This window comes from Cryptomeria japonica, chromosome 6 (genome assembly GCF_030272615.1).
Source record: "Cryptomeria japonica chromosome 6, Sugi_1.0, whole genome shotgun sequence".
Classification (NCBI taxonomy): domain Eukaryota; kingdom Viridiplantae; phylum Streptophyta; class Pinopsida; order Cupressales; family Cupressaceae; genus Cryptomeria; species Cryptomeria japonica.
In genome coordinates this window covers 520,152,234-520,224,322 of record NC_081410.1, presented here as the reverse complement: position 1 = coordinate 520,224,322, position 72,089 = coordinate 520,152,234, and the positions used below count along the sequence as shown (strand labels likewise).

General features: G+C 36.6%; 1 protein-coding gene across 3 annotated transcripts; it reads right to left on the bottom strand.

Annotated features, from left to right (window-relative positions):
- Positions 1–24,090: 24,090 nt before the first annotated feature.
- On the bottom strand, positions 24,091–65,415 carry LOC131067949 (serine/threonine-protein kinase ppk1). 3 transcript variants are annotated; one of them, XM_058003105.2, is made up of 14 exons: positions 64,796–65,411; positions 63,959–64,704; positions 62,648–63,032; positions 61,819–62,494; positions 59,694–59,734; positions 59,472–59,540; positions 59,180–59,280; positions 58,631–58,709; positions 58,383–58,481; positions 58,157–58,225; positions 57,622–57,671; positions 57,161–57,242; positions 24,471–24,565; positions 24,091–24,358 (listed from the first exon to the last, which is right to left on the bottom strand). In XM_058003105.2, exons 2-14 carry the CDS (start codon positions 64,552–64,554, stop codon positions 24,223–24,225), a joined length of 2,478 nt encoding a protein of 825 aa, XP_057859088.2. In that variant the 5' UTR covers positions 64,555–64,704; positions 64,796–65,411; the 3' UTR covers positions 24,091–24,222. The 3 variants fall into 3 exon arrangements, with proteins under 3 accessions (XP_057859088.2, XP_057859087.2, XP_057859089.2); XM_058003104.2 differs by having other exon boundaries at positions 63,959–65,411; XM_058003106.2 differs by lacking the exon at positions 24,091–24,358 and adding an exon at positions 31,457–31,521 and having other exon boundaries at positions 24,472–24,565; positions 63,959–65,415.
- Between the last annotated feature and the right edge of the window lie 6,674 nt (positions 65,416–72,089).

Genomic DNA, 72,089 nt, shown 5'->3' with positions numbered 1-72,089 from the left:
CTCTGACAATACCTGCAGAGATGGAAAGAGACGTGTTAGAGATCAGGATCCTTATCTCTATTATATTCTTTTTTACAAGTATACATCTACTACACATGAGCAGCAGATCAAATGATAAAGCATATCAAGTATGTGGGAAAAAAGGGCTCCCACAAGGGTTGAGCTCAACATTGAAGTCATCACTCACAGGGTGACACTAATCAGTTGTTAACCACATAATGCAATTGTATCCATGGTCTCATATACTGTCATTCAATGATTGTATAAATTGCCATCCAATGACAGCACATACAACAATGAATAAGGTTGCACTCAATAGAAAAATGACTAACCAGAGTCATCGTATGAATAAGAGAGAAACAGGAAAAACAGTGGCATTTCATTGTATTCGCAATCCCAGCTCTAGTATGATGCTACAGTCACTGTTAACAACAATTGAAGATTCAAAGGTTAGTTATAATGAGAAAACATACAATTTTGTAAACTCTAAAGCTTAAAGTCATTAATCATAGAATGGCATCTCACGGTCATGAAATCAACCATTGCAAAGGAACATTTCATTAAGATAATGATATGACTACAGGTACAATGATATAAATATCTTTTAGTGCAATAATGTTATTCATTGTCAAAGGTAGCAAAAGGATAGACTACAAAAGTATTAGACTAATTAAAAATAGTCACATTATTCATAAGTATTCATGAAAGAAGTATAGCACCACGGTGCCATGGAATCAACAAAGATGCAATGGAAATAACAACATATCTAAACTTGAAGACATTAGTGGTCAGCAGAAAATGATATTTTCTCAGTTATTAATGATAGTACAACAATGGAAAAGATGAACAATTTAGAGTAAAGATCATGGGCACTCATGAAGACAGGGATGATAATAGAGACTCAAAAGACAATCATGAATATAATGAGCACACAAGGCTTAGATGCATTGGAAAGAAAAGCACAATGATCATTGAATATAAAATAAGGGTTTTTCATAGAAAGGATAAAACATACACATTAGCACCCAAAGAACAAATAAGCTATAGTTAACAATGGATGCTATGATATCAACACTTACAGTCATCATATATTGAATGATTAAGATGCAAGAAACCCACTAATGGACAATAAGATGAAAGGATAGCATGATGGTGTTTGGATGCAAACAGTGGAAGACCAAAACTTTGAGAATAGGGGATCAAAACCCAAGAAAGAATAAGGATCTCTGACAATGAACTCATGTATCATAGTGAGCAGATCCATAGTTGTAGAAACCCATAAATCAAAATAAATATTGCAGTTAAGAAGAAAAAAATAGTTAACACGATACCAACTCAGTAATTGGTCAGCACATCAACTTTTGACAGTCAAAAGACTCTATAATGCAGTCATACAGCTTTCGAGCTATAGTCATTGGGATTGTGAAATAAAGGAATGATAGGTATAGCTAGCCAATGTGCCAAGGTTTTCACAGTCCACACCAAGGACATCACAATCGTAGACCCAAAGCACAAATTTAGAGAAATAATGATGAAGGGCAGCATTAAGAGTTTTAAAGAAACCCTAGATTCACACATTTGAATAAATTTCTACAATAAACATTTTCGCAAAAAGATATATGCAACAACAAACAAGGGTGCAAACCAAATTTAGGGCTTCTTGTTCCTCTTCATGCAAATACAGTGAATACCAAAATATTGAAGAATACAGCCTGATTCCAATATATTTCTTTCTCATACAAAGATATTGATGAAAATATAAGAAATAAGACACATACCATGCTCTTAGAAGCCTTTGAAGCCTCGGATCAAGTCACAGTTCGAGCATCCAAGCAAGCAAGCATGTCCCAGTGAAAACCTACACCAGCTCCAAGGAGAAAGACAAGATCAAAATGAAAGGGTGAGATGAGTCGTGAAGACTCTTTCTTCCCTTTACATGCCGTGTGCCCTAACCCGTGTGGATTAATATGGACTTTTATTTCTTTTATCTGCCAATGCTATTGTAAATGTGGTTGAGCCCTAGGGCTCCCACTTTATCATTTTTTTAAGTGCTTATATTAATATATTATTATTATATTTAATATATTTAATATATTTATTATTATATTTAATATAATCATTATTTTATTTATTTAAATAGAAGGATGAGTATAAAAGGGAAATATAAATATTATTTTAATACTTCTATTTTTTATAAATAAAATAAGTGATATGGTAATTACGCATAGGAGATTGTTTTTCTATCTTTAGCATGCATTCATAACCAACAAAATTGTAAAATAAATATTAAGGTAGATAAGTTATAAATCTCCCTAATATTTTTTACATGAGTGCATTTAAGGGGGAATATCATGCAACTACATAAAAAATATTAAAGGGAACTCTTTTTGGCTAACCTTAATATTTATTCTAAAATCTTCCTACCTTGCATGTATGCTAAAGATAGAGATCATCAGTAGATAGCAGTTTCAGAGTCAGTTTGAGACAGGTTTTCAGCAGTAAGATGGAAAATTGAAGAGTGTTCAGATTGTGTATGCATGGATGGGCAGTTTGAGGCCAATTCGACACCTTTGCATACAATTTGGATTTTTTTTATTAAGAGGTTTTTTCCTTGTGCTCGGATTTTGGACTTCAATTCTTGGGTTTGGAGTGCAGTTCATTCTCCTAGGGTTTGCATGCCCTATTGATTGTATTTAGAGGAAACCTTGTTAGTTTCTCCTTAGTTCTTGCCTTTGTTATTCTCTTGCCTTAAGAGAATTTGTAGAGATTTGTATCATTCATTGATATATAGAGAGATTTACAGCAATGTTTCAATTCTATTTTAGAGAGATTTACAACAGTGTTTCAGTTCTATTTTTGCAAAAAAGACTCCTTTTATTTATAAAATTTCATGAGTTTTCCTATGTGATTGTGTTCGTGAAAGATTTGATAGAAAAAATATATATATTTCATCTAAAACCTTGAATCTTTCGTCTCCTTAGTGTGCATGTGTCATTGCTTTTCAGAATCACAGATCTTAGTTTGTGTTGAGGGTTTTAGTCAATTTGTGTTGTGAAATAAATTTTCCTTAAAAGTTTACTAAATACCTAACCTTTCTAAGAAATGCTCATGTGATTGAAAAGTTAGTTACCTTGTGTGAGCAGAGTTTCTGATAGATTTTTGTGAGTTATGGCAAGTTTCATCATCATAGTTTGGTGCATCACCTCCTAGAATAGTTTCAATTTTTAGCTTGTTCCAATCATTTCTTACTCTTTTCCATACCCATCATTACTTTTTAGGAGGTATTCAAAGGGAGCTGGCCCACAACCTGAAGATTCATTTCTCATTCTGAGTTCACCCACAACTCAAGATTCGTTTCCATGTTGCACAGGATTGCATAAGTACTGGTATTGATTTGCTTTGCAGAAGCGGGTACATCCTCTATGACAAGTTAATGATGAGTACAAAACAAATGACGATAATTTGCTACCTTATCACTGCATGGTAGAGGACTTTAAAAAATATTTCTCTTCCATCCAATTTGGGTAGATTCCTGAAACAAACAATAGAGTCATTAACACCATGGTTACTATCAATTCCCTCTTGCAAATGCCAAAAAATAGTAAAAAATGTGAGTTCCTAGTCGAGCACCTTTTGGTCCAAGCATACGATGTCCTTGAGTCAGACATGGTTTGTCTCCTTGTTGGTCTTGACTCATCTGGTATCAAGAGACCTATGCCTACCTTTGCAAAAATACCATCCCCCCTCTTCTTACCAAAACCCAATAATAGATTTTCATTCGCCAATCCACCTGTTACGCTATCCTTAGAGATACCCTGTTTCGAAGGCACTTTGATGGAACCCTCCTAAGGTGTTTAGACAAAGAGGAGACTGAATGAGCCTTATGCAAGGTACACAAAGGTATCTATGGGTCACACTCAAGTGGCCTCACTCTGGATAAGAATCTATTGCACACAAGATACTACTAACCTACAATGGAACAAGATGCATATCACTATGTCAAGAAATGTGTGCCTTGTTAGAAACATGGTGATAAGATTCATGCGTCATCGTAAGATCTACAACCATTCATTACACCCTAGCCCTTCTCATAATGGGGGATTGATCTCATTGGTAAAATCCATCCCACTTCATCTAATGGCCACAAATTTATCATCAACGCCTCATAATAATTCACCAAGTGGGTGGATGCCATACCACTCACCTTTACCACTGGAAAACAGATTGCTAAATTTATCCTGAACTATTTAATCTGCCACTACAAAATTTTCAAGGTTATCATTACAGACAATGGTAGACCATTTAAGAATCAGGATGTCATAGAACTATGCTATAAATTATGCATCCAACACTGCTTTTCCACTCCATACTACCCGCTAGGAAATGGTCAAGTTGAGGCTTCAAACAAAATACTTATCAAGATTCTCAAAAAGATAGTTAATGAAGTTGGCCATGATTGGCACTTGCAACTCTATCTCTCCCTTTGGGCTTATTACACAAGTATCTGTACACCCACAGGAGCTGCACTATATTCCCTATTCTTTGGTTTTGAATCCATCCTCCCTCTTGAGATCAAGCTCCCCTCACTTTGATCATCCTTGCAGAACATTCTTCTTGATGAAAAATATAGAGTGGCCAGATTACAGGAGCTTGAATCATCTCTAGGTTTATCATAATCACCTTTGACTTAGTTATAACAAGAAGGTTAGGACCCAGGAATTTGACATTGTTGACCTTGTCCTTATGGAAAATTAGAAGAATCTTTAGGAATGAGAAAAGAAAGGAAAGTTAGAGCCTAATTGGTTGGGGCCCTACGTCATCACAATGAAATATGTTTCCAAACCATATTAGTTGGCTTCACCTAAAGGAGAACCATTGGATGAGCCCATGAACATCCTACACCTGAAGAAACTTTATGCCTAGCCTTAAGGGAGTCCCAATTTTTCAAAATTAAAAAAAAAATAAAAAATAAAATGAAAAAAGTAAATAAAAATATTTTTGTCCATCAGTGAAAACCACTTTATGGCACTATGGGCAAGTACCTTGGTGAAAACCTATTCTCAGGCACCAAGGTAAATAAGTCAGGTCCACCATCTCTTGGAACGCTCATTGCGCCTACTTACATTCACTTATTTGCATCCCTTTCATCCCTGCATCCATATCCTTTTCGTCATTCATCCCCGCTATGCCTATCATCCCTTCCTTATCTGTGTAAGCATTCTCTCTCCCATTGAGATGATGAGCTATGTACAAAGTTGTGAATAAGGATCACCCCATCACACTGAGCTTTCCCCCATCACACTGAGCTTTCCCCCAATACACTGAGCTTTTCTTGTCAATCTGAGCTTCTCATGACTTGCGCGTCAACCAAATACCATTCCAAAATGTGCTTAGCAAATCTAAGCAATGATGTTCCTATTCACAGACCTTGCACAACCACTTGGTCTTTTGCCACCTTTTCAGTCACATCCACTATCTTTTCCCATCGAAATGCATCCTTCCCATGTCTGATAATTTATCCAAATCCCCGTCCTACTCTGAGCAAGAGATATCAGTTGGCAATGTGTGTGTTGTTTGCATGATTGGTCTCTTTGCTTTGATTTTCATTTTGGGTCCTATGCCTATACCTATTCAGGGCTACCTTGATCATTCTATATTTTGGTATGCTTCGAATTGATGTATATTGGGACTTTTTTTTGTGGTATGGCATGTTTGATGGTTTCTCTTGTATGATCCAATAATCTCGTATTTTACACCATCATGTGTGTTTGCAAACTTGTGTGCATTGAGATAACTTACTGTTTGAGAGTATAGTCCATGCATCAGATATTCACAACATCATGACTTTTATAGTCAGTCATGTAGATGATCCGTTGCAATATCAAAACTAGGATTGCTCTCCACATTTTACACAACGAATCCCATCCATCCACTTATCTCATTCACCATTTTTTGTTCGTTTGCCCTGAGACTCTAATTTATTCATTCGTCCCTCTTCTTCTTTTTATATCCCATGTATTTTTGTTGTACTATGGTTGGCACATCATAAAAATTATTCATTTCCATTCGCATAGTCATTCTATTTGCATTCATTTCTTAGGTTACATTTTTTTTAAATTGCATTCACTTTATTGCATTTCATCTATTCATTATATTTTGCATGTCATTTTAAGTTTCATTTCATTTTAGGTTACTTTATGATTTCATTAGTTCATTTCATTATCATTAAAGAATTTGTTTTTACCTTAGGATTCATTTCATGTCATATCATTATTTTAGGCTTCATTGCATGTCATCTCATTTTAGGATTCATTTCATTGCATTATCATTCTTTGGGATTTATTTCATCACATAATCATTGTAGGATTCATTCATTTCATTTCATTTTATATCACTTTCACATCCTTTTAATCATTTCATATCATTTTAGTGCATTCATTTTGTGTTTCATTATACATTTCCATATCATACTAACAAACATACGTATACATCATAATCATCATACATTATTACATATCATCATCATTACACTTTTAACATACATAATCCATCCCACTCACACAATATGTTAGGAACATCATCTACCTCATATATCCATATCCTCATATCACATATATGCATTTCATAGCAATAGCACACACATCACATAGGCATCATATACACATAATATATCTCATCCATCTTGCATACACAATATGTTAGGAACATCTCACACATACATATCATAGTTCATCATATACATACATATCATGATAGGTCCCTACATACATCCATCCTACATCACAAACATGTTAGAGACATCATAATAATCAACACTATCATATCATAACCATAATCAATGTGCATCATCATAAATCCATCATCAAATGCATCACAGTCCAAAATAAATGTTTATCATAATACAACAATAAATGGAGAGCCGTGAAAATAATGAGCCATCTCATATATATATATATCTATATATATATATATCTTAAGAGTCATCGAAATTATAAGATTTCATGAACTAGCCAGTGCTCTCTCTGTCGGCACCTAGATTTGCCCATCCTCTAAAGGGTCCTGCTAGCATAGGTCAAGGAGCATGCATTCCTACTGATCCCCCTGATGTTTGTGATTGTGTATGTCAGGATCTGGTGCTCTCAGTAAAATATGTTGCTCTCTTCTTTGTGGGCACAACCTGATGATACAAATCTCTGTAATACTATGTCTCCCGAGCCATCCACTCTATTTGTGTTCTTGCCCCCATAACCTCAATGAGGACTTGTGTCATGTTGGTTAATATCAGTAGTTGTCTAGCCATATCCCTCTCCCCCCAAAGTGGAGTGACATTGGCCTGGCTCCATCTCAGTTGTGCCCTAACACCCTCTATCTGTGCCTCGAGCGCCTCGATCCTCTTCACCATCTCCCCTCCCCATGCCTCCTACAGTACCTTTGTTGTGGCATCTTCTTGTGTCCCTCTCTTCTTGAAGGCCATTTGCCTAAGCCCACTCTCTATCTACTTGAGATCTCTCCCTTGCCACCTCATCAGCCAAGCTCGTTGCTTGAGCTCTATCTATGTCTCTCTTTGTAGCCACTTGGTCGAGCATGGCTTGTGTGATCTGAGGCTATGGTTGCGTCTATAGGAGTACCTATGGTTGTTTTTGTGCAGGTACTGCTAGTGGTGTTATCATTGGGAGTACCTTTCCCTATATTTATATTGGTGCTTCATGCACCTATGCCCATGGACCTTGTCCTCCTCTCTCGCGCCCTCTCCTTTGAGCTATCCCCACTCTTTGTCCCCTCAATCCCCCTTCAACCTCTTTGCCTCCACTTCCATCTCCTCCAACATCCACATCCCCTCTAGCAACCTAATCCACTACGGGAGAAACCTCGTTTGGTCCTAATACACCTAGAATAGTGAGTTGTGCTAGTCAGTGGAACTCCCATAATGTTGCATATGCACCTGTAGTACCTGCATCTATCACATTTGGCCTTAGATACCAGTCCACTAGATTCATCCTTATGAAGTTGGTATGTGACTCGAATGGGCCTATAGAATCCCCCCATGTACTAGTCTCTCATGTAACTTGGGGATGTGTGCGCTCCTCACCTACTATATCCTACTATAGTCTGAACTATCTCATCACCTAGTGAGGTAGGTACTGATCTATCACATGAACTATCTAGCCCATAAACTAACATTATATTTGAAAAAAGGATAGATAATATGTATCTGCATCCCACTTCTTTCACAATCTGTATGACTGCCATGTAAAGTCCATAATCTTGCCAATGCACTTCTGCGAGTAGCCCATGGAGCCCACTCGGATGCAGTGCAGTAGCCCTTCATATTTATCCACATAAGGAAATTATGGTTGTCGCTCCCTAACAGGTGAAAATATGGTGTTGTGTCGCACTTTAGGCTAAGTGAGAGGGAAAAAAAATCCTACTCGAACGAGTCTGCGTGGTGCCACATGGCGCCTACGTGGAGGATAGGTGGTGGGGTATACTCGGCCGAGTAGGGCTCGACCGACGATTGCACTTAGCCCCCCATAGTGTTGTGTTGCATTAAAATATGAGGGAAAGGATGCTCGCAGACGGTCCCATTTCTTGGGGGACTCGGTCAAGGTTGCTTATGTGGCATCCTACATTGCAGCCTACTCAGCAAAACCCCCCCAATTTGCAGAACTTTCAAGTTCTGCTAAGAATTAGACCATCAATTTTTTAATTTTTTTTTAAACTAAAAATACCCTTTTCAAGAGCTCGGAGTGAGAAACGTCGACATATAATTTTTATAGAATTTCAATTAGAATTAGTATATTAAAATTACAAAATACTACAGGTAGGTATATTAACATTCGAGAAGACTCTGATTCGGAAAAAAAAAATAAAGATAGTAAATCATATCAAAAAAATTTAAAAATTATATATAACACTAGAGGAGAGAGTCCTCTTCAAGAATATATAATTTGTTTTGGGATTGCTATAGTTTTGATAGGGGAAATTTGGTGGGAGATGAAAACTGTCGATTTCGGGAAACTTCAACTTTGAATTGTTATAACGGTGAAAACATACATCGAAATCAGTTTTTTTTTTTTTCTGCACTAGCTATGGATGTCATCTAAAACATATTTCAAAACCAGAGGAAAACAAGATTATTTACATATAGTTTTGTGGTGGGAGGTGAAACCCCTGATTTGCAGTATTTTTCAATAATTGAAAAATTGACTTTAATAATTTAAAAAACATGTCAATTCTTGTTCCAATTTTTTTTTTCAAATAATAGGCATAAACTTCATCCAATTTTACACATTTCATCAGTTTACATCATCTTCAAATACCAAATAGAAATATCACTTTTGTGCCATTGAAGTTGAACTGTTTTGTTGTTGTTAGCCTTTTCCTTTATAAAAGTGAGACACAAGTTTGTACTTTTCCCCTAACCCCTAGTGGCCAACACACGGCTATGTTCTCAAACGCCCATATGTGCAGTTGAGTAACTCGGGTACCCAAGTTGTTGTCCCCTCGATAGACACGCATGTGAAAATTGTGATACAATTGATCGAGTATGGCATGCCCCCAATCAAATTGACATTTGTCCTCCATAATGTGGTATACACACCTGGACCAACCTATAGAGAATCCATGCCCACTGAGATCAGGCATCATTCATCCACTAATCAGCCCACAAATATATAGCACCAATCTTGGCATTTGTCGACACCACTCCATGGCCCGCTCTAGTACTATCCTCTTCCTGTACATCGGGAGGTTATCTTTCTAACACAGATGGCGTAGGTAATGATCACCATGCTCTAGACAATACTCTGGAATCACTCCTCGAATGTGCACTCGCAATATACACCACACATCCTCGAGGGTAATATAAACCTTTCCTATAAGCATATGAAACAAGCATGTATCATTGTGTCATCACTCCATGAGTGCCATCATCATCGTTGTATGGGCTCGGATCCACGACCACTAGTGCACCCACTTTAATTTGACCTTTTGCATAACCATCCGCTCCACATTGCTCAATTTGCATCAGTGATACATGGTTAGTGACCAACACTCTCACGACTACAGTGGACCTAATGACTCCTACATCCGTGAAACAACTCATGTCAACCATTTCCTTTCTATCCCTCCCTCCCTCTTTCACCCTTCCTATGACTTGGGGCATCCCCTAGATGCCCCTCAAATCCTTCTCACCCATTCTTTTCTTCTTTCTAGCCCTTTCGTACGAAGACAACGTTTCTCCCCATCGAGACATTGAAACCCCGCACTGTGCGTCATTCTGCAGGGCAAAGACGATGATGCACAGTCTGGCTTCCCCCCTTTTCTACACATCATTGACATCGATTCTTTAATCGATGCTTGCACATGCGCCCCTATGCCTACGCCTACACAGATGGTGATCTGTTGCACAAACGTCGATCCCTAGGCGCAAACGTCGAACAAGCGATCAATGTCTACACCCCAATGAGTTTTCCCCTCATTTATTACCCCTAATTAATGCTAATCTACTGAAATGACAAATTGGCTTAGGGGTACATACCCGTGGTCCATACTTGAGTGACATCTATAATAGTTTGACCTGCTTATTGTGTTGTTCATGGCGTGGAATCCTCGCTATCTTTGTTGACTCTACTCTGGGCTCTCTATTGCTCGCGTAATTGGGAGTGTGAAAATGACCCTTCTATGGGCCTTGTGTGGCCTATATAAGCCTTTCTTTCGCCCTTTCTCCACTCTTCTTCGTCGCCTTCTTCCATTTCTTTTTCCTCTCATCTTTTTCTCCTTTTTCCACTACTTCCTTTTTTTTCGAGAATTTTCTCATACAATTCAAAAAAAATCCTATTAAATTCTTGTGGGAGCATCCCTTACTTGCATTTCCATGTTGGGGCATCTATTTTATTTTACCCATCACCAATCTTTGTCACTGCATAAAAGAGGGGCAAAAATGTAGACACCTAAAAGTTAATTAATTTAGCCTTTTTGCATAATTAATTATATTAAGTATGTCAATCCTCCTTCTTCTCAATATTAATTTAATTACTGTAAAGCGGAAAAATCGAACCCTAGTCGTTCTCCCCTCCCCAACTCCAAGGAGAGAGAAGGGAGAGTCACTAGGGTTGATGGTTTTCACTTGGGAGAGACTTTACATTCAAAAGAGGGGTTGAAACCCACAAGATCCAATCCCACACAATGCAAGATTGGATTCTATATGAGTTTCAAGGGTTAAGACATCAAGGATACCCTCTTTTGTAAAGAATGTAGATAGAAAGATCGAACTAGGAATGCATGTAAAGTAGGAAAGATTCACTTATAAACAGAGATAGGGATATGGGATGAAACTGCGGACTTGGAATTAGCAGTAAAATGTCAAGACGGTGTTGTTCTGCAAATTTGAGCGAAAGTTGACGGGACGATGGCGCCCGGCGTGCACACGGTCCTCCGAAAAATCCGCGAAACGAAGGTGGATCTGTTCGTCTCTGCACAAGGATTCCAGATCTTCAATTACAGCCGCGTACCTGCAACCTACACACAAAAAAGAGAGGACGATTGGGGGGTTAGGGATGAGGGGTTTGCCTTTAGGTCAAACCCCGGTTTTGGAATTAACCAAGAAATGAGAATGTTGTAAATGTAAATGTTCGTAATGTAAACAAGTACTGATACCTTGTTGTAAGAATGTTTGTATTCTTACATGCGAAGGTGTAATGTATGTAGTATGTTGTATGTAGTATGTTGTATGTTGTATGTGATCTCCTCTTCAATGGTTGAATCCTTGTCTTGAATGCAACACTTAGCCTTGAATGGAGACTTAGAATGATCAGTTGCTTGAAGAAATGCTTGAATGCTTGAATGCTTGAATGTTTGAATATCGTTTCTGCCTTTTTTCCATCTACCAAAATGGGAGAGGAAATGTAGTTTATATACTTGTCAATTAGGGCTGATAGACTGATTTTCCCGACCTTAGGCCAACCAGGAAACATTATTTTCCAATTTGCAAACTTAAAGACCCGATGCCCAAAAAGAGGTCGGGCCCAAAATAGGGCCAGGGACCAGGGCGCTGGGCACCATGGTCCCACCTCCCGGGACAGCAGGGTGCAAGGAGGATCAGGCCAGGGTGCTGAAAAATGCAGTTTTTGGTGTTATAGACAGGTTTCGGGGTCTCCATTCAAGTTCAGTGTTGCGCCGCCATCGTGAAGACCCAAATACAGTCGAAATTGCAAGTGTTGCAATTTTAGGACACTACAATTACATTTTAATTAATTGTCACTTTAGCCATAAAATTAATTTCTCAAAATTAATTATATCCAATTCTTCTAAAATTATTTAAATTCCCAATCTTAGTCAATATTTCCTTTTAATCTTGATTAGTTAATTAATCCCAATTAATTAACTAATGTCTTGATTCCTACAAATCACCCTGTTAATCCCTATCACTTAGCCTAATTAATCCTAGCCTAAGCATAATCATCATTTCTTCCAATTTAAAATTCCTCCACTCATTCTCTCTCTCTTCATGTCCCATCCTCCTAATTCACCCACTTGCATTCTAATCATCCATTATCCCACCTAATCACCATGATTAGGGATGGGTCAACTATTTACCATAAATGGATTTCCCATCTCACCTCCCAACCTTAAATGCTACCCACTTTTGTCTATCCAAGGATTTTTTTAATTCCTTGAATCTCCCCATGCCTTCTCTTCCCAAGGAATTTTTAATTCCTTTATTATTTATTCTTCCAATGCCCCCTCTTTCTTGGTAATTTTTAATTCCCCTTGTTCTCCCTAAGGAATTTTTAATTCATTTCTTCTCTTCCCAAGGTACTTGGGGATCTATTCCCCATGTACTTGAGAAGTGTGGAGATAAGAAATGCCTTTATGGCAAATCTCTTGGATCTCCCACTTTTCCTCTCAAATCCTTTTCTCACATTCAATCCTAGCCCTCCATTTCCTTTCAATCCTGACCATCCATTCTCAGCCCCTCCAATGTATAAATTGGAGTCTCCTCCCTTCACATTCATCCATCATTTTCATATTGTCATGTTGTCCATTTGAGTCAAGAAATCATCCATAACACCCTCATTATGCCAAAATGTTGTCACATATAATCCATCATCCATCATTCAATCCCTATCATTTGTTGTGTTTTGGAGAACAATCCACACCCCTCTACACCAAAGGAGAAAATCAAGTGGAGACAAGGGCGCATTCCACTTCTAGTTCAATAAAAGGAGGTTTAAAAGGAAGGTATAAAAAGGTTATTTTTCTTTGTTTTGAATTATTTTATGTGTTTATGATTTAGTTTATGCATCTAACCTTTCAACCATTTTTTCTCATCCTCAAAATGTACTCAAAAAAATGGAGTGCGGGATTGGCACATAGGCAGATCAGACAAACAAGGATTTTTCCTTGCCCCCTTGCAACTTGGAATACTAATATCTTGGCCATAAGGATTGGCGTTAATGGAATGGTGAGGAGAAAAGGAGTGCGTATCTCTTGAGGTTTGGAGAATGTAGGGATAGTGGGAGATTGTATCATGGAGGGACCTAGATAAGGGCAGAGAAGAGACTTGGCAAATCCCTAGATGGAACATAGGCAAAGAAGGTTGGCATAGGGGATGAAAGAGGACCCCAAATTAAAGAATATATTTTGACCCCATACTTAGAAAAGATATTTATAAGGGATCAAGTGACAATATACTAAGTGGTATGGATGGTATGGGAAAAATGGGGATTTTTCAAGTAAGCATAAAGCGCCTCTGTGGATTAATGCCTAAAGAGAGAATGGGAGAAAGTAGGATATCTAGCTAGCCAAGTCACAAGAGAGTAAATGAGATTGGTGGCATTGGAATAAACTCCAGGGAAATCTAGGGGCACCAAGGCAAGATTAAACATCCAAAACCATAGGAGAGTTGACCAAGATAAAGGTGAGAACAAAAACCTTAACATCCCTAGTAGACATATATTTTTCAATTTGGATAATGGAAGTCTGGATAAGTCAATTGAAATAATGAAGGAAGTGGATTTATTCATAAAATTGGGTGGAGAGGAGGAATGGTTGGCAATGGAGCGAGTTTGAAAGTGGTGCAACAAGAACTAGAGGTGTAGGGCAGCTACCAAATCTCTTCAAAATGGCTTCTTTTTGGTTGAATGCCTTGATAGTTGGATGAAAGAAAATATCTTCAATATCGAGCCATTTACTATGGGAGGAACGAGATTTTTCATCAAAGATTGGGAGCCAAATTTTGATCCCCTCAAACAGTTGATTGAAGAATTACCTACATGGGTAAGACTTTACAACTTGCCATTAGAATACTTGGATAGTGAAACTTTGCAAGATATGAGGAATTAGTTAAGGACCTTTGTGAAGACAGCCAATGCCCTCGAGGACAGGACATATGAGATGTATGCTAGATTGTGCATAAAAATCAAACCAATTCCTCATGTCTAGAAGAAGTTAGAGATTGTTATCGAGTGGGGTATTTGGAGATAGAAGGTGGGAAGAGAGGATCAAATCCATATTTGTCAAAGGTGTAAGTCAAAAGGCCATGTCTTAACGGATTGTTGGTGGAAGGGAATAGAGATAGGAAGCACAAATAAGGAGGAGGAAGGATCAAGGAAAGACACCAATAGGGTGCATCACAATAGGAAAGAGGAGGATCTCATCTATGAAAAGAATAAATTATATAATTGGGATTACTGGAGGAGATTTAGGAGGATTTGGTTGGAGAGAGTTATGACAAAGAAGAGAAGGATGGAGAAGCTGAGAAGGTGGATATGCAATTGGAGCATGTGGAGATGGAAGAGAAAGAGCAAAATGACCAAGAACTTGCAAACATGATTGAAAAAGGCTTTTGTCTAAGATAAGAGGTTGTTGTGAATGCTATCTTGGAAAGTGGCAAAGGAAGGGAAGGAAGATGGGAAATTTAAGACTTGAAACGAGAAGAAAGTAGTGAATTTGAAGATGATGAGGAAGGAATCTTAGAAGAAAGAATGTTAGAGCAATCATAGTCAAAGTTGAAAATGCCAAGACTGGGTGAAAAGAGAAAGAAGGGCAAAATTTCTATTAAGGAGAAATTGAAAATGATAGGAAGTGCTAAGAGTCAAATGAAATTGAGGTTAGGGAAGACATTATCTCTTCTTGGGTCACAATGAATTTAGTAACATGGAAAGTTTATGAGCATTATTATCCCTAACAAAAGGCGTGTGATGAAGAACCAAATTGATCAAACCAAAGCAAACATAGTAATGTTGTAGGAAACAAAATTGTCGAAGGAGGGACTCAAACTAATGGAGAAGTGGAGATGTTGAAATGTGTGCTTGTGGAGGATTCAAGGGTGTCTGTGTGGCGAGGGGGGGATTGGTGTGATTTGGAATCCAAATCGGATCATTGTAGAACCTATTTTGGAGGAGAAACATTGGCAATTGGTCAAAGCTAGAGTGTATTAGATGAAGGATGAGGTATTCTTGGTCAATATCTATAGGCCGATTGCAATATTGAAAAAAAAGAATCTATGAGAGAGATTATCGAATGTGATCTACATTCTACAAGGGTAGAAAATAATTCTAGGTGGGGACTTCAACGCCTCATTGACAAGGGAAAAGAACAAATGTGGATCGAATATCGCTTCACAAATGCAGTTGGACTTGGGAACTTTGTCAATGATAATCAGCTTTGGGATGTGATCTTGAGGAATGGTTTGTTTACCTAGATAAATAGAAGATAGGGTTTGTGTATTGTAGAAAAATCAGACAAATTCCTTTTGGTTGGCAGGTGGGAGAATATGAATGTGACATTGGATTCTAGTATCTTGAACTTGATGGGCTTGAACCACTTCCCTATGATTCTATTATTCACTCCTAATTTGACTCATGTGGGGAGTTTAAAAATATGTTGCGCAATGACAAGTATTTCAAAGGAACCATATCCTAGAGGCTCATGCATGCTCTTTTTGTCAAGGAAGCTAAAATATGTTAAATCCTAGCTTAGAAAATGGAATTCACAACATTTCAAGAACATCTTTTTGGATAAAGAAATGATTGAGGAACAAATTGAGGAAATCAATGATAAGGTATGAATGTAGAGTTGGGAGAAGGGCCTTCTACACCAATACTCTAAAATTTTGGAAAGAGAGACGATGTTTTGGAGGCACAAATCTAGGAAAACTTGGCCAAAGGATGGAGATATGAACATGAAGTTCTTCCATAACATGACCAAAGCTTATAGGAGCGCCAATCGGATCTTAGAAATAACTCACCTAGATGGGCAAACTCTATCCACATAAACAGAGGTTGGGGGCGAGGAAGTTAGGTTTTATGAGGAGTTGTTGAACAATGCAACAAGCACATATGCAAGAGGTAGAGTAAAAATAGTTGAATGTATCCCAAAGCTAATCTTGAAGGATCAAACTAGATTTCTTTATAAAGAGGTGACCAATGAGGAAGTGAAGAAAGTTGTCTTCAAGCTTGGGAAATACAAAGCCTTGGGGTTGTGTGTCTTTCCTATGAGCTTCTACCACACAACCTAGGATATTGTGCGTGGGAAACCGATCAAGGTGGTGGAAGAATCTAGAAAGAAAAAAGTGGTGTTAAGGGACCTGAATAACACGTTCATATCCTTGATTCCTAAGAGACAAAAGGTGGAGACTATGAATGACTATAAATCGATTTCACTATGTAATACAACCTACAAAGTGTTTTCAAAGGTAATAGTTAATACATTAAAGGTGTCTATCAATGGCATCATTTATGAAGAGAAAAGTGGCTTTGCACTGAGTAGGTCAAGCTTTGAAGGCATTATCATTGCTCACGAAACCATCCATATAGTTCGGTCAACCAAAGTTGAGAGAAATTCAAAAGCCTTCAAGCATGTCAACATGCATTGTGGAAACTTAATGTCTCTAAAAGAATTAACATTTCACCCAACATTGATCCAATTATGCATCAACAGTTTGTATATGATACCATGCTATTTGGGACTTCTAGCAAGAAGGAAGCAAGGAGATTAAGAAAATATTTGATCAATACTACCTAGCCTTAGTCCCAAAAAAGTGAACTGGAACAAATTGGATGTTTTTTTCTTCAACACCCCTAACAAACACAACGAAATAGTGAGAATCTTGAAGTTAAAAGTTGCAAGATTTCCTAAAAGTTTTTTGGTCTTCCTCTTTTTGCTAGAATGAACAAATCAAAATTTTGGAATCAATTGACTAGCAATTGTCGGACCAAGGCTGAAGCTTCGAAGGGGAAGTGTCTCACTGCAACCCGTTGGATCATTATGCTTTGAGCAATTTTTGTTGTGCTACCAAACTGCGCCATGTCGTGTCTGAAGATCCATAAGAGAGTCGATAGTATTTTGAACCAAACAATGAGATATTTATTTTGGAATGGGGGTAAGGATCAAAAGATCACTCTGATAGCATGGGATAACATCTGCTGACTTAAGGCTAATAGTGGGGTGGGAAATTCAGAAAGCTTTCGTGCATGAACTTGGCTCTCGGTACGAAGCTTATTTGGTATATGTATTATAACAATAAAAAAAAATTGGGTCCACATTCTCCAAAATAAATACTTTGATTCAGCTTTCCCTACTAGAATTCTCACAGTCCGGGACCCCCTGGGGATCCTCAATTTGGAATTTCATCGTAGCATAATCAATCATGTAACCTAGAACATAAAAAATGGCTTGTAGGTGACTTTCTAGAAAGATTCTTGGAATGGGTATGATTTTTTGGACAAGCTCCATAATATAGAAGATTTGAAATAAGTGCTTGTAGAACTTTGGGGTACTAAGGTCAGAGATTATGTGGAGCAAGTGTCCAAGGAAGGACAAGGTAGCTGGACATAGAAATCTTTGCAAGATGTAGATGCCCCGTAGGATCAAAAGAATTGCATAGAACAAATCTTAAGGGACAGACAAATCTGGCCTTCAAAGGAAGATGATGAAATTGTCTGGTGCAGGAACAAGTTCAGTTGCTATTTTGTTAAAAGTATAGGCTTTAGTAAAATGATATCCAAAGGGAGAGTTGGTTCGTTTATTTACTTTGTAATAAACAAGTGTCCCGTCAAAGCAAGGGTCTTTGCCTGAGTGACATTGCAATACAGTATTTTGACCGGGGATAGACTCTAAAGGATTGATTTTGCAGAACCTAATAGGTGTATCCTATGTGAATCAGAAGAAGAATCTGTTGATCATTTTCTCTTGAGATGTGATACAACAGAGTATTGCTAGAGAAGTATCATGGGCAAGCTGGGTTGGCAAAGCCCACTCCCAAGTAAGTTAAGAATAGTATTCAATATGTGGGCCTTGCCTTTTAAAGGGTCAATTGTTCAGGAGTATATTGGGTCTGCACTCCATCCATCATTATTTGGAAAGTCTAGAAAGAAAATAATAGGAAAATCTTCCAAGGAAAGGAAATGTGCAAGGAGAGGTTACTTAGAAAAATTGAAGTCAACATAACAGGAACTACTAAGAACACAAGAAAGAAGCAAATCCTAAGAAAGAGTAAGTATTCAGTTTGGGATGTTTGTATCAAAAAGAGATGGGAAGGCTTGAGAATACCCCTGTTTATGGGGCTAGACAGGGTCAGGAAGGTCATCAAGTGTATACTTCTAGATGATGGATCAAAATTAATTTTGATATCGCGTCAAGGGGAAACTCGGGATGGCCTAGTGTTGGTTGTGTTATCAAAAATCATGGACGTCTTGGGGTTATTTGCGACCCTCTCCCTGGTTCCTCTATTGCCACTCTCAATGGTGGGGAAAAGCCTTCCGGTGCTAGTGTCTCCTTTGATAGGTCCTTATTTTGTCCATTTTTTATAAGATGCATTACAAACTTTAGTTAAAAGTTTTATGACATAAGCATTGCAAACTCTATTCGTACTGTGACTTATTATGTTATTAGGCCTTTACCCAAGCACGCTTAATATGTTTGATTAATGGATCTAATATAATACATATATGCTTATAATTCTAAATGTTAGAGATGGAAATGGTTGATTGTTATGATTCACAATGTTGTATGTACTAACTTGTTGTGCAATGCTTCATTCAAACTAGAAGCAATTGTTCCCGCAACCAAGCATTGTGTCAGCTCCTGCAGCCATAGACAAAACTAGGGTTGATTCAATCAAATCCAATTCTAGGTGGACAAATCTATCCAAGGGCGGTACTTGCACGTGCACATTTTCCATAATGATTTGACCCACTTAAGAATGTGACATTTAGTAATATGTTGAGTTGATTTGAGTGGACATTTATGTCTTAATGGTTGTTAAAAATTTTAGTCCTAATAGGACTTTCTCAAATTATGGTTTTTTTATCCATTCAATAAATATCTCCCTATATTTGGGGATTGAGTTGTAGTTAGTTAGAAGAATCAGTCATACGTTTGATTATATAAATAAGTTCACATACAACATAAAAAGATTAACAACTTTGTGATCATTGTAGTAGTTATATTTTGTAAGAAAGTATGTAAACTTGTGATGAATTTAAAACAATACATTTATGAAATAGTTATGTAATCTTGTAATTTTATAGCGAGTACTTACCCAAGGGTGCCCACTTGAGGTAAAGTTACTCTTAGATTAGTCTAGCTCAGTTAGTTTTGGTTCAGGTGTTTAATATTAAAGTAGCTCTCTTGAATTTCAGTAGGATAATGGTTTTGTTGTTTATTGTTTCCTATAGCAGCCATAGCCAAATTAGAATAGATGGTACAAGTAGCACTTGATGACTATCTCGTTTAGCTAACAAGTAATAGTTGCTTTTTCTTAATTGCTTTAGACTGAATCATTGTACTATAATGTTTAGTTTACATTGCACTTGTTCTTTCTTTGATATCTCAATTTCAGTTACAGTATATTCAGTAATTATTTTCTAGCATTGTCCTTCACTATTGTTTTTGCAGTCAAAATAGGATAGCAACCCAAGATAGATTTGTAATGCACATATAGTGTTGTATCATTTCAAGTTATACGACCCATGGTTGACAAGTAAGTGTAGCCTTTAAGCTATTAAGGATTGCTCAGCATGGATTGATATCCCTAAGTTGTGAAGACCAATAACCTATCCCAAATCTCAAATGGAATTATAAGCCCTGACATCCCCTCTAGTGTTTGCTTCTACAATTGATGGACTAGCTTCACTCAAGGGATTGGTTTTGGTGCTCCTCACATTTTGAGAGAGGAATCTCATCCTCTTCTCTATGCCAAATCATCCTCAATGGTTATTTGTAGCTAGGATGTGGTGCAAAATTAGGACTTCTGCCAGCATAATGGTTTGGTGTGTAGATTATTCAATCTTTGGCCTTCTCTTATTGATCTTCACAAATGGGTGCCCAATTCTTAGAGGCCTCTTATGGCAGGTAAGATTGGGCTATTCCTCTATGCTAAAGGCTTTTTGGTTGCCTCCTTTTGAGGAGAAGATTTTGGTGTTGGGCAAGTTATGGGCTTGGGGGAGCACTCTTTCTCTATTGAGCCACTAAATGTGTGTCCAGTGTGGGTTAGACTTCAAAACCTCCCTCTACATTTTTGGGAGGTTTTGTGTTATAAGGTGATAGGCAACTCTATCAGTCACTTCTTGAGAGTTGGGTGATTCTACTTTCTACATGGGGCGCGCGCTCTACTTTTGCTTGTATTTTGGTGGATATTAAAATCTCCAATCCTCTTCATGGGGATGTCATTTTGATGGTTGTTGGATAGACCTTGGACTCAACCTCTTGATTATGAGGGCCTTAAATTAAGATGGTGTTGATGCTTCTCCATTGATCACCTGAGTACGAAGTTTCCTCTCTCACATCGTAAAGTCTTTTCTATGTGGTGGAATGATGTTAATAAAGATCACTTAACTATTCATGATCTTGATTTTTATTCGATTGACTCCCCTTAATATGATGACAAGTCATTTGCTTCTAGCACAAATTTGGCGTGTCCCTCAAACCATTTTGAGGAACCTCCTACCCTGACCTCACAATTTGATTTTCCCTTGGCTTCAAACCAATTCTTGACTACTCATGTGGTTGATGGTCACCCTTCTTCTTGATGTTCTATGGCTCTCTCCTCGCGTGTTGATAGACTCTCCATGGGGGGAGTTCCCCTTACTTCCCCTTGGTCTAAGAATGTGGATGCTAATGTCCCCTAAATTGTTGTAAGGATGAAGAATTGTCTTTTTATATCACTTCCCCAAACTCATGTTCAAGTGTTGGGCAAGAGGCCAACATTCGAGGCTTGGCATTATCTAAGTGAGACCCCAAAAGTCCCAGCTCTTTCTTTCGTTTGTTGTTGTTTTAGTAGCTTGGATGTTGGTGTCCCCCTCTTTTGGTTGTGTTGTTTTTGTGTTGTATTTAGCCAACTTGGGCCTATCTTGCTTTATTGTAGCTTAGTATAGGGCCAAGACCCTAGTTTCCTACTTTTTTTTTAATTCTTTAGTCTTTCTATACAACGGTCTAGGCCCTTTCAAAATCTATGCTTACCTTAATAAAAAACATAAAGAATAGTTAACTAAAATGTATTGGAAGTTAACTGAAATGTAGTTGTAATTAGCTAGAATGGAGTGAAATTTAACTCTTATTATAGATGAAAGGCATTTTTTATCCATGGTGCCTCTTGAATGTTGGATAGACAATGGTTTATAGTGAGGGTTAGGATTGAAGTTTGTCAAGGTTTGTAGCTATATTTAAGGTTGACATTTGTTAGTATATTTAGGGTTTATTTTTTGTGATTTACAATTAGGACTAGTGTTAGGCATCTAATATTGATTAGGTATAAGATTTAGGTTTTTCGTTATAATTTTATTGTCTATGTTCACATAAATTTAGGTTTTTTAACTATTTGAGCATCTAGTTAGGGTTTCTAAATCTAATTATAGATAATTAGATTTAGAAGTTGAGGAATTTTTTAAAAAACAAGGATTATAGGATTCAAGTTTCTAACCATAATAAAGAACAGGGTTCAAGTTTACAACTACAAATAAGTTTGTAAGGAGTATTAAGCTTAGATGTTCTAACAACAACTATCACTAAGATTTCTAATTATGGCTAGAGTTCGCATTTCTAACCACTATAGTGTGAAGTTGGGGTTCATAATCACAAACAATTACATTAAGTTTAAGAATTAGGATTATAGTCATTGAAACAAATTTTTAAGCATATTTTACTAGAGGGGAAAATTTTATTCTTTTATTTTTTAAAATACAATAAATGAGAGGAGTTTGAGCAAGCAAACATTTGTAACCAATTATTATGTTAGTAAGAGGGCCACTTCCATTTTGATGTCACACCCATTACTATTCATTATAAAATATTGGTGTTTATATTGGCATGAACCAAACTTTGCAAGCAATGTGAAATTACTTTTTTAAGATAGAGGATTTGAGTCATTGATACAATTCCAAAATACACGTTTCTAGGTGTATCTAGGGAAAGGTGTTTCAACCCCAAAGGGAGGGAGGAGGGAGGAGGATGAGGAAACAAACATATTCATATGCAACCAATCCACCATTAGGGTTTACAATTACATACAAATTAAACTTAAGTAATATTTACAATTAGGAATGTTAAACTTTGTAATTATGATTACAATTATTATATAATTTATTAAAGTATCTAGCTACAATTAAGGGTAGACATTTTACGATCTACAATTCCTAACATTGTGTATGCTAATTAGGATTGTTAAACTTTGTAATTATGATTCCAATTACTATTATATAATTTTTTAAAGTATCTAGCTAATTAAGGGTAGACATTTTATGATCTACAATTCCTAACATTGTGTATGCTTTCTAATTATTAGGTTAGAATTTTCATTGAAGGTTATCATTAATAGTAATTTTAGTTTTCTAACTACATTTATCATTAAATAATTTAAAAATCATTAGGTTAGAGTTCCTAACTATATTAAGGCCTAGCATTTATAATTATGACTATGTATAGCGATTCAAACTACAATCAAGTTTAAGGTTTCAAACTATGATTAAGAATAGGTTTGTGATTTGCAATTATAGATATTTAAACTAGGTTTATGATTTGTTTTGATTTATTTTTTATTGAAAAAAAACATTTTAAAAGGGCCACTTCCATCCTTGTGTGATCACAATCTTAATATGTACATTCAAGATTGTTTATGCCCAATTTCTCTACCTACTTTGGTCACTCTTCAAAAACTATTTTTCCATTCCCTTTAAACAATATTTGTGGATCTCCCCATTGAATCACCTCTCTTCTTTATTACTAGCCCCAATACCCCTCACCATACCCACAAGGCTGTAAAATCCCCCGAACCCCTTTAAAGTATTTTAACTTCTCCATTCATTACCTAGTTTTTTACTTTCCTAGACATCTATTCCCCCCCCCCCAAAAAAAAAAAAATACAACTCCCATAGAAACCATAAAGTTACTAAATATAACGGTAGGCCCCAAAACAAAATATCCAATCCCCTACAAATTCTAAATGACAACTCCCAAAAATAAAATATGATTTACCTCCTCACAAGTCCTTAATTCTTTGAAAAAATGACATTTGTAGTCCCTCTAACCCTCGAATCATAATTAGAGACCCTAACTTTACAAAACCAAATACAAAACCAGACAATAAAATAGGGTAGAGAAAATAACTTCAATCCGTTCGTAGTGCAATTTCGTTTCACTTCTTTATTCAGAGCTTGGGCCAACTTGCCTGAAGATAGTTAAGTCAGAAAAAAAGGCAGTTTGAATGATTAACAATTTGGTTGTGAGAGCATTGCATCCAGTCGCCAGTTGCCACAATTGAAATGATACAGCTGTAATTTATCAGACCAATTTAATAATACGGCTAGTGACAGCAAATACTTCCACTTGGTTTAAAGACTAAGCATTACCCAGAAATTGCCATTCAATCTCTGTCACTGGCCATAGTTACAGTCTTACAGATGCCTTATATGTTCAAACTCTTCCTGTCATTCTTGAGAGCCTGCCTATGGTAGATAGTCAGGCAGTGATATAAGAAAATCTCTCCATGGCATGACATGCAATGCAATGCAACTTGCTTATTCTAGAGTGTACGCATGTTTATAAGAAACGAGAAAAGTAACATATGAATGGCTATTGCATGTCACCAAGGAAAAAAAAAGCCATGTATTGTATTGATGAGTGAAGATTAAAATGTTGATGAATACCCCATGCAACAGAAGTAATACAAAGAGTACATGCATTGTTCCATTTGTAGAAATGATCGATCTTATTTTACAAATTCTATATCTCTGGTTGTTGGCTGTCTCTCCAAATTGTCAAAGCTTGATTTTTTTGAGGTGAAGGCCCGGTATACTGCTTCTGCAGCTCTTTCAGTTGTTCTGTGAGATCTTGGAAAGTTGGACGGCTAGCTGGATCCCTGCACCAGGAAATAGCTAAACTATTAATCTTACAACATGGTGTTTATAAATGCCTTGTGCACTGATACTGATCTACAGTGTACAAAAAGAAAATCAAGTACAATATATTACTCTTTCCAACAGCTTTCAATCATGGCAGCCCACTGAGGATCCACACTGGCTGGGATCTGTAACCGCTGATTCATGAATCCTACAGCCCCAACTACCTGCAACATATGATATATCACAATTATGAATAAGTACGTCTACTCATGTATAAATCTCATTCAAGATGACTAATATACTGTGGAACATAGTTGAGCGGAAAACAGTATCTGAAACTTTTTATGGCAATGAATGTAATAATTAAATGCATGCCGACCATGATAAGTGTTGTGATCCTTCTGAAGTTCTAAAAATTAGCACATTAAGACAATGATTTAACTAGGAAGAATTTTCAGACAGTTTGCTCGGTAGGGACCACTGTGGGTTTTGTAATTCATGGATCTAAAGACTGTTAATGTAAAGAAATGAGTTGTGTCAGAAGATGGGAGAATAAGGTGTATAGTAAATTTTAAGTCTTTGCCTCGTGAGCAAAACACAATGGCCGTGTAAGATCCCCTTGCAGATATACACCCATCCAGCCAACCTCGTCATGGGATTGGGTGTCAAACTGGGATCAACTAGTCATGTCTATCATCATATGATTCCTCCCACTGTCCATCCACATCACAATAATACAAAGTAAATGTGGTAAGTTATCCCAGAAATATTTTATCATCAAACACTTTTCATGTCTTCTAGAAAATTAAAAAATGGCATGTTCGCATTTATTTTTTATGCAACTATATCCTCTCATGCGTAATTTATACAATGTTCTTTTCGCTAAATGTGATCATGATTTCCAGGTTCCCATAAGATTCAACAATTTTTATTTGCCCTTAAATTTTAAATCTTATTCTCCATTAGTTACCTGAGGTTTGACTCTTGAATCTTATCTGCATACATTTAAGGAAAGAACTTACAGTTTTTTCTATCTACAAGGGTGTTGGGATTTCTAATCTTTTTTAGCATTTATTTCTAATCTTATCGACAAGGGTGTTGAGTTTTCTAATCTTTTTTAGCATTTATTTCTAATCTTATCTACAAAGGTGTCGAGTATTCTAGTTTTCTAATCTTATGTCTATGATGTACTAAGGTCAATATATTTGATAGTTTCGCTGCAAATATATAAATACATTCATGTACTGTATTTGTATGCACATCTTGGAAATGCACAAGGCATACAAGAACAGCTGAATTTACAGCTGCAAAGGTACAATTAATGGAGGGGCTACTTCTATATATTCCTTCAAGTGTTTGTATGTGTACATTTGACAGTGAATATTATCTTTTATTATGTACTGGTTAGAAAAGTGCTATTTAAGAAGTAGCTTGATATACTAGAATTTGGCCTAGGTGACAGGCATCATTCATGTTGAAGTTTCATTCACTACCAGCATCAAAATGTTGATCTCAAAGCTCTGTCATGAAAAATATATGTTAATACTTTTGAGTTTGGCTCTGGCAACCTTTGTGATACAGGACAATGCTGACTAACGCTGATTTTGGTTGATAACTGCTTCTTGTTACAGAAGGTTCTTTGGCAGTATAGAAACCTGAAATGTATATGCAAATAAAAGATGATGGCAGTAAATGGGTGGGCAGAGACAACGACCGGTGTAAATTGTGCAGGTAACGGTGTTACCTGTTTGAGATATGTACCTTGGCATAGACCTGGTAGAGGAGCAATAAACGTATGGTAGTATGAAATTACAAATGCTAACAAATATTAACCCTTGTCAGTGATAAAAAAGCAGTGATTATATTATCAATCAAAGGAAAGCTCAAAGATGATGTGGGGGCAACGGCACACAATTTTCCTTCACATGCTATTTTATAATAAGAGAAGTTGCCATTGGCATCTGTAAATATCATGGACATGGACAATTGGAGAGAACTGCTTGCAAATATATTCTTTAAATACCAATTTATGTACTTCAAAATAAATGATTAATTGATGTAAAGGTGGTCTATTTCAAAGACATTAGCAATGTGATCTTACTCCTGTTACTGCATTTCCCAACAGTGAATTTGTTGAGAAAGTGTCTCAACCTTGCATCTATGACACATAAAATAGTTGTACGAAGTTAAACATGTTGACCAAAACATTCACTGAACTATGACATGTCACCATGATTATCATAAAGCATCTTTGGAGGGTTTGAATAAGACAAATTGGAACACCCTAGTTGGGAGGATAACAATGACATGTTATGGCAGATAGGACTTCTCTTGGAATATGGAAGTTGAAATTTGATTAAGGGATTTGAGCATCACTTTTGAGTGGTATTAGGTCATGGTTTTGTAATTCCCCTTCAATGGTTTCATGTATCGGTCTCTATTTATTTGGTGCTTGGGATGGAATTTGCATTGTGTATTTTGCAAATATTATTTTGCTGCCAATAATACTCCAGATCTGAGTGTTGATGTTTTTCTCTTGTTAAGGCTCCTTCCTTAGGGTGTATTATGACCACTGTTGTATGTTAATACATTTTTAGGTGCTTCAAAATAGGGTTTTTTTCTCAAAAGGGTTTTCTTAGGATACATCATTGTGTTATGGTAAATGACTCTATTATGTTGTTTCTTTCCTACAAATTATTTAGTTAATATTTTCTATTAATCTCTCCTTTAAGATAAGTGCAGGAATCATTTCTGCACCTTGGCTTCCTTTCAAATTAATATATGAGCTTGATCAACTTGGGTACTAGATGGTAGGAACAAAGTTTTTCATACTAATCATGATTTGAGGGGGAGTGTGCACAAAGAAGACATTTGTTTCAGGGAAGATGGCACATACATCTAGACTAAAGACAAAAAAAACTAGTGTGACTAACTTTGAACTGTAGAAGCTCATGATGGAGGATTTACTCAAAAATAAAGATCTATGAATTGTCGTATCCGGATACAAAACAACTGCAATGCCACTAGATGATTGACCAATGTAGGATAGAAAAGCAAGAAGCCTTATCAAGCTTTGCTCAACAAATACTATGAAACTTTGGGGAAACTATACTACGCAAAATCCCTAGTTAATAAGTTTTTCCTACGAAAGAAGCTATACACTTTGAGGACAAGTGATGGTGATTATGTTATTGAGCACATGAATGCATCAAACACAATTATAGCGCAACTACAATCTACCAATGTGAAGATGGAAGAGGAAGATTGATGCATGACCATTTAGTGTTTTTCTATCAAACTCATGGGACAACCTCTTAGCAGTTACTAGAAGCACTATCTCATGGTGAGATTATGGTTGCTCTTCTTTCAAAGCATATGAGGGGAAAAGCTACCAAATCCACTGTGGAGACCTTGGTTGTTCATGGGCAATCTAAAGAAGAAAGCAAGAAGAAGGACAAGGGTGGATCTAAATCCATGGGATATCTAAGTCTGCAGGTAAGTCCAAGGAAAAATGTTGGAACTATGGCAAGACAGGCCACTTCAGAAGAGACTGCAAGGAGAAGAAAAACAAGAAACAAACCAAATCTAATGATGATTAAAACAAATCTTCTCAATAGGATGTAAGAGATGCCTTTGTCTTTCCTTGGCAATGCATTCATTTCAAAATGCATGAGCAATAGACGCTAGAGCTTCTTTCCACATGACTTCCCATCACGAGTGGTTTACAAAATATGAGAAATATGATGGTTATAAGATCTGCCTCGACAATAACTCATGTCTCAACATGGTTGGCTATAGGTGAATCAAGATTTGATTCCCTAATGGGAGGATCAGCCTTGTAGTTGAGACCCATCCATTCATGAATTTATGCATCCATCTTTGCATTCACAATTAGGTTTTTAGCTTCCCCCTAAATTGATCTTAAGGGGGGTAATTAGGTAATCACCTTTGTAATTAATTAATCAACAATTCATTACTTAGGTTCCCTATTACTTTATTACACTTAAGCTAAACTTAGGAGTGCTTTTCTATTTTTAGATTAAGCTAATTATAGGTCATGTTGTCTCATAGAATAAGATAAGGGCACTTATCATGATCTAACTTAATTCTCACTTAGGGTTTCATCTAGGGTTTTATCTTTATTCTTTTATAAGCATTCATTGTCTTCATTGTAATCTATTCGGGTAATCCGGGTTTATTCAATCAAATAATTGAAGGCTTGTACATTCCTGATTTGGCACAAAACCTATTGTTTGTAAATAAACTGAATGATATGGGTGTGTGGGTAGGCCTTTGGAAGTTGAGGTTGTAAGATGGTTTAAGGAGCTCTGGTCTTCTCAAAGAGGATTGGAGTTGGTACTCTCTTTCAATTTGATGCGTGCATTTACAAATAGTGTAGTAGTTCTTCAATACATGTGATGAAGAGATCTACAATCTATGTCTGAATCATTAGAACCTGCAATGAATAGCTTGGTTGTATCCAACTTTAATGCCCATGCATTCTAGGTACATAAGCATGCTCTTACATCAAAGAGCAAGTTACCTACCAAGAAAACAATGTTATGGCATCAGCACATGGGCCATATTGGTGAGGAAGATCTACAAACCTCAACAAATATAAAAATATTGTAGAGGGACTTATTGATTATTCTCGAGTTTTTTAAGGAATATTGCATTTATGGAAAGAAAAATTGTCACTTTTACTCTAGTTCTCAAAAACTTTCCAAGTTGAAGGATCTTGTTTATTCTGATATATCTGGTCTTGTAGAAGTTCCTTGTCAAAATCTTTGTATTATGTATCATTTATTGATGATTATTTTGGGACATGAGCATATCTTCTCAAAAGCAAATTTGGGGCCTTTAGTCACTTTAGTGAGTATGAGGCTCTCCTAGAAAACCAAACTAATAGAATAAGGTGTTGAAGACTAATAACGATGGTAAGTTTTGCAAAGTTAGATGCTATAAGGAGAACAATATTGAAAGACATAAGACAACTCCATATGCCCCTCAGTGAAATGGGATTGTAGACCACATGAACATGATGTTGATGGAGAGGGATGGAAGTATGCTTAGTGGGTCTAGATTGGAACAAAAGATCTAGGCAAAAGTAGTTGCTACTGCATGTTGGCTAATCAACTGGTCTTCTGCATCAACACTTGCATAGTAAAACCCCATGGAGGTTTGGACAAACAAAAAGCTCTCACTTCAACATCTTTGTGTATTTGGTTGTGTGGCATATGCTCATGTGCCTAGGGAGAAGCAGTCAAAGTTGAAGAATAAGGTTGTGAAATGTATTGTTATTGGCTATGGTGTCAGTAATAAAAGGGTACAAGCTTTGGGATCCTATGGTTGAAAAAAATTTCTACAATTGAAATGTGATTTTCAAGAAAGTCAAACCTTCCACCATAGTTAAGTAGCTAAAGGACTATAGGAAGTTAGTTATGCAACTATAGCCAAAGATTGAGAAGGCTACACCAAATGAAGAAACCGATATGAAGAGCTCATAGAGTTAGGAAGAAAAGGAGAAGCTCCTCCTCAACTTTTGAGGTCCACTTAGGAGAGAAGTGGGAAGCCAACAAAAAGGTGTAGACCACTTGATTTTAGATACATATTTATTATTTTCTTTGTTGATCAACACTGATGAGCCTAGAACAATTTAAGAGGCAAAGGAAATGGATGATTGTGATTCCTAGAAATTGGCCATGGAAGAGGATATGGCTACACTATGGAAAGATGATACATGGAACTTTGTTTAGTTTCTTGAAGGACAAAAACCCATTGGCTGCAAATGGGTGTTCAAAAAACATTGACTCTAATGGTAACATTAAGAAGCACAAAGCGTGGTTGATTGCCAAAAGCTATTCACAAGTTTAGGGAATAAGTTTCATTGAGATATTCTCCCTTGTTGCAAAGTTCACATCTATTAAAACGTTATTAGTTTGTGCTACTGCTTTTGATCTTGAGGTTAAGCAAATGGATGTGAAAACAGGTTTCTCATAAGGTGATTTAGAGGAGATCTACATGTCACATCCAAAGTAGTACATTTAGAAGAGTAAAGAGTATTTAGTTTGTTAGTTGAAGACATCCCTCTATGGTTTAAAGTAGCCATCTAGAATGTGGTATAAAAAGTTTGATTCATCTATTTTGGGGTTTGGTTTTAACAAGTATAAGTTAGATCATTATGTTTACTATAAGTATAAATAGAATGGTGATCATTTTATCATTATCTTACAAAGTCAATGATATGTTGTTATTTGGTAATGTAAGGAAATGATGAGGGACTTGAAATCTCAACTTTTGTGACAGTCTGAAATGAAGGACTTTGAGGCCACTAATTACATCCTTGGAATGGAAACTAGACAGGATAGAGCTAACATCAAACTTTGGATTGGTTAAAGAAAGTATGTTGAGATTCTTTTGCAATGTTTCAATATGGTCAATAGCAAACAAATGATTGTCGCTATTTCTATGGGAAATAAGCTTTCAGTTTAGCAGTGTCCTAAGACACTTCCAAAAAGAAAACCAATGATTGTTCTTATTTCTATGGGAAATAAGCTTTCAGTTTAGCGAGTCTGACAAAAACACTCATCAGATGCATTAAAAACAAAAAACAAAAGTCAAAAAAGTTGCATTTTTTCCCTATAAATGCACAAATGCCCCTCCCTCACACAGCACTTGAAGAGCAAATATTCTTCACAAAAAATTGTCAAATACCTCAATTCTCGCTTAAGTGATAAAATTGTGAAAATGATGTGCGACATCAAGTTTTGTGTGGTTTCAGAGGCCTTAATTTAGGAATGCGCCAGGGTGCTGCCCTTGGACCTTGCGAGGGGCATTGCCCCTCAACTCCACTAGGGGCATTGCCCAACGCCCCCCATGAGTGGCACTACCCCTCAAACCCATTTGGGTCTTCACTCCTAGACTCCCACTAGATATTGGGATCTCCCGTCATCTAATAAATTTGATTACTATGAAAGGGTTGGGGAGTGGAGACTAGAATCGACAACTTCAATAATTATCTTTATTACTATGATAATATCATTGATCAATAATGAAGTATCATACTATTAGCATTAGCATCTAAGATTCAAATGCAAAGGCAGTGGAGTCATTGCCTTCTAGCAGCAAGATAGAGGTCGAGTTGGAGCCACAAACACAACCTTCAAAGCTGAGCAAGTTGCTGCAAAAGAGTGCAAGGATTAGAACCTCTCCCCAAGTTTTCAATAGACCAAGGAAAAGGAAGATGTAAAATGTTATAATATGCAATTTATGAATTATGATGATAATTTTCAAAGGCAACCATCATGAATTCATTAAGCATCTACCTAACTATTGTATTAGGATTCTGCATGATGATGTGATTTTGTACTAAATTTATATTCAAATGAATCAAATTCAATACAAAACACTTTTGTACTCATTTATGGACTCGTGGATACATTTTGTCATTGAATTTTGCAACAACAAAAAAAAGTGATTTTAAAGAAATTTAAGCAATATTTTAAGTTGTCGAGTTATTGCCACGTTTTTCTTGAGTCTTTGCCAAGTGGCATATTTGGGGACTGAAGAGTTTTTGCCAAGTCCGAGCCTACCAACTAGGCCTTAATGTATTTACTAAGATGCACTTCATTTTATACACCAAGAGGTGTTCTACAATGGCATCAAGGAGTCTCAAGTTGTTACGTGTACATAAAAACCAAAACATGGCCAACATTTTTTTTGATGTATTTAACTATAATATGAAACTTTAAAATTAACATAAAAGTATATAGTATCTATTGCACTTTTAATAGTAAAAGCAAAACAAAAGAATTATTAAAATTTAAAATAATGAAGGGTGCCTTTTTCAAAACTAAAAATTAAAATTTACATAAAAGTAAAATAACTCTTCAAACAAAAACAAAGTAAACAATGTAATGAAACAATATCTTAAGTATGATAAAATAACACTTTTAAGTAAATAAATAAAATAAATAACCCTTAAGAAAAAAAAATACAATTCATAAATAGTTCTAAAGTAAAATAAAAACTCTTAGGTAAATAAAAACAAAATAATTCTAAAAGAATTCTAAAATATAATAAAGTAACTCTAAGTAAATAAAATAATTCAAGACTAATGGCTCTCCACATATTTTTGATAGATGAATTTAAGATGTCTACTAGTTTTATTTTATTTTTATTACTGCAAATTTTTGTGCAATAATGTTTTCTCTAAATACATGGTATTTCAAGGTTAGAAGCTTTTTAACATGTTTTATTTGATTGTATGTGTTGGCATAGATGATAGGAAGATACTAGAAAAAGGCCTCTTTTGATCCTCATTAGAGCTTTTTTTCTTGAGAGTTTTCCTCCATATTTAATAGTTTCGTACTTTTAAGCTGTGTCACAGAGTTCACCAAATTTCAGCCATGGAGTTCAAAATTCGGCGAACTTCAAAACAGGATTAAAAATTCATTGAAATTTGCCTCAGATTTGCACGGATAGAGGGCATGGCTCTTTTTTCCCTGGAAGTGAAAGCTATGCCTTGTCCAATCGCGTTGCAAGAATGGGTAGAGTGAGACTCCTATGCTCGTGTTCTCCAACACTCAATCTCAAGCCACTCTCGACACAAAACTATAATCACTTGTCAACCAACAATGGATCCTCCTCACAGTAGGAACGAATGGACCTGTCAGAATGCAACAAATGGACCTCAATGTTGAATGGGGGTTGGGATCAGGAAGTGATTGGAGGGGGAATAGGAAGTGCATTTGAAGAAAGCGGGGTTTTGAACAAACCAATCTTTTATCTTCAAGTTTTGTTTTTATTTTTTAACTTTTCGTTTTTTCAAATAAGATTTTATTATCTTTCTATTTTATTTACATTTTATGATTAAAACAAATGTTACTTTATTTTATTTTTTACTAAAACATTTAAATTTAATATTTTAAAACATTTTAATTAGAAAAAAAAAATTCATCAGTAAGGGGCAGTTTTTAAGGTGCTATTGCTGTTCAAATCCGCGAGTCTACCAGCCCAGTGAAAGCACAAAGCCAGCAAGAATAGCTGCCCAGCGGGGATTTGAACCTTGGTGGCGGTTTCACCAAGCAAGTGTTTTAACCGCTGCATTACATGGGTCACCCCTAATTAGATATATATATATATACTTTATTATTTTAATATTTTAATATTTTTAAATTTATTACAATTTATTTAAATCTAATGTAATATTGTTTCATTTTTTGGATTTATTACTTAATAGATTTTTTTTTTTTAAATTATTACTTATATTTTAAATTTTTTACCCTTGTCGAACATCATGCAAATTTTATTGTTGCCGAACTTGAACTCAAATTCAAACCTTGTGACTTAGCTTTTAAGTTTTGCTTTTCCACCCAGCTATCTCTTGCACTTCTTTGTAAGGGTATGAGATTTTTGAGTTAGTATCAGAGAAAGCTTACAGGCATGTAGAATTAGCTGTATGCCTGAAATATCAAAAAATACAAAATAGAAGTAGCTAGTTTTCAATGTTTGAATGTGGAAGTGAATGTCCATGCAAGTGAAGTGCTTGAGGTATTACTTCATCACGGGTCTCCTATCTCTCCAGATTTTTTACACATTGCAGAGTCCTGCTGATGAAGACAACTCACAAAACATGAGGAAAACAGAGCAAATTCCCTGGAATAGATGTATTTGAGAAGATTTCATCAATACAGGTATAATTTACAATCCAATTCTGCTAGTAATTTTCTACTTTCTTGCAAACAAAAAGTAAGAGTTCTCAAAAGGTTGATTATTCTTCATCTTTAAGGGGCAACAAAGCATGGTGATTTAAAGGCAGATTGTTACAAATGTTTTGGAAACAACAAAAGCTGTTGAGAAGGTTATACTTACTGTGCAAAGTGTCCTTGTGGGGAACATGAATTTCTATGTTTACGACATGAAAACATAATTAACATTTTGTTTTCGTTTTTGGGTGATGTTCATTGATGAAGATGTACGAGCCTTGGAAATATTAATATGTTCATTGATTAATATAAATTTGGGATTTGATAGAGTTCAAAGCCAACAAACTTCTAACACGATAAAACAATGGAATACTTCCCCTTGCAGTTGTGATTTGATGGTTTCAGCTGATGTTTTGGGTACAAATGGCATACAATTGGTATACAATTGGTAGCTGACTGAATTGAAAATAATTTGTCTCATCTCAGGCGGAATTATGAAGAAAAATCTTCCCTACACTTATACTGGAGGTAAAGATTTCACTGAAAGAGATATCACATTATTACATACACTCATACTGCAGGTATAAGCTAGCTGAATGAAATGTCATAATATTGCATACACTCATTGCAGATAAACAGTTCAAGACATGTTACAATTTACCTAAATTAATACTGCAGCTGAAGAGTTAGCTGAAAGAAACATTACAATATTTCCTTCGCTCATATTGCAGGTAAAGAGCTAGCTGACAGAAATGTCATGACATTGCCTACACTCATACTCCAGGTGAGAGGTAGCTGAAAGAAACGTCACAAACATTGCCTACACTCATACAAAGGAATTTGTTGAAGTAAAATCAAATTTTATTATGCACAATGAGTAGAAGACACTCAAACCAAGGCATTCCCATTAAATTTCATGTGACAGAGGAATCTGCAGGTCATAAAGCTTTAGGATGGGTTCAAATTTATTTATTGTGTCACTGGTCCTATGTCTTAAAATAAAGATAAAAATGTTTTAAAATGTGGCATTGAGGTTATCACCTAATTTATGGTTATATACAAAAATCTATAAAAAAATATTAGGTGGTCATGGAGTTTAGTTCCATTTCCCAATTTTATAGAAGTGGTAAGTCTTAAGAGAGAAATTTGATCAATCATCCAGATTCCAGACAATGTACATCTTTTCAGGATTATCTTAATTAAGTGGTAGCAGGGAAGGACATCCAAATCCATGTTTCCATGTGTCTAGCCAGCATATGGAACAAGGAGACGGCCAACCCTATTAGGTTTAGATTTATCTTATGACAAATTTCTTTCAATTGATGTGTATATTCTCTTTGAACGTTAAAGTTTTATTTGAAGATGACATTTTCTTTTAGAATTTTCATTGCAGTTGGTAGATGACAGTAATTACTCTTGCAGTCAAATGCAAAGTGCAGAGCCTTTGTTGACATTTTTACATACTCCAGATTGGCAACATATGGTGATCATTTTTACTGCACCACTAACGTTTCCCTGGCGTCGCCTACCACATTGCATGTCCAAATATCCTTTGATCTAACAAGCATCATCTAGATGCCCATTTTAGATAGAACCCCACACCCATCATTTCATTTTTGTAAGTGCACTCCCACAATTGAGAGAGTGGCCCCACACTACCCATTTTTTGCAAAACAGTGGCAAAAGAACCCAGCAGAGAAATAACATTTTACACAAAAGGCCACTTGTTAAACAGTTAAAGCATCCTCACAGCCAAAAAAAAAAGATTTTCAAGAGCACAACAGTCTTGACCTTGTTGGTTAACGGATTTGTCTCTCTAAAATAACTCAAAGATGACTCATAAATGCCCAAGGTGAAAGACAAATAGAAACTAACAGTTGGAGAAATTGCTATTGAATTAGCAATTTTCCTCTAAATTTTAGAGGTACAGCTCCCTCTTATGATACGATTTGGTTCTTTTTGAGGTGTGCTTTTTAGCAGAAAGCAGGAAAGGCAGAGCTTTTAACCAGAAAGCTCTAAGGGAAAAAAGGGGGGGTATTGACAGAAACATAATTGAATAGAATACAAAGATTCTACCCTAAATTATTAAGATTTGTAGATCCAGGACATTACTGTTCCATCCATTCAAAGCTAAATATTCATAGTAATGTGCACCAACAGATAAAAAGAAAGATAACCCAAATGTGTAGTATTTCAACATAAGAAGAATAACATAATTCACCAACCGTAACTTTTATGATCCATGAAGTTGCATTCAGATTTCTTTTTATAAATATCCATTCAGAAACTGTTAAAAAGTTCAGAACCTTATGAAAGAAAAACTATATCTATCTTGACTCCTATCTGACATATATATAGACCACGATTGGTAACTGTCTTTTTTTTTAAATAATGGTCTTTGAAAGCGACAGTTCCAAGAAAAGAACCAAACAGTTACTCAACATAAAAAAAAAAGGCTTATGAGAGCTTGACTCTATATCACCTGGCAGCACCATTAATTAACATGGGGAGCAGGGTTTCAACCTGCTACAATTGCTACCTGGAGCTGGGCATCATGCATTTCAGCCTTTTCTTCTTCTTCCTACAACACTAAGATGACTCTCATGTATTTTGAAAAGTTACTTTTACGTCTTCAGGCTAGAGTTGTCAGTCCAAAAAGAATATCCTCTTGTGGGTCTTCAACTAACACCAAGTCGGTCTAAACTATAGGGGTGACATCTTCTCCTGGGAGAGCCATTTTGCCTCGCATCGACTTAAATCGATTACTATTTATGCACTTACCTTGCTACAGACTTCTAACATGCACTGGATTAATTCGCCTCAAGCTCGGGATTTCTAGCTGCAGCAATTTCTCTTTGTAGAAGAAGATTGTTAACTTCAGCTCGTCTCTCCTCTTGCTCCAGAATGGAAGTTATCCTTCTATATTCAGAGTAATTAGTCATTTCTCTCTATGCAACCCTATTCAACTAAGCAACTATGTCTTCTTGCTCCTTTTGAATCCAATTCAAATCAGGTTGAGCTATGGGAAATTGATCTTCATGGGGAAGCACCATACTGTTTGAAGATGGGGGAATAACCCATATCGAGCACTAACCAAAGAAATCTTGAAACGGAAATAATTAAGATTCTTGAGTTCCCACTCCTCCAACAGACATGCCAATTTGTCAGTTTACTGTTTCTCTAGCTAATCCCTAAAGAAAGAGTGAATTCAGAATATTGCCGCCTTTCATTTATGGACAGGGCCTTCAATCATTAAAGTTCAGCAATGAGAAATAATATAATTCTTCTTCAAAAATTGCGTCAGTAACTTTACATGCTTTAGCCACCTAATCTGTCATTAAGGAGATGTACTTCCCAGATCTCTAATTAGATTGCAAGGTTCCCGATCTTTTGCACGAAGTTCAAAGAATTACCAACCTAGGAGATGTTAACTTGGGTGACGAGACACACTAAATGCGGTGGGGTGATTGGCAAATTAAGGAACCATTTCAAAGCAACTAGTGCAAAGAAGTGAGCTTTAGAGGACGATTGGTGAATCGAAGATTTTCAGAACTTTAGAACCAGTGCTAGAGTTCGGAAATACCCCGACAGCCTGACTATATAGACCTTGGCACCATTTATGATCGACGATACTGTTTAAGCTTTAGAGGGAGTCGGAGGGTCGATGATTTCTAGGACCTTGGAACCATTATAAGTTGATCCGAAAACCAGCGACCTAGTCGACAATTTTATAAATGGGTAAACGGCCTAAATCGAGAGTCGGTTTTTGATAAAGATGATCAGAGGTTTAAAACTAGGGGTAATAGACCTCTTGGCCTCTAGCGTTATGACAAGAAATCTGAAATTCCTAGGATTCACTTTTGCTGCCCTTATTTGTACCAAAGTCTTTATGGCATCTGGACAACTTTTGACTATAGGCTAGTACTTCAATATCCAAGTGAGGACAATTCATAATAATATCTTATCTTATAATAACTAGAAAAAAGAAGAGAGAAATAGAATCATACTTGATTGAATGATTGTTAATTAATTTAACTTTTCCTCGTCAATTCAACAATACATTTATAGCATTTGTTGAGAGCATAGTTTAAAAACTTGGCATATTTTCCAGAGATTTATTTACAAAAAATATCTTCTTTTTTTCAAGGAAAAAAAAAAACTTTTTAAGACAAAAACACAAGTATTTAATAAAACAGAGTAGAATAAGCTTCACACAAGAGTGGAAATCTCCATGAAGCAAGACATAAGATCCAAATGTTAATTTGGACTAAAAGAAAGTGTGGTTTTATTGCACATATGAAACAATATTGATAGATTTTACTCCAGATATAAAAGAAAGACAAATGGATTTTGGAATATTCAAACTAGATAGCTTCTTTGGGGAGGCTATAGTCGTCCACAAGAAGCTAGATCAAGGAATCACCAACACCATCAACAATGGCAAGCATAATATTCATCATCTCATAGCCGAATTCAAGCATATCATCAAAGTCATTGTGATCTTAGCCAAAGTAGTCAAAGACAAAGTTGTAAAGTGTGTTGAGTTGATTGGGGGTTTGCTTAACTTTGACCACAATGTTGGACTCAAGTAAGTGGAATCTCTCAAAGGCCTTGCTTAACTAAAGGTGAGAGAGGATGCCATTGTCGATCACCTCCAACATTTTGGACTTGTCATTGATGGTCTTTTTAAAGACCACCTCATCCACAATGAACTACCTTACCCTTGAATTGGATGGAGTTTTTCAAGTAGGACTCACAATTTCTCAGTAAGTTTATCACCAAAAAATTGCCCCCAAGCTTTTGAGGAAGTGACTTGGAAGTGGATTTTTCTTTAAAAAATCACAAGTTGACATATTTTTAGGTGATTTTTTAAACTATGCTTGAGAGGCTTTGGAAATTTCCAGCCATTATGCTTCAGCATATGATCTGTAACGAACTAAAATCTTTGCAACGTATTGCCAAGGCCAAGTTTGCCACCCAACACCTTTGTTTGGAGATATTTTTAGGGCCAAATTTTTTTCACAAACTCAGATCTCTTGGTGACTCAACCTTTGACCACCATGCAAACCCCTACTTGGCATTCATTTCTTCAAAAAAGGTTGTTGCCTTGGATCTCTCATTGGGTATGGATAATGCTCGATCGGTACACTTAATTTAATCTTGTAATAGCATCTCGATTCAAAATCTCATCGAACATATTTTGCTTTCTTTGCCCAAAGGATGTGAATGATAGAATTGTCATGGATGGCATTTATTGATTATATTCCTATGTAACCCAAGGATGCATCCCCAACCAAAATACAAATCCCCAACAGGAAACGTTCGAGGACATAGGGATGACTCGAAAACATCCTCAAGCCTGTTGATGTTTGTAGCTAGGTCGGATTCCTTCTAGGGCCGACCTAGCACATGGATAACTAATTGGCCTATCGGCCTTGGTCATAATAAATATGCAATAATTAAAATGTAACTTGTAATTAATATCTCATATAGGGCCGACCCTATATGTCCGCCACCTTGGAGCATTATATTATTATTGTAATTAATTGTTTCTCCTGAAGGCCAACCCATTGTGAATGGGTGCCTCTCACATATATAAAGGAGATGCACTTGCCATTTACAACATACAATCATTCCAGTAGTGAGCGAGCTACTTCCTTGAGCAGAGCAAAGATATCATTCAGCGAATTACATCATTAAGTAACGAATCCATCAGCAGCGAATTACATCATTAAGTAGCGAATTCATCAGCAGCAAATTCTGCCTTGGACAGTGAAGTCATTCTTTGATACAGTGAATGCATTCAGCAGATCAGATCAGATCTGCACCTTCAGCATTCTGATGCCCCAGTTCGGTTCAGTTTACATATACTGCTGTGTATGATGATTTAACCTGTGCATATAGCTTCAAGAATTGAAGCGAACTTGTAAAGACATGTTTGATCTTGTCTAATATATTCTGAGATTTCATTGCTGGGTTTTTTACCTTCAAGAGGAAAGTTTTCCCAGGGTATTCGGGTGTTCTGCGTGTTCTGCGTGTTGATTTAATTTACTGCTATCATTCTGATCTAAAACTAACATGGTATCAGAGCCAGGTTTGTAAAGATCGTGATCAGATTTGAAAGCAATTAGTGACAAGTGTCTGGATCATATTTTCACAGACCGAGACTTATATTGGATATGGATCAAATTCATTCATTTTGCATGATAAGCAGTAGGCGTTGCTCCTTGTTTGCTGCCCGTAACTAAACATGAGGAGACCCACGCTGTAAGTCAATATGATTTTTTGCTTGGCAAAGTTGGTGGATCAATCATTGTTGACTGCCTATAACAGTGACAAAATTCGCATCCGTGATTGTGCAAGAGACTCATAGATGGACTCAACGCAGAGTAAACGGTTATGAGCCACTGGATTCCATTAATAAAGTAGAACGACAGTCCCAGTTGTAAAAGCCAATGGTTTCATCGATACTTAACCTCAGGAGCACTCGGCTGAGCACAATCAGCAAGCAAGAGGCGTGGAAGGTCTTCCTCTGTACCACGGTCTCTGTGTGTATGCACAGATGGTACTCGTGCCTGTGCCTTAGGCACCTCAACTCTCACTCCTCGCAGCACCAAGCAAGGTTAACAGCTGCAGATCTAGCACATTGATGTACCATCAAGAGATGCAGGACATCCTTAGAATCACAGCAAAAGCAGTTAAATATGCCAGAGTTCTATAAGTATGTCAAGGTGTGGTTGGAGATATTTGTCGTGCTTTGGATGAATAGGTTCTTCCTTATTGTGATGGTATTATGACACAACTTCTGAAGGACCTGTCATTCATGCTTTGGAGATATTGCTCTTGCTATTAATGATCATTAAGGCACATAAAGAGATTGCATTCAAGGGAAAAAGAACCTGATGCTTGCAGTCATAGGACTGAGTTGATGACTGAAAGCATTTGTTGAAGAGGAAGAAACCTATACAGATTGTCACTGCGATCTGTACCTTCAAAGAATGGTAAATAACATTCAGGGAGCTCTGAGAAGAAGTGAAGTTTGCAGTGTTGCAAGATTTCTTGGGAAAACTTCTTCAGCTATAGAGAACAGAATTGCACATTTAGCACCGCAAATTTATTCAGAATAGGATGATTCGGGATAAGGTCGAGGAGGACAATCCTGGACTCTTGCAGGTCAGTAGTGCTGGAAATGTGCATTGGAAACCATTCCTATAAAGCAAGCTTTGCATGCAATCTTGGACGAGGAGGTCAAAAGGTTGATATCAGCTTCAGAGGGAGCCTGACATTTCATCAGAGGCAACCTTGGACGAGGAGGTCAGAAGGTTGATATCAGGTTCAGAGGGAGCCACATCATTATGAAGATATGGTTAATGCATTCTTCTCTATGAGAGAAGTTTGAGGTGCAAGCCCTTGTTAATGCATTCTTCTCTGCGAGAGAAGTTTGAGGTGCAAGCCCTTGTTCCACCCTCTGGGAGTAGCCATGGTGAACGTCATGATGAGATGACGACATCACGTTGAGGATTCCGTGATGGGCACTTGTGTTCATTTGCATTTCCATTCATGGGAGTAGCCATGATGGACCCACCCTTTGGGAGTAGTCGTGGTGGTTGTGTTCATTTGTATTTCCATACATGGGAGTAGCCATGATGGATCCACACTCTAGGAGTAGCCATGGTGGATGTCACTATGTGACTCAGATATTGAGAAGGACTCCTCCCTAGCTAAGAGGGAGTGTTGATGTTTGTAGCTAGGTCGGATTCCTTCTAGGGCCGACCTAGCACATGGACGACTAATTGGCCTATCGGCCTTAGTCATAATAAATATGCAATAATTAAAATGTAACTTGGAATTAATATCTCATATAGGGCTGACCCTATATGTCCGCCACCTTGGAGCATTATATTATTGTTGTAATTAATTGTTTCTCCTGAAGGCCGACCCATTGTGAATGGGTACCTCTCACATATATAAAGGAGATGCACTTGCCATTTACAACATACAATCATTCCAGCATTGAGCGAACTACTTCCTTGAGCAGAGCAAAGATATCATTCAGCGAATTACATCATTAAGTAGCGAATTCATCAGCAGCGAATTCTGCCTTGAACAGCGAAGTCATTCTTTGATACAGTGAATGCATTCAAGAGATCAGATCTGCACCTTCAGCATTCTGATTCCCCAGTTCGGTTCAGTTTACATATACTGCTGTGTATGATGATTTAACCTGTGCATATAGCTTCAAGAGTTGAAGCGAACTTGTAAAGACATGTTTGATCTTATCTAATGTATTCTGAGATTTCATTGCTGGGTTTTTAACCTTCAAGAGGAAGGTTTTCCTAGAGTATTCAGGTCATCTGTGTGTTCTTTGTGTTGATTTGGTTAACTGCTATCATTCTGATCTAAAACTAACAAAGCCATCCCTATTTTTTTAAATCTGAAAACGTCCCCTACGGCCCAACAAGTTTTCTTTCCATTTAATAAAAAGCAAAAAAATTAAGGGGTTGTGGTTCACATATAGCTTCATCCAGTCAATCAAAAGAAATAGGCTTACATCTAGATGACTAGAGAAGCTAGTGGCTATGCATAGCGCCTTGCAGGTACAACACATGTTGATGAGGAAGAGGCACATGATGTATTGCTTGGGATGAAATTAGATCAGGATGAGATAACCTCTTATAGTGGTAGTGACTTGGACTCCGATTTTGATGTAGTGTTAGACGATGCTGATTAGGAACAGCTGCATAATTCTATGTTTTTGCCATTTTGTAGTTGAAACTTGCAGCCTTTGGGCATTTTGATTTAATTTTTATATAATATAAATGCACATTGTCAATCAATGCAATTAAATTTTGTTAAAACATAATCAAATCTCAATTGAAATCTAATATTATGTCTTAAGGTTTTATCATGTCCATGATAATTGCTTTATCAATGCTATCATATGAATATTTGAAGTTTTCTACATTTTTTAAATTAATAGCCGTCCCTTGTGGTCCCCTAAAATATGGCCTCCTTGTTGTCCTCGTCCTCGAAACGCATCCCCCTATCCCTTGTCATCCTCGTCCCAGAAACTTGGGGTAACATAGTTATATTCATTTCATTGAGGCCTCTCCCCCACAACCTCTCAATACTGGGATGAATGTTTAATTTGAGCATTTCCTATAGAGTATCAATGGCACATTGTTCATTTCAACTATCTCTAGCATAAGGATATGTTGAGTCCACAATGTATGTGTAGAATCAGACAACCATACTCCCCATGGGAATAGGTTTTTTGCATTTGGTCTCTCCATGATGTCCAATGTATGTGTAGAAACAGACAACCATACTCCCCATGGGAATAGGTTTTTTGCATTTGGTCTCTCCATGATGTGGAGAATGAAGAACATCTTATTTTCAAAAGGTTTGCTTACTATGAGATTCACAGAAGATACCATTGTTTATAACTTTATATAGAAATTAATGGTTCCTTATCTATCTTTCCATTATTCTAACCATAGACATTTAGCTCTATTCCTAATGAAGATCATCACTCTAGAAAATTGGATATTACACAAAACTTCTCGGGTTACCAAGCTGATTTTAACTCAATTTTACATCTATCCTAGATGTCAAAGGTAATGAATATCCCTTATATTCAAGTGATGCACATAAGGTGACATAGAAGTGAAACAAATTCTATTAATTCAAGGGTATCCTAGTCCTCTTGCATAGAAAATATTGCGGATCCATTTCGACTCAAATCAATGAGCCCCTTCAAATTATCTTTGCCCCCAACATAGGGAAAATTCACAAGTGCGTATCTTTTTTTCCTCCTTGCCTCTTGAGACTCATCAACCTCAGTTATTAGGAGATGCCCCACAAAAAGTATCATCCTTTCTCCTAGAATTGTTTGAATGGAGCCCCCTTAACTTAAGGCAATCTCCTATGCATCTTATCAGATCTCACATTGACCTTGTTGTGATGGTAGCAGTTCACCCTATTCTGCCATAAGTGTTGATGCAAACATGCGATTGTGCCAAATTTTTGTTTTGATCTTCATCTTCCAATTATTTTTCTTTGTTTCCCTTAAAGCCTCCTCCCCTTCTTAACTATTTATATTTACACTTATACTCCTTGTCTAGAATTCCCTCTTGTTGTGCTTTCAATTGCTAGGCCTCGGCTACTTTTTTCGCTTTCAGGGTTTGATTTGATTATATTGCAATAGAATAAATTGCCTAATGAAAGGAAATCAGTGATTACAAATGTTTCAAGTCATTTTTTATGGCCCTTACCCAAGATGAGTGATTGATGAAGATTAAATAACCAAGCCCCTTATATAGATTATATCCATATACAACAAAATGTGGGATTGTCGATACAAACCTCCAACAATTATAAAATAACAAGCATGTTCATCAAATACATTCAATGCACAGTCCATCTTCTTTATTATAAAATATTTTAGAAAGATAGATGAAATATTCAAATTCATTTAATATTTACCTAATGCATTAAACACTTTACAATGTTATGTTAAATATTTAATGCATTAAATACTTTATAAGGATCGATAGAATAATTGAAGCATTTAATATGCCTCCTCTATGCCCAAGAAATCTTCTAAACTTGTGGATAAGGATGTCCAAGAGTCACGTATTTCCAAGCTTTCATATTTGTTTAAATTGTTACAATATCTTTCTCTAAATGCTTCGTTACATTATATTCAACTTTTTTAAGAAGCTCTACTGCAATTATGCATTTGGCCAAAGTGGAGCTTCTAGTGCATTCGTAATGGATATATTTCCAGTATTCATGCATCTTTTTTTGATATTCCTCCATTTTTTCCATTGTATGGAGCCATGGGCAACCAAAAGAACACTATACATTGTATACTCCAATGTTGGACTTGGGATCAAGCAGATCTTGGTTGTTTATAAAGATTTGCTAAATCTTAATCTGACAGAGGAAGATTGGTTGGATATTGTTTTACTTTAATATTCTTGTTCTAAACCTCTTCACTGGAAAAAGCAACAACCATGTCCTATCTCTAACGAGGATTATTTTCAAAATTGCCAAAGACAGCTAACACATGTAATAACCATGTCTTGTGCAGATGAAGGAAATTTTTCATATTCACTGTGAACTAAGAAATCTGCTCATCCTTGTATTCATTCTTCTTTCAAGAATTTATTTTCTTGCTACAAATGTGATTCATATGCAATCCTGAATGTTCTCCTTTGCCTTAGTATTCTTTGTACAGGATATGTACCATCATAATTTCATCAGCATACTTTGGTCATGGATTTTATTATGCTTTCTTTCCTTTTTTCTACTAGGTGGAATTAATGCTGAGAACAACTCAAGATAATAGCTCGAGTTAGTCTTTCATGGTTGAAGAAAAGCCAAAATCCCTTACTATTCACTTCTATAGCTATAAAGTGAGAACCTATTTGATGTAGTAGGAATTTTTGTTAAGAATATTGTAGTAATATATTTTTCTTTATGAAGTAGTCGACAGTATTTTCTGGAGAAAATTCATCTCTATAAAACTTGCAATGAAAAATTACCCATGGAATGCACGATTCCTAGCTTTTTTTGGAAATTTCAAATATTTAAAGCATTTTGAAGATCTTGAGTCACGATCAAGTCTGATTTTGACTCCTCTTCACCTCACAATAGCTGAATTGAGTGGAGTGTGATTGCTATGCTTACAAAAAGTAAAAGAGTCAAGTAATTGTACATGTCAATCATGAAGTTGTCTTGATCATAAATGAGAAGCTGACCCAAGTCTTCCTCCATTAAGTGTGAAACACACTTAGTTCAGGGCTTGCTATAATCTATGTGCAAAATATAATAATCAAGTAAAGCTAAAACTGTTGAAAGAAACAAAAAATGAAGTAAATCTAGATTTAAATTTTGCTCGTCCAAGATCTTCCTCCATTTGTTTTCCACAAACCATTACACTTGTTCTGCACCTAACTGATCCTATCATGTTCATCCATTGTAAATATTTAGTGAACTTATCTAGTCTTATGATTCATCCTTAGTGGAATATAGATTCTATTATGTTTCTTATCTTAAGCTTCTCCATGAGGTTTTTCTTGCATTGTCCCAATTTTGACTTTGTAATTGTGTTTTTCATTGATCACACCTTGTGCCTCAAATCATGTGCAAACTTCCCCCCTTCACCCTCTCTTTTAGCTTGTCTTGGTCTGCAACTATCCATTTTTCTCCTTTAGCTCTCTATTATCTTGATGATGGATCACAGAATATGATCTAAACGTTGATGCAAAAATCACCAACACAATCGAATCAAGAAACAGCAGATACAGCATTATGGATTGTGGAAATTTGATATCATTAATGCAAAAGGATTAAAAAAAATCGACTACGTTAACAAAACAAAATAAAACTCAAAGTTGTGCGCCAATGGTGTGGGGAATGGGTCATCATAATCAGTGTGTCTAAAGTAAAGGGATTCAAATGTACACATAGTTCAAGTTGAAGAAACCGCCATGGAAATCACGTAGGGACAGACTAAGAAGGCAGCATATCCAGATTTTGTAATAGAATAGAAGCAAATAACATGCAAAAATAATTCAAATATAAAAAAACTATGACAAAGTCACTAATCCTATTAAGTACACGGCAGATGTTTGACCCCTAATGCCCAAAAAAAAGGGCATACAAAAATTGTGTGTTAAGTAAAGACACAATCAGGCTCACACGTTTGAACAACACATCATGTAAGAACATAATAAATAAGACCTCAAAATCCTACCAGCAATGGGAGAGATCTCCAAGTTAGAAGACACAAACTTCAATGCATATAATATGTGAAACAGGCAATTGCACATTAAATTCAAGGCTTGGGCATTAGATTCAAGTCACAAAGAAGCAGTGAAACAGATTCAAAACAATTCAAGTCCTCATAAATCAGATACCATCTGAGCTGTCAAATTAGCTCGCCAGCTGCCACCCAGCCAAACAGGCATGTCAATGACACCACATATTACCCCTGAAGAAATAAGTACAAAGATAAAACCATTCATAGCTTAAGACCTAAGTTGCCGAGTTCGTGGGTTTTAGGCCCCTAACACGGACCTGGTCCGCGTGGGTCCGGGTTCGTGCTGGGTCCGTGCCTGGTCTGGCCACGGTTCACCCCAGGGAACCCAGGGGCCCCTAGGGTGAACTGTAGTACCCCTGCCCTAATCAATTTCTAATCTCGGTTTAATCTTGGTTAGTTTATCTTATATAATGTTATAGTCAGATGTTTGATTTAATGCATAGCTGTTGATGTGGTTTTCACACTAGTTGTATGCAAGTTGTTTAGTGTTCCTATTTCGTGGTATTAATATCAGGCTAACGCTTTCATTAAATTTTATATATGTATGCATGTATGACTCTTGGTTGCAGGAGATTTTAGGTACAACGCCGCATGAGTGCGAGGTTCGTCTTCACCTGGATGTGCAGGTTTGAGTGTACCTCTTTAATCCTTAGAGTTGGATTAGGTGGTCGTAAGACCCTAGTTGACCTTAGTCGTGCTCAAGTGAGCATCGTCAGTCGCCATCGGTAATCCCTTTTTGTTCGGGGTTTCCTGGCGGGGCATTACATTTGGTATCAAAGCCCATGTTGCAAACACTGGGATCTCTAGTGTCGCGTGTGCCCTCTATGGGTGTGAGGTGCATCGACCTTATGTGCATGCTTGTCCTCCTTCTGCATGTGAGTGATTTAGCAGACCTTAACTTGTGTGTAACGTGTGTGTTCACACCTTGGTTTCACCTTCTTGATGTTGGTGTTTTTGAGTGTTTATATGTGCATTGTGTGCTTAATGATGTCTGGGTCTACGATTACTCTTATTCTGAAAGAGCGTCGTATGTACCTTCCTTTTTGAGTGTTGTACTCTTTAGACTAATCCATTTGGGTTGGTCAGTGCTTGTCTTGATTCTAAAAGTGCGTATCGTGCTTGTTTAAGATTATGATCTAGCTTAGTGTTGTCCACTTGAAAGTCTAGTATGGCAATTATGGAATGCTTATTTTGTAGAAAATTAAATGATCATCACCATTTCTCTCTCTCTCTTTCTGGAAATTAAAATGATTAGGATATGTGTAATTATCTCTGATTTGAGTTTCTTGTTTGCAAGAGAAAAGGGTGTGACTTCTTGAACCCTTGTGTGAGCCTTATGACGCTTATGTGTTTTTTAGATTATTAAAGGGCTATGGGTGTAAAAATTTATTTTGGTTATTGGGAGAAAGTTGTATGTGTGCAATTAAAGTATTCTCCATGTGTTTTGTAGGAGTAACATAATTAAATTTTACCTTGGTAAGGTGCATTACTATGCGAATAGTTGAATTATGTGAAACTGCTTGGTTTGTAGAAGAAGTATTAAGAGGAGCATGTTATAGTAGCTTCGAAAGTGTATTAATGTGTTCCCCGAAAGATTGTTTTATGTGTTTCATTAAACCAGTGTGATTGAAGATTTATTTTAGCAAATGCTCCGTTGAACTCGCTTTTTGGGTATATGTAATTACCTTAATGTGTTTAGAAAGTGCGGATGAAAAGCTTGTTTGATGTGTATGCATTAATATGTTTTATTTGGGTAATAGCTCCTCGCTTACCTTTTTATCGTAATTTGATTTTAATAATAGGTTGCAAATTATGACATGTGTTGTATTGTATTATTATAGTGAGTGTTCTCAAGAGGTCTGGTATTATCGAAAAGATTGCCTCTCTTGATCTCTGCTTTGTTTGGAAAACTAGAACCTCCTGTTGCAACCATAATTATTGGAAATGTTTTGTTAGGCTGATTGTCATCCTTCTAAACGGTAGCGAAATGAAAACCGTGCAATTGAAATGATAGGCTTATAGTGAGAAATTTGATATCATAGTGTGATTTTGTTGATCTGGTGTCTTTGTAGGAAATAGTTTGGTTATCAAACTCTCTTTCCCTTCTCTTGGCCTAATCATAAGATTTTTAGAAATGGTATTAAAGAATGCATTGATTTAAATAGAATGTTTATAAAACATGTGAAATTGTATGTTTGTTTTTGGGCTTCTTATGGAAAGATGAAAGTCTTAAGCTTTAGAAAAGAATTTGCTTAGCTAGTAATTTAGTTACGGATGCTTAGTGAAATTTGAGAAAGATATAGGAATGATGTTATTTCCTTATGTAATTGTGAATTGTTAATGATTTCAGTACTTGCTTCTAGAGTAAACTTTATTCAGTTATTTATATAGAAAGCATAATTAAAATCTTCTTTGTATAGATGTTAGCGTACTGAAAAGTACTCCCCGTAAATGTGACTAAACCAGTACTGGTGTTTTCGTGTGTATTGTAAGAAACCAGTGCGTATTATATGTACCCATGGATTGGTGAAGTAATCAACCATGGAGGATATGTTGCTTATGAGTATGGGAAACCATACTGTTTATGTGATGTTGCTTATTTGTTTCCCTACTGAGTACCAAACCTCGGGTTGTGGGTAACTCAGTATGTTAAGGGGTAGTATTTGAAGTAACCGTTCCTTGAATAGTATGGATTGGCGTACGAGTAATGTCGGCGCGAAGCGACTTTAGCTTCTCTACTTCAAGGAATGATATAGTTGTACTATGAAACTGTATCAAAGGTGTACTCAATACTTTCCCTTTTGATGAATCTATTTTATAGGTTTATATGTGATAGCCTATTCCTCTCCTTTATTTGAGCATTTGGATGGTGATTCTTGAGCAGAGTAATGGTGTAATTTGGAGGATCCTTTGCCTTGTCTTCATGAAAGGTAGGTTTATTCACATGTGCTGCCAGTTAGTTCGTGTTGGTGGGCATGTGGGTGGACCCTAGTCATGTATACCTCTGACTTACGGCAAGTATCCTTCTAGATACGTCGCTATGCGGGATGTGACCTGCGCGTGCTTTTTCCACGAGGTACACTACCATGCGGGATACGTCCATTGTGTGTTTTCTCCACTTGGGGTATTGCCATGCCACGTGACGACGTGATGCGGGGTGATGTCGAGGTGCACACCGCCATGCCATGTGGGTAGTGTGACTAGGTCGCACCACATGATGAGCTACTGCAATGGCTAGTCAGTTGTTCCTTCCTTCCTCGTTGGTGGCTAGATGTTAGTCACACAGTGATGTTACGTGCAGTTGTGATATTCTTTTATTTCTTTGGGGATCAGCAATTTATTTTACTTTGACTTTGAAGGTTTAGCCACAATCTTGTGATCTTTTGCACTTTTGATTTGGTGTTGAAATTCTAGATTATTTTCTTGCCTTACTGTTGGAATTGATGATTTATTATCTTTATTCATCTGTACCTTGGTGGCTAAACTGGTTTATCCTTATTGTTTTCGTATGCTGGTCTTGTGTTGAAATGTGAAATTCCTCTCCATAGACGTATGATACGGATTTGGTAGAGTGTGTACGAGGAAGTTGATGTAGGGAACCTTGAGGATGGGGGTATGTGAGGCTGTGATGCAGCTAGGATCCACTACCTACCTATGTGTGGTGACTATCTCTTGGAGGCTAACCACCTTGCTCAACAAGGGATATTCACAAAGGTCTTGTATGGAAGGTAGCACCGCTATGGTGTGCCTAGCACCATCAAGCCTTGAGTGAGATATTGGATATTTATGATCATGTTGTTGTTCTGAGATCAGGCATAGAGATGCTGATCATGCATGTTATCTTTGACCGAGCATTAGACATGCTCACATGTGGCCTTTTGAGTTATGTATTCCAGTTATGTGGATGGTTATTAATTGTATCATGGAGTAAATTGTGTTAACTTGTCACTATGTTATGGGACATAGTCTTTGGAAAGGTTTTTATATACCTGGCAAGTGTAAACAATTGAGTTATTTTGTTGCTCTTATTTATTGGAAGTTAATTTGGTTGTAGAAATTGATATTTTGAGCTAGTTCTATGTTATAAAGTGTTACGAAAAAGATGTATTGGTAAAAGAATTGATCTTGATGGCATGTTTTCTTGTCATTTTGGATGGATGATTATGGTAATTGTTGTTTACCTCCTTGTAATGCTTTAATTTGGTGTAATGAAAGGAAGAAAATTCTTGCTTCCTTGCTATGATTATTGATAATTCCTAGAATATTTTAAGGAATGTATGGATTTAGATGTATCTTGCCAATGGATAATGGCGTTTGTAAAGGATTTTGCAATAATATTTCATTTAATTATGGAAAGATTTCTATGTGCAATTTGATCTTTGTTGAATGAGTTTCAGGGCTGATGCGTACGACATGTTCTCCATCTAGCCTTACGACTTCCAGGAGTAAGTCGGAACCTAGGGGGGGAGAATGTAGTACCCTGCCCTAATCAATTTCTAATCTCGGTTTAATCTTGGTTAGTTTATCTTATATAATGTTATTGTCAGATGTTTGATTTAATGCATAGTTGTTGATGTGGTTTTCACACTAGTTGTATGCAAGTTGTTTAGTGTTCCTATTTCGTGGTATTAATATCGGGCTAACGCTTTCATTAAATTTTATATATGTATGCATGTATGACTCTTGGTTGCTGGAGATTTCAGGTACAACGCCGCATGAGTGCGAGGTTCGTCTTCACCTGGATGTGCAGGTTTGAGTGTACCTCTTTAATCCTTAGAGTTGGATTAGGTGGTCGTAAGACCCTAGTTGACCTTAGTCGTGCTCAAGTGAGCATCGTCAGTCGCCGTCGGTAATCCCTTTTTGTTCGGGGTTTCCTGGCGGGGCATTACATGAACCCTGGCTGGACCCGAGCAAACCCAAGAGCGAACCCGGGTGAACCCAAGCTACCAGCTGGGTTAAGTAACATCAAAGAGACTTTTAACATTAAAAAATTAATTATTTTTGCCTTTTGAAATTTTGAACTATCAATTGAATATATATATATATATATATAGACCACCAAAGGATCATCTGAGCCATCTGGAGTGCAGCCAGTAAAAGTAATTGGTTTCACATTATGAGTTGTATGGCATGTATTCCAAGAGAAACAAGGATTTTCATACAAAATCAATCATGCAGACTGAAGAGACACTAGAAGGCACTCAAGTGTCTAAGCATGCCTATGATGTTAGAAAGCATGCCCTTAATGTCACCTCTTGTACAATAGATACAGATTCAGCAACTGTTTCTCTAAATACTCACCCACCCACACCTACAACCTAGCAAGTGTTAGTTTTCGTGATCAAATTAACAATAATGAGCAGGAAATAATAATGAACAGTCACAAGAATCAAAGCACACAAATAGAAAGGGCACACAACACAAGTCTACCCTGGGAAAACCTCCCTCTTGGAAGAAAAACCCAGCAACAACAGATCCTCAGATCTGATTATTCATTATGAATAAAATTGCAGTCTTACAACACTTATCTCAGGCTGAATAAATGTGCAGATATCTTCAGCTTCAAATGACCTTTTGTAATCAGCATAACCGTGCCTTCTTCAGCATGAACAATAGACTTAGGTTCGCATCAATCAGAGCAGAGTCGCATCCATAGATCAGGTATCTTCACACCAAAGGAGAGCAGATATATTTCGCACTGTTATTGCAGATCTGATTTGCATGTATATTAATTGTATCAAGATGCATTCTATGTAGCTTTTATATATGTGGATTGGTGCCTTATTGGGTCGGCCCAATAAGGCACTTTTTGGTGCTAAAGTCTTTGTACTTTTCCCACGTTATATGTGCAAGATAGGGTCGGCCCTATATCTCACTCCACGATTTATTTAGGTTCAGCCCTATCCTGGGCGCTAAGCTAGATGCTACAATCTCACACGTTTGACCTTGCTTGGCATGTGGAAGAGAAAGGGCACAACCCTATCCTAATTTGTACACATAGATAGGGCTCAGCCCTATGTGCCCTTTTACATAAATACATTAGATGGAGATAGGGCCCAGCCTATTTACGCGCCTCCTTAATGAAGAAGGGCCCAGCCCTATAAGGATTTGGATGATGCCTTAAGGCAATCCGAATCCTTTGTATTTTCCTATCCTAGTTACACAAAAAAAACAGCACTCCCTCTTAACTAGGGAGGAAAATAAATACATAGCCAAATTCTCATGGACAAACCCATGGCATGAACATTTACAAGGTTTAGGATTAGGTCCCAGCCCTAATAGTACAATCAATATACAATTTGTGATTTGATCACGCAATTACATTACAATGAACCTTACATGATCTTCTCTTGCAATGCCTGCAGAGGATGAAGCCAACGCTTCATTACTTTACACTTTCCCGGGGAGTTGCATGTAACACCATGATCTTTCATCATGCATATCTGCAGAGGATGACAAAGACCTTTCCATATGCACACCAGCAATAATTAATACTCAAAGATATATATAACCGTACAACATAAATCATGCACAACCGCAGAGGATACATAAGCTTCTTCACTGAGAAGAACAACCTATAACCTTGCACACCGCAGAGGGTGAACTCACCTTGCACTCCGCAGAGGGTGAGAAATAACTGCCACCTTGCACTCCAAAGAGGGTGAGAGAGAACTGCCACCTTGCACTCCGCAGAGGGTGAGCGAGCATTGCCACCTTGCACTCCACAGAGGGTGGATGATACACCCAGTGTATCATGGTTAGTATCATCATAAATAAACATTTTGCAATAGAGAAGGAATATACATTAGATATATATTATCAATTCCTCTATTAAACCATAATGATTAGAACCCAAGAATGAAATGAGATATTAAAAGATATCAAGACTCCCTCTAAAACCCTATCTAAATAAAGAATTCACAGACCTAATGATTCAGTCTTACTTACGAAGTGGACCCATAGCATCTTAAAAGAGAGAGATGAAAGGTAGACTTTCATAATTAGTCCGATGACAAGATCTGATTGAGGTAGGGCTTCTTAGGTCATGCATGAATGCTTTCTTCAGAGAGACATAATCTGAAAACATTATCTTCAAGAGTAGACATTAGGTTACCTTAGAGACATGATATAGTAAAACAAAACACCAACCCTTACAAACCCTCAACACACAGATTTAGACATATAGATAGAAGACATTTACCTATACTCGGATCCAACTACACATCCATATATATACACTATCACTATTCAGCCATGAATACATTGAATATATAAGTGATAGCAGGTATATGATAGCAGAAATATATAAGGATGACAGCAAGTATCAAAATAAGGTAAGTTTTAAGGTAGCTTCAAATCACCTACAACTTCACTTACCTATCTCCCTTGAAATAAATTGAGATTCATCACCTTTGAAGGTTCTACGATACTAAGAGGATGAGGAATCCATTGATGCAGATGAAGGACCTTGACTGTGCATGTAATCATCTGAAAACCCTAGTTGTCACACAGAAGTCCAAGCTGTAAATCTGATCACTACACATGCAAACCTAGGCTTTGATACCATGTTAGTTTTCGTGATCAGATTAACAATAATGAGCAAGAAATAATAATGCACAGTCACAAGAATCAAAGCACACAAATAGAAAGGGCACACAACACAAGTCTACCCTGGGAAAACCTCCCTCTTGGAGGAAAAACCCAGCAACAACAGATCCTCAGATCTGATTATTCATTATGAATAAAATTGCAGTCTTACAACACTTATCTCAGGCTGAATACATGTGCAGATATCTTCAGCTTCAAATGACCTTTTTGTAATCAGCATAACCGTGCCTTCTTCAGCATGAACAATAGACTTAAGTTCACATCAATCAGAGCAGAGTCGCATCCATAGATCAGGTATCTTCACACCAAAGGAGAGCAGATATATTTCGCACTGTTATTGCAGATCTGATTCGAATGTATATTAATTGTATCAAGATGCATTCTATGTAGCTTTTATATATGAGGATTGGTGCCTTATTGGGTCAGCCCAATAAGGCACTTTTTGGCGCTAAAGTCTTTGTACTTTTCCCACGTTATATGTGCAAGATAAGGTTGGCCCTATATCTCACTCCACGATTTATTTAGGTTCAGCCCTATCCTGGGCGCTAAGCTAGATGCTACAATCTCACACGTTTGACCTTGCTTGGCATGTGGAAGAGAAAGGGCCCAGCCCTATCCTAATTTGTACACATAGATAGGGCCCAGCCCTATGTGCCCTTTTACATAAATACATTAGATGGAGATAGGGCCCAGCCCTATTTACACGCCTCCTTAATGAAGAAGGGCCCAGCCCTATAAGGATTCGGATGATGCCTTAAGGCAATCCGAATCCTTTTTATTTTCCTATCCTAGTTACAAAAAAAAAAAACAGCAAGTTACCTAGATAAAAAAATCATAACTATTTGTGGGGAAGGCCTCACCTTTCGTCAAGGATTCCAACACTTCGACCAATATCCTTAATGGCCAGAAGAAGAATCTTTTTCAATCAGTTTTGATGTAGTTTCACTGTTCACAAAGATCCCAGTGTGCAAGGGCATTAAGGTCAAGAGGGATATTATGGACAGCAATACTACTAAAATAGGCAAGTTATAATTAGGATGATTTCTTTCAATGTCTTAGAAATTTATGGGCAAACAGATGGGGTGCTCCCATTTCAAACCAAAGTAGAGGTATCATTATATTGAAGGCACCATGTGAACTGGGCTTGCGGTAGAGAAATGCTGAAAAAGTTATCAGCATACCTTTAAGCAAAAGCAGAACACAGTCAAATGACCATGTAGGTAAAAGAAAACAATCATCTCCCCTTCTCCTAATTGCCTGTAAAGCAAATGGTTCTCTTTCCAAAAATATTTATATCAAAAATACTCTTACAAATGTATTCATCACAGAGCTAACAGCATGAACACTTTGTTTAACAGAGCTCTAAATATCTATGACACTTTGTTTAACAGAGCTCTAAAATTCTAAATATCTATGATATTGGCAACCTAAAGACTGAAGAAAAAGATCACAAAAAATGTCTAAAGAAAAATGGGTCCACAACTGCTATATAAAGAAAGTGGCAGAGAAAGATAACAAAGGAAAAAAGGTTCTCTCGACCGACATTGACACAGATCATAAGAAGGCTTTCTTACTTCACCTTCATGATGCTACAGAAAGGTGTCAAGATCTTGAGAAGAAAGGCATAAGAATATGCTTCAAACCTCAGAAACAGCCTTGGAAGCACCAAATGTCATTGTCACCCTAAACTCGAAAAAAAAGGTTTGGATATCACTGACTCCTATCATTTTCTGTACATTGACAAGACAGGTTCTCATTTTCAAATAAGAATGAAGGACCACATCTTAGATACCCAATGCAACAGGGCAAAACATATTACATGAGCCAAGTATGACAGTCACACCAATCATCCAATCCGCACTGAAGATACCAAGAATCTTTCGTTGGAGGGCTGTTGGTAGGATGGAAGAATAAGGGAAGCCATAAAGATAGAGAAATCGCCTATATATCTTAAAATGGATGGAGGTTGGAAGCTTAGTGAAAACCAGATGCCTCTGATTTGCAGGAATGAGTTCCTTTAACACCACCATATGCTATGCAACTTCTTGTGCTTTCAAGTCTCATCGATCTACTTTGGTCTTATATAAACATTCATCTAACTTATCTTCTTTCTTTCTTTCTTTCTTTATGGTCAGAAAGTGTGCACTCTCAATCAAAGGGATGGAATTTTAATGTGAATGACACACTTTCACCTTGAAATTTCTACTTTCCGCTATTTGTATAGCTCTTATTTGTAATGGGGAAAAACCTCAGTACTTTATAGTCAACCCCCCTATGAAGAATCCCTATATAAACAAAAAAAGTTATTGAAGGTTTAAAATATCTGAAATAATTTAAAAACCTAAGATAACCATATAATAGATGCTCAAAGTAATAACGGTTTGAAGCCATATCCTTCTACTAAAACTGATCCTTTTAACCTTGTAGACTGCAACAATTAACTCATGAAAAGTTTATATGCACTTTATATAATTAGAAAAATTCTTATCCGAACTTTGTTCTACATGTGCTAAATTCTACCAAGTAAAAACCACATCTAATATGTATTTAAAATATAATAAGCAATAACCATGAAACATGTTCCGAAAAGCTCAGCATATTCCATTGACACTTTCCCATTCTCCTCAAAAGAAGAGCTCATCCAAAGCCACAAAATAAAAGGTGGAGAGGCATACCTGCATAGGATTAAGATCGCCCCATGGAATCTTCTCAGTAGCCAACTCCCACAATACCACACCGAAGCTGTAAATATCAGACCTGTTCATGTCATGATTTAACATGTTATTAATGATCTTTGCATATACAAAAAGTTGAAACGGATGCAATCAATCTATAAGACAATACAATGACTACAAGCTGCAAAAATATTAAAGACTAATGCTCATCCAACATAAATTTCAAAAGAAAATAATGCGGTATGACATGTAAACTTGATCACATAAAATAATTTTTTAAATTTCAATAAAACTCGTCAAACATGAGCTTAACAGTTGATATGAAACCTACATAAGCACCCGTACAATGCATAAAATATCCTGTTATAATGTAGCCTAAAGCATCAAAAGATCAGGTTACTATTAAAGAAATCATGTGCAAATAATTCGAGTCACATTATAAGAATATTTTTCCAGCTCACTTTTCATTTGAAGGTTCATTCCGAAGGATTTCAGGCGCCATCCACTGAGGCTGTAGAAAACAAATGTTAACACGTGAACACCCTAATCTCAAAAAAATCACCATGTTAACCAAATTCTGAGGAAAAAAAAAATTATTTCCATGCAAATAAACATTAAAAAACAGGGATACACAACTACACCTATGATATCCACTAATATAAACTCCCACTATTAAATACATCTCACTCCAGCTGCAAAATTAGAAAGAAATACCCACAAAACTTTATGATTAAAATGTGAAGAGCCACTCATAATTGATATGCGATTTAGTTTCAGTTAATTCACACTTTGGATTGGTTTTAATTAGAAAAACACTATTATTTGGGGCTTCTGACCACCTATTTCACGGTTCACCCCAACTTCAAGAAAGAAGAAAAGTTGAAAGGCAAAAGGAAAAAATAGCTTCTTTAAAATTTAAAAATATACACCCACATGCAATAATTGACAAGAAAATAATAATGCAAGCATATACAGTTCAACATTGTTATCAATTACCGTGCCTTTTCCAGACTTGGCAGTCAAAAATGTTGAATTCTTGAGTCGTGATAACCCAAAATCTCCAACCTGAATATCAAAAGCAGCATTTGCATGGGCAAAAAACTTGGAAAAAGTACAGATTCATTTAACTTCAATGGAAAGAAACACCATAAATCACAGGTAGCTAGGAAGAGAACTCCAGGAAAACTGCAAACAGAAGGAAAATGTAAACAAAGATGGAAACCTTCACAGTCCAGTTTTTGTCAACAAGAAGGTTGGAAGATTTCAAGTCACGGTGAACTATTGGAGGATTTAAATGATGAAGATAGTTCATCCCACGTGCCTGTATAAAAAATTGTTTGGTGAATAAGAACACACAGTACAAATAAATAACATTTATGTGTTTATAGGATAAAATATAGAAGCTTTTGCATAAAGAGAGATATTATTTCTTGGCAAATAGACATTCTTGAATAATAATTTCTCACTCACTATGTCCAATGCCATGCGCACCCTTCGTTTCCAGTCCATCCCAGGGGTATTTCTCTGGAGCAAACGAAACAAACTTCCTCTGCAATTAAGAAGAGTGATTTGCCCATGAATATCCCTTCTTGAATGCAATGACAAACATAAAAAAAGTTCCAAAGATATGAACAGACATGGCTCAAAGTATCCTATAACACTTTATCATCAACAAAAGTGATTTCCTAGGAGCATCTCTGTTTAGAAAGGCATATTACTGACATTAAAATGTTTTTAGAACAAGAAGACTTGTTACGTTGGACTCTTCAAATCAGTTTGCAATGCATTAAAACCAATCATGCCACATTGTAGACAATAGTCCAAATCCAAACTTCAGCTTCTATAGCTTCAAAGAATGAACTTAAATAGAGCAAACCTTGCTCACTTCAGATTGAATGCAAAACCCAAGCATAATACAAATTTTGGTGTTTCACCATACCTAGCAAAATAATGAATCTTGAACTAAAAAATGCAGAATCTGGCTTCACAAACCAAGTGTGAAGAATAAACTGTAATTACCTTGGAAGAAATTCTGTGACTATGCAAAGCCGTTCAGAAGATGTAACTGCCCCCATGAAAAGAAGTATATTTGGGTGCCTGAGCTTCTTCATAAGTGCCACCTTTGTGAATAGAATAGTAAAGAACACTCTCAAAATTTAAGTGATAACATTAAATATTGACTTAAGAAGGAAAAGAGTTTGATGAAGATAGTGTTTGCTTATTACTGCATAGACATATGCAATACAAGAATTATCTACAAAATACAAAGGAGAATGAAATCTATTAAGTCGATGATAGGACATGAACAGACCTCCTTCCGAAATGCATCAATAAGTTCGTTGGAATATTCCTGCTCAGTAAAAACCTTTACTGCCACATCCTGTATAATATTTAACTGTGTTGTTTAGGCATTTGTAAATTGTCAAGAGTCCAACCAAACTGCAAGTTATATTTCATTCATTCCACTCTAAAAAAGTAAAGTATATACAATTCAAAATATGGGTAAAAGACCAAAAAGAATCAGTAATCATACCGAACCATACCAAAGACCATGGTAGACAGTCCCGCAAGAACCTGGCCACATTCATCCACATCAATGAGCTACATGCAAGGAATCTACTTTTGCAAAGAACAAACAGAAAGAAAAAACTCAAAATTGCCAAGACAACAGAATCAAAAGATCATAGGTTGAAGTTCAATGTAATAATTGTCAGATGACAATGAACTTGATTAAGCCCCCATTGCACATGTCATGCAAGCCAAATGTCAACTTGTATCCAAGAATTCAATAAACATAATAGAACTATGCATACTAGCATAACATAGCACCATAAGAAAACAATTTAAGAAATCAATGACCAAATGCCAAGAAGACTAGCCGTCTGATTTAACTCAAATGTTTCTACCAATTACCAAAAGAAGCATATGGGATAAGAACTATTGATTTTCTAAAGAGTTATCATTTACAACTTCTAGCCAAAAGGCACTCAAATGTGGGCATTTGCAATTTTGTTTAAAGACTTGCACCAATATAACAGAGTTCTTGGGTTTTGGAGGAGGGTGACTTGTTTTTACATGGTCTCTAGAATCTTGCCTCTACAAGAAAAGTATTAAGCTTTATATGAAGCATTTGAGATAATACGAACTTGATAATACAAGGCCTATCCATTCAATGTTATCTTGCATATGGATGAAGGAGCATATATTCACAGTGAGCAAAGACTCCATACCAAAGGTTTGATCCATTTTCCCCAACACACCCTTGTCTCTTCCCTTCTCCCTTTCCTGCACTATCCTTGAAATATGAAATACTGGTGTATGTAAATATGATAACTGTCCTAAAGAACGTTATCACATTCTCTACAAACAAAAACTCGCTACCTTTGGTTTGTACTAGTTAACTATTCCATTGGTACCTATGCTATTGAAAATCACTACAAGAGATATCTATTAGGTTGATACTTGGAGTGGCTTTACACGTGTATTCTGACTTTCCAATTCATGGTTAATGTTCAAAATAAAAGGATTGTAGTGACAACTTTTTCAGATGCAACAAGAGGAGCTCACTGACTATGCATTTGAATTCATATTTTCTGGTACAGTTTGAGAGGAGCCTGATGGTGAAAACCAGTATACTCCATTAAGGACACAAGGACACATGTTAAAATCTAGTAGGGATAGTCATAGAATGCATCGAAATATATAAGGTAAATGGATAAACATCTCCTTGGGAGCTTACACACTGGTGGCTTCATACGCCAAATAAATGTCTTGCTTGGGGATGACCTAAAAAACTACTACCTCTACCTCAGTGCAAACAATGCTGCTACTTAAAGATGTTTCAAAATAGAGGCCAATGTAGAGGATTTAGAGGTGCCAATATAGGTAGATGCTCTGACAGGGAAAGTTCCCATGCAAATGCAATGAAAGACATAAAATTTAGCTCCAAGTGAAAGAATCTGGGTACAATGGTCTACAATCTTGCATGTTAAACCTCTGTAAAACTGAATTGACATACTTACTCTGGCCAAGTCGTAGCTTTCTATTTACTTTAGTTCTGAAATCATTCCTTTCTCTTTACTAATAAATAACATATCATCAATGCATAATGCAATAACCAGGAAATGATCACCATTAGGCACACAAAGGTGAGTGAAATGTCCCTTTTTCAGTGAACTATTCTGAAGAGAACATTACCCCCCATAATGACAGCCGATGACAGGACCAACAAGCTAATTATGAGACAAGTTGTTGCAGTTAATACATGCCTTTGTTTAGCCCAATCTGGTATGGTATGAAGAGTACAATTTATTGTATATATCATGTACCATGGATAACATATTGTTGACAAGGCCACTGACTGCCGAAGTTCAGGTTTCCTGTTTTGGTATGCAATGTAGATATTGCTTCTTTTGACGCAAAAATTAAGAATAACCACCAAATAAATAACAATTCACCAAACAATTGTCAATATTGAACATTCCATGTCAACAAAACTGGAATGTCCTTTGCATGTGATTCTTTAAAGGAAATAGATGAACATTTAACTCGTGAAGCCGTGTAAGAGAAAAGTCAAAACAAGCAAATTGGAGTCATAAAATGCTAACTCTATATCTAATTAAATATTTGAGATGGAAAATAGGAATAAAGTAAATTGCCTTGCCCTATTTGTTCTCCAATTTTTAGATCTTCCCATAGAATTTCATAGTCCAAGCTGTCAGCATCCATTTCTAGTTTTTGGACGGCACTGCTACTTGTGCTACTGCTACTGCTATTGCTGCTTGTACTGTTGATGTTGGTTGACGACCACGACCCTAGAACCTCACTAGAGTGATTGACATCAGATGAATGATTTTCTCTACGACCTCCAATGTGATTTCTTCCTTGAAGACCAGCCTCTTTTTCACGATCAGAATGTATCCATGGCCACATAAAGCGAGTCTTTCCCTCTCCTCCATCACGTTCAGCTCCTTTCCAAGGCCACGAAATACCTTTCTTAGCCATCCATGCTTCTGCTTTTGATCCTATGGCCTTGATATTGGGAATACCACTTTTCCCATCAATTTCATCTACAGCCTCAGTCTGAACTTTGCTCCTTGACTTTTCCGGAGGAGATGATGGAGGAGAGGTACCAGACTGTACCGGTACAGAACCAGCCCTAGGTGTACTAGCTCCACTGGAAGTTGCCTCACCACATCCTTTTTCATCTGACATTCTACCAAATTCAGGGTAACCATGATCAGAGCATTGGCTACCTCCACTCCCACCTTCGTGCTCCACAGAATTCTCTCCAATCCGTATACGTGAACGCACCTTAGACGACACCTTAGAGGCCTGTATCAATGATACAACCAGTAAAAACATCAAATATCAATTGCCAGGAAACTTATCATTTATTATCATACAGCAGCATTTCCTGCCAGGCCCTTCCATCCCCAAGATAGTTTTATCTGAAAAAGGAAGAATATACCGTTTTCAAAAGATTACCAGATTGGATAATTTTGATGCAATCGGAATTTGCAAATGTTCGAATTTGGATTTGACCGTGTCATTAATCTTCTGCCACTGATCACAGGATTCACTGAATGAACCGGCTGGTTCCCGGAAAGGGTGAGCATCCGTTGACACACAAATAACACCCACAAATGTACCATCATCATCATAAAATGGTGTATTGGACATTACAGCTGAAAATAACTCTCCAGATTTCTTTTTAAGTGGAAATTGACCCTTCCAACTTTCTCCTACTGTAATTCGATCTACAATACTATTTGCCACGTCAAAATTATTCTTGTCCACAAGAAGTTCAATAGCATTCTGACCAACTGCTTCTGATGCCGAATATCCATAAAGCAGCTCCGCAAAACGATTCCTGGAAATTCAAATTAACAAAGATAGCTTCATTTGTAGCAAGATTTGATGGAGAGAAGAAAACATTTACACAAATGCAGTTGCACTAATGACATTTGTGTTGTTTCTAAATTGTGCAGTTCAAGAAAACAACTGAAAGTTATCAATTCAAACTTCCATAACAGCATTAGAACTTGTGTCTAAATAAAAGTTATGATCATAAAATCAGAATCAAGAAAACTAATTTCTACAATACACGAAACTATCATTAAGAATACTACACTATTTTTTGTTAATATTTCTGTCTTGGTATGTCATTAACATAGAAAAAATAACTTTCACAGCTACCAAGTCTTCACACTCCAATACACTAGGCAATTAATATCAAATTATGAAATTATATTTGCTAAATTTCTGTTAATTTTGAATGCTAGATGGTTTGTTGAGTCAGATGTGGAAAACAGAGAATTGGAAAAGCTTCCATTTTCTAATATTGTTTCAAGAGAAGTTTGCCTTTTCTTATACTGTTTGTTAGGAGTAGATTTTTCCAAAAAATAAACAAGAGCTAAGCAAATCAAACAAAGCATGTAACATATAAAAACTGAAGCAGAGCCCACGTATCGGAAATAAGATTTACAAAACATAAAGTGGGAATCAAATGCCACACACAGTTATATCCAGACGTGATTATGTTTACCTGTGAAAATCTTAAATCTTTAATAAAGTGGGCACGTTACTATAAATCTGCTCTCTAAGACTATTCCAAACTTGCTGAGAATTGAATTCACGCCCCTCAATCTTTTACAAATTAAATCCAAAATATAGCATGACGATTCAATTTGTTTGAACCCTTGTATACTCCAAGGATGGTTGAATAAAAGCAATATTCAACATCGATGAAAGAACTGATATCTCACAAATGGCAATAGCAGAATGTTAAAATCATACCAATAAGTTATTTCTCCCGTGGGCTTGAATATGTGAACTGCTTGCCCCAAGGACTGAAGAATGTTAATATAATGTCTATCTGTTAATTCACTTGGAAACCTACTCTCAGGCAATTCCTTCTGTCCAGATTGTGAAGAGCTGCATTCCTGCTGTAAGGGAGATGCCTGATGCCTCTGAGGCAAATTCTGCCCTCTTTTCTGCCGAGCATCGAAACTAGACCTTCTGGAAGCTGCCAACCGTGTTCGCTGCGGAGAAACCGAATGTGATCTCTGTGCTGAGGGCGGTAACCTGTGCCCCCTTTGCTGCACAGAGTCATGGCGAGGCCTGTCAGGGGTGCTGGAGCGCCGGGATTTTACAGAGCTGCTGGAGTGCAATAGTGGCCTCGGTTCAGCTGCTGCAGAGGAATCCAACTTAGATCCTTCTTCTAGCCCAGGGGTGTTACAGCCAAGCAATTTAGACATCTCTTCTTTGAGGTGGGCATGACTCACCTCCAATTCATTAATTCTCTGGAGCAACTGCTCGGACAGGGGAGTCAGCGATGTCCCGGTACAAGCCTCTGACTCGTTACGCTCGTTAATACAACCAAGGGGATCCATGACTGTCAATCTGGCCCCTTAATTGCAAAGAGGACTGAGCAAAGGCTATAAATCCAGATACTAATCCATATGCTTGCGAAGCTCTGGATTTATGAGCCAAGATAACGATATAAAAGACAACGACGGGAAATCAACAACAATCAGCAGCAGCTGCAGTCGCATCCAGGCACTCCTCTTTTTACTACAACTCGAGAAGATGAATAAGCCATTGAAAAAGCTGCTTAACGAATCTCAACAGTACCTTTTGACTCTCAAATCTTGTGCAGCTTCGGATTGGACTTGAACTTCAAGTTGGAGTAGGAGTTTCCATAATGGCGTTTGCAAGAACTTCCTTTAACTTTCCATTATTAGGGTTTGAAAATGACAGCAAAATGCCAGGTACGAAAGATTAGCATGCCAGCATGGCACTCCGAAAGGAAGAAGACCATAAATATTAGTATACCTCCCTTACTTCCTTTCCTGCTCTTCTCCCTCCCTATTATTATAATTATTGTTGCTCTTCCTGTGCAGGAACTCCACCGACCTTGCTTTGCTTTTGCTGGGTCTGCGTCATTCCTCCCCTTTTCCAGTCCTTTTTTCTACGCAACAATAACAATAATAATAATACTCTTCTGTTCTTGTTGGGGTTCTTCTTCTTCTACTTCTACTCACCGTGGAAATGGTTGTGGCTGACGATAAACATCCCTGAGAGATGATCGGCCAGCTGGGTTAAATGTCTGTTCCTGTCAAGTGACGGGACGTCTGAAACGATTGGCTGACCGTTTTGGAGGTTATATATTACACGGCATTTCAAGAGACCAAACGGATTGGAGCGGATGGACGGCGTGGTGTGGTGTTGGACGGAATTCCAGAATATTTTTTTCATTCATTTTCTCTGTGGGTGCTGCTCAAGGAATTTACAAATCAGTTACATAAGCATTCAGAATTTAATTTAGATTAAAAATTTAGGATGCAATAAATGTGTGGATTTAAATGTTTTCAAAAACTAAATGTTAATATGATAGTATCTAATTGAAAATTTGATATAGATATATTGTCATAAATATTGGTTGATGTTTAAATGAATATATTGAAAATCGTAAAATCATTTGTATATCATTATAGATCATTTTTAACAATTACAAAATTAAATGTTAGTATAATAGTATCTAGTTGATATATCATTATAGATCATTTTTAACAATTACAAAATCAATTATACATTTATGACTTCAAACCATGCAAGTGTAGCTCTATTCTAGATGTACAAATCAAATCTTTATAAATTTCTTGATGCTTGCCTTTGGTCTACCATAATTTTTTGTGTTTGTTCTTGAATAAAATCTTGTGTGTGTTGTTAGAAGTTTGCATGTTACGTGGATAATTACTCCCGAATGTCAAACGTCGTAAGGATATTGAGTCAATATTTTATAGAATAATCAAAGAGAGCAAGCATGTTGTGAATGCCCAAGACAAACAAAAATATTGTAAGGTGCTTTGAATTCAATGCTAATAAATGTGGCTTGAATGCTCTTGCCGAAGTCTTTTCTAGATGCTAGATGATCTCTAAATGTACTGGGGTTAACCCTTTTAACACATGTAGTGTTGCAAATTGTACTCCTTTAATTATGAGTCTAATTTTATACTCTCCTAGCACTCATTTTATTTTTCTCATTTCTTTAAGCATCTTGGAACCTTTTCTTGCCTTGACTTAATCCTCAATTAAGTATATGAGTCTTATCTTATTTTCGTATTTCAATTCATTCTTATATGGGCCCTTAAAGTGTGCCATTTCTCCTATATTATATCAAGCTTATTTGGGTTCTATCTTATTTTAAATTTCAAAGTACTTCTCCCCCCCCCCCCAACTTAAATGTTGTTAGTCCTCATATAAATTAAAGATCCAATATCAAGGCCCTATTATCTCACTTCCCCTAAAATTCGGGTCTATTTTGTTAGGATGTTATAGCTTAGCTACAATGTCCAACACTTTTTGGCTAAATTTTCTAGAGAGTAATGTGTCAACCTTGACATTTATAGATTTGTCCTCCAAGTTGGGATAGTATCGTTGTAAGTTGGCTAAAAGTGAAATTACCTTGAGAACCCTATATAAGACATCATTCCTAATTCATTTCATCATCTCTTCATCACCTCATTCTTCCATTTCAAGAGCAATTATTATTATTCAAGAGCGGATCTGTTTAAGTTGCATCAACTACAACAAGCGATCTTCAATGGTGAGAGATTTCCACAATCAATAATATCAATATATAGTTGTTTCTGGATGCAATTGTGTACAATGTTTTTGCATCAATGTTGATGGATCACAAAGTGTGATTCGAAATGTTGATGCAAAAATATTGCACACAATTGAATCCAAAAATAACTATATCTTGAAGTTACCTTCAAGTATGACTTTATGATGTATTTTGATATGATTTATTATGTTATTGCATCAACACATGGAGAACTTATTCAAAGAGTATCGCGTCATCAATATCATTAAGCTTGCGATAATATTGTTTTAGTTTAATATATTACTTCATATTTTTATTTCTTTCATGATCATCATTGATGTAGGGTTAATTCCAACATGGGGTTTGACTTATGCAAGCCCCTATACAACCCAACACCATTTTTCTCTCCTTTTATGCATGTGTAGGTTTAGAAACAAGTTTCAAGTTTAGAATGAAGATACAAGAGCACAATGTAGACAAAGATAGAGGCGACCAGAGAAAGTTCATCATAAAAGGGTAGGACACTAACAACAAGCGTCATAGTCCAGGTGTCTTGACCTAAAAGTTTACTAGAAGGTGAACAGAAAGCTCTTGAGATCAGTTTGACCCTTGTTCTACACCTGGACACCTATAAAGACTAAGGCGCCTAGCTATAGTGTCTAGTCAGTTTAAGCTCAAATTTTTATCACAAATTCTTCTCTACATCCCCTTTCTAGTCCTATAGATGTCAATTGACTTCTAGATTTGCTTTTGTCTATTTATGTTGATTATTGCCACTTTTGCACTATTTAGCCTAGTTATTGCATTTAAATCATATCCAATCAATCAAATCACATTAAAATAATAACTCAATCATTGTCCATAGCTCTCCCAGGAGTTTGAAGTTGGGCCTATTGATTATTCTTTGAATATAGTGTTGAAGTAAATGGTTTTGATTCCTAGTTTGCATGTTTAATACAATACAATTCCAAGGGGCACAAATAAAATGTTTTGTAGATATCAAGTTAGCACACACTCATTAAGTGGGAAGGGTTAGGTTGGCATTAAATTTGAACTTCGATTATAAAGTTTTACGAGTCATCTTTGTGAGTGCATATCTATACCAAGTCATTTAAGCAATTGTAAATATGACCCAAGGTAGGAAGTGGGTGAAACTAAGGATTCCTCAAGAATGAGTGCAAGTGGAAATAGAAAAAGACTCAAGTTACATGCCAACTATCAATAGAAAATATGGCATTTATGACTTCTCCATTACATAAGAGATAACCTAGCCAAAATGGGCCTGAAATGTTCATCTAATAGTATGTAGTTGAAATTTTGATATAGATATATTGTGATAAATATTAGTTGATATTTAAACAAATATTTTGGAATTTCCAAAATCGTATCAATGATACATCTATGATTTCAAACTATGCAAGTGTAACTCTATTCTAGATGTACAAATTAAATACTCACAACTCCTTAGATGTAGACTCAAGTGTGTCATTCGATATGTGCAAGCGGCCTTAAATGTAGGATGAACCTAGGAACTTCTATTTTGTGTGGTGGTCTTTGAAGAGTTTGTAGGTGTCATTGCAGAGTTTGGTGGTGGCATTTTTATAGTGTTTAGAAGTGAAAATGGAGGCAATTTTTTGTCTGAGAATGGTGAAGTAGCATCTCACATTCATGGGAAAAAATACAAATGAGCGTCTAAGAAATATTTGCTCATTTGACAATCCCATGTTGTTTCAGATTGTTTTGGGGGATGAATATATGGTTTCAGAATACCACTATCACACAATTTTTGAGATTGTGTATTTGTTCATGGTGTGGTGTCTAGGATTTGGGGACAAAGAGACCACTAGGTGGATCATGTTGGCTTTGGTGAAGAATGAATGGCATCTAGGACTGGAAGGACTATTGTAAATGGCAATCCTGAGGGAAGGGTTCAATACCCCATTTGGAGAATGGCGACACTTTTCTGAATTATTTGTTCCTCCCAAGAAACCCTTTATTATATGGAAGGGGGGCAGTGATAGAGAAGAAAGGAGAGAAGAGGCACACATTGGGTGGGAATTTATCAAGTAGTACATTGCTAATTAGGAGTAGGAAAGAGCGTTGCAGGTGGAAACTGAGCAGGCATTGGTGAGGAAGCAACTCAGGTTCAAGGTGATGGATTACTCAGACAAACAAGAAAATAAGGGGGTACAGAGGGCTTAAAAAGCTAGGATATGTGTAAATTTTTTTAATGTTGTCAATTTTTTGTAATTTTGGGGGTTCCATAGTCACTTTTTTGGCAAATGATGTAAATTTGAATGTAGCTACTTATCAAGGTTGTTGGTTTTCGAATGGCCTGTAAATAGATGATTGTAAATTTGATATGTATACATTATTTGTTGCATGGCTACTCTGTTCATGGTTGGATATGACTCTACTGGGGTAGATATTCCATAGCTACTCAGGGTTATTGTTTGGTAGGCTTGTGTTTTCATCAAGGGCATCTATAATATATGACTATTATATGAAACTCAAAATGTAACTTTTTTTTTCAAAATCAATAAAATACATCTTTAACCGATCAATTTTTTTGTTTTTTACATAAAAATTAAACATATAATAAATAATAAATTAAGCAAACAAATATATATTCATTTGGTCTAGATTTTTTGTATACATTTATGCAATACATGAAGTCAATTGGTAGGCCATTTACATAATGTCTAGATACTCCCCATGGGCCCCAAGCTTTTTATTCAATATTTATCAATAATCTTATTTTGGAAATAAGTATGAGATGCTTTATAAGAAGTTGGTGTGTATTTCTATATGTAGAGGGAAAAAAGTGAACCACTCTTACAAGCGGATGAACACCTATCAAGGAGTCACTAATCAACCTCTCCACTCAAGATGCGATATAAAGTGTAAAACTATTAAGTGCCCCTTAAATGACATTGGGCGTGTCACAAAGGCCCTCTGACATAACTCAATGACACTCTATTTGAGGATGCACGCATGGGTCTAAGATGACAGTGTGACACGTTGGCATCCTATACAAAGAGAGTCACATAGTATGTACAAAGAATGGACTGTGACAAAAATATGCCCCAGTAAAATAGACTAAGCTAAATAACAATGCAAAAAGTATATATGACTATCTATTAAGTAATGAAAAGGAAAGAGGGAAAATATATAGTCTCAAAGTCGATCCACACTTGAAGTCTCCAGCCAGCTCTCCAAATCTACTCGATAATCTACACACAAGATGAACAAGGACGAAAAGGTTTTGGTTGTGTTTTTAGACACCTTCCATAGTCAGACCCTCACTTTGGTGTTTCCGCATCCATGGACAACAAATATAGATCAAAATATAGTTGAAATAATAGATTAAAGATACAATAGTAATATCTTAATGAATATGCTATGAAGATAACAAAAGATGGAGGAAGAGCAAGACTCCCCTTCCACACCCAAAGCAAGAAGTCTATTGGATGATGAAGAAGAAGAAGTCATTCTTTCTCAAAGCATGAAAATGGTAGCAATATGCAAGAGCCAAGGACATAGTCAGAGAGAGAGAGCTTCCAAAATGAGAGAATGAACAAGTGTAAATCCAATAGAGATTCTGAGAGAGAGTTAGAGAAGAAACTAGAGAGACAAAATGAGCTCTAAAATGGAAGATAAACATGTTGGGATGAAAACGAGCATCAGTGGTTGCAGAGAAGTGTTATAGGCATCTTCTAGGTGCAGGTGTAATGCTCAAATGACCACCTTTAGAATATCAGATTTGTGGGATGTTAGTGTGGTATGCAGACATATCCATGACACACTAGTGTCCATGAGTCAAGCATTCAACAAAGTCAGGAAAAGGACAAGGCGGAGGCTGACATGACAAGTGAAATGGACAAAAGGATAAGGTGACGAAGAAGATCTCCAATCAGCATAAAGTAAAGGCCCTTATGTAGCGTCAAATTATACAAAGTATAATTTACGACATTGGATTTTGCCCCCACTTTAGTGAGCATATTATTATCAAGATGTGAGCTAAAGTAAAGATTATTGAGATTTTTTAAGGGGAAGCAAAATCCTCTACCCATGCAGAGATGCCCCCAAGGAAGAGTCTTGAATTTTCAAGAGATGTTGTTGGGATTTTCCATCGAAAACATGTTAGCTACAGGCAAACATGTTAGACGGAAAAATGGATAACATGATATGATAAACGTTGAGATAACAAATAACGATAAAATGATAAATAGATTTTGTAGGTATGGGTAGCTAGTTATGTTAGATAGCCATACAATAGGGTGACTTTAGATAAAGTGGATTGGCCCTCACAAAAGGTGATAAGATCTAGTGGTTTGGCCCCCACCAAGGCAAATGAGATAATGGTTTATAGATTTCACTGATATGGGTAGCGAGTTATGCTAGATAGCCATATGGTAGGGCGACCTTGGATCAAGTGGTTTGGCCCCCACTAATGGGCAAATAAAATTATAGATTTTGTTGGTATGGGTAGAAAGTTATGCTAGATACCCATAAGATAGGGTGTTTATAGATAGAGTGGATTGGCCCCCACTAAGGTATTGTGATCTATTAGTTTGGCCCCCACTGAGGCAAAAGAGATAATGGATCAAGTGATTTGGTCCCCACTAAAGGCAAACAAGACAATGTAAAAAGCAATATGATAATGCAGAAATGCAGGGATATGAAAGCATTAGAGGCTCACCCTTTGAATGGTATGTGTGAAACACATGTCATTCTAAGGAGAAGGGATGTCGTGTCACATTAGCATAACAAGATATTTCTATGGAATGCTACCTTGCAACAGATGACACATAAACACCCACAAACATTAACAAAAAAATTAAGGCACAAGGAGACCCACTGATTTAGTGTCAAAATCCATAGAAATGAAATGAGATAATATATAGTTGTGTATGGGTGTTTCATCATGCTACCAAATTTTACAAATCGTATGAAGAAGGCACATAAAAAAAAAGGGAAAAGGAAATTCGGGTCAACATGGAAGAGAGACTAAATGCCCCCAATGCTTTGCATCATCATTGATATTGAAAATAAACATAGGAAAGAAGGAAGGAGGATGATTAACAAATAGAAGAATATTATGAAAGAAATTCCCATATTTCCAATCACCTACGAAGTGACTAGAGTCCCTCAGGAGAGAATGTAACACATAAAGACAAATAACTTCCCATTTCCAAGTACCAATGGGGTGACTTGGGTCCTTTGGGAGGGAACAAACATATAAAGCAAGCACGGGAGAACACAAACATGCACACTCTAATCTTCAAGATAAAGAAAGAGAGGCATCGCCCTACAAGT

Bases quoted from the DNA above. Each gene is read 5' to 3' on its own strand.
- LOC131067949 (XM_058003104.2), bottom strand. From the start codon at position 64,554: ATGGATCCCCTTGGTTGTATTAACGAGCGTAACGAGTCAGAGGCTTGT. The intron at 59,281-59,471 runs GTCTGTTCATGT...CTATTCACAAAG, and splicing joins TTGATGCATTTCGGAAGGAG to GTGGCACTTATGAAGAAGCT. The intron at 24,359-24,470 runs GTAATATATTGT...TTCCTGGTGCAG, and splicing joins ATTGAAAGCTGTTGGAAAGA to GGATCCAGCTAGCCGTCCAA.